Source organism: Mytilus edulis, chromosome 5 (assembly GCF_963676685.1).
Source record: "Mytilus edulis chromosome 5, xbMytEdul2.2, whole genome shotgun sequence".
NCBI classification, from domain to species: domain Eukaryota; kingdom Metazoa; phylum Mollusca; class Bivalvia; order Mytilida; family Mytilidae; genus Mytilus; species Mytilus edulis.
The window spans coordinates 43282078-43349969 of record NC_092348.1 but is presented as its reverse complement, the minus strand read 5'-3'; the positions used below and the strand labels follow the sequence as shown (position 1 = coordinate 43349969).

Sequence of the window (67892 nt, the reverse complement as noted above, 5' to 3'; positions counted from 1 at the left end):
GATTTTGAAAATTTCCATTATCGTGTTGCCATCGGCGTAAAAATCGGGACAGTGTGACGCGGGTCACACTGTCCCGATTTTTACGCCGATGGCAACACGATTATGGAAATGTAAAAAAATGAGCAACCAATTTCCTGTGTATTATGCTATTTCAAGGATGACCTTGACCTTTGGCCTTGAACGTAAAAAATGTCAGATCATTACAAGGAGGAAAAATATACCAAATGTGGTTAAAATATTTTGAAGCGTATTGGTTTTAGAGTGTCCACAAGGGTGATATTACCTTGTATTACAACTGCCACTGTGACCTTGACCTTTGAAGTCAATAGCGCTTAAGATACTAGTATTCTTAACGAGTAACACCATACCAAGTTTTGAGCATTTTGGTTCTAGAGTGTCCATAACAGTTTTATCTACACGCAACTTACATGTAGTAGGCGAGGGGATAATGAACTCATTTTATAAGAATTAGACAAAAAATTACCGCCTATAACTTAAATGCATCGTAAACTGTACACGACGTCTTTTAGACATCGTATGGCCATCGCGCCATCATCGCAATCTATCGTGTAGCCTTCGTAATCCATCGTGTAGCCTTCGGCTGAGATATGAAGCTTAAATACCCGTCTTCGGTTAACCTTCGTATGTCCATCTTTTGCTATCGTATATAATTTCGGCGCCATCGTATAGATTTCGTTATTCATCGTACTTGCTTCGGTCACTTTTTGGTATTTTAACGAGATCGGGACCAACTTCGTACGAACTTACAATCTTCGTATTCGGGTGTCCATCGTGTATTAAAATCGGGACAGTGTGACGCGGGCAATAAGAAAAACATCATATGGTCCGAAGCTACGTTTAGAACCCATTAATTTTCGTTGTTAATATAGTTTCTAGCTGTTGAATCAAAGTTATCGTTCTTTCTTATACATTTTTAAAATGTTGTTGCAAGTCTCATACTAAATGAAAGCAAGAAGGGATACGAAATTAACCTGTGAACAAATTGAGGCCGGGATAAGGTACCGGTGATCGATTGTATTAAACTAACAAATGTAAAGATTTCAATAAAATATATATAAATCTTTTAAAAAAAATAAAAAAAAAAAAGAAATTGTGTCCTGAATTTTAAGGTAAAGTATTGATTTTGTAAGTTAAGATAGATCAGAATTTAATATCTCTTGTCATACGTTGTAAAACGGTTTAAAAAAAACCGTTACACATATTTGTCCAAGTTTTGAATATAGCTTGTAGAATCTTCTGTAATGTTAGCATTGCATATACTTTCCCAAACGTAATACACTTTTTCTAAATGTATATCGAGAAAACACAGGGGAGATTCTGTTTTTAGTTTGCATTTATTTTTATGAAAAAATAGCACAACCAAATTGATTGTGTTCTCGGACTACATAATACATGTGGAAACGACGATGAAGAATTTTTGTTTTTGAGTTATGATCTCTCGTTTACAAGGAAAATATGCTGAGCTAAAATGACTGAACTATATTCTAGCTTGCTCCTATGCTCATGACACATTAATTATACGTTTGTGTGAAAATTTAATACACAAGTGCTATGTGTTTGACTCAGTGTTTTTTTTTTTTTTTTTTTTTTTTTTTTTATTTCTCAAGCCTAAATTTGAGTGCAACAATACACTAAACTGCAGCAAAGCTTAGCAAAAGGCCTTGCGACATACTCAATCAAACAAACTTTATAAGATTAACTCGTTAAGGAACGATCGTTGTCATTGGTCAATTCAATAATTATGCTAATTTTATCTTACATACATTGTACACGTGCATGTAAAATTTATTTATATGATAGCTTTGTGCAATAGTTCTAATAAAATCATTAGTTTTAATTTTTTGAATTAGACAACAGACTCGTAACGGTTTTCTCTCGGCGAAATATTGAAATATTGAATAATCAAATAGGTATGGACTAACCCCATGCTTTTTTCTATTGGTTAAGTTACATCATTATGTGTTTGCAATGAGACAAACAAAACTAAGAATAAATTAAAAATAAGAAGATGTGGTATGATTGCCTATGAGACAACTCTCCACAAGAGACCAACTGACATAGAAATTAACAACTATAGCTATGTTACCGTATGGCCTTCAACAATGAGCAAAGCCCATACCGCATAGTCAGCTATAAAAGGCCCCGAAATGACAAATTGAATGTAAAACAATTTAAACGAGAAAACTAACGGCCTGATGTATGTACAAAACAAGTTTACCGATTTGTAGTAATATTTTCAGAAACACAGGAAGGCTTGCAAAAGAGAATTAATATGTTACATGAATATTAGTTAGAATGGTGTTTCGATGTTAATCTAAAAAGACAAAAAGTAAAAATTTTAACAAACCAGAGATTTTTTTAAAGTCTTATCTATTTGGGAGTTGCAAAATTATATAGATATCTTGACATCATCTAGTGGTATATTCAAACAGTGAAAAGAAGAATTATACAAAAAATCTTTAAAAGCATGCTTTAAGCTACTATTTATATACTGCTTTATACAGAGGTACTTGTCATCACCTAATCCTAGTATTGTCACATTTTTACATCTTTATGATCATACAATAAACCTATATTATTATATGGCAGTGAAATATGGGGGATTTTCCGTACTGATTCAGCTGCATGTAAAAAAAGTAATGATTATATATAAGAAACAGTTTTGTCAGGATTCTTCTCAAAAATCTCATAATAAATTTAACGATATATTCTTGGTAACATAGCTGTGATGTCAGAGCTTGGTAGATTTTCTATCTATTTTACTATAATTTTATCAATGTCATAGACTGGAAGGTTTGAAAAAAATATTATTATATGTTGTAACCAATTGGTTTTTTATGTAAGTATGTTAACAATAAACTATGTGAATGTTATTTAACATTTTGGAATAAGCTAAATTATGGATAAGCTCTCACTCTTTAAAAACTGAGACGAACAGATATTTAAAAAATTGTATAGATAGATCCGAGTGTCTGTGTTTAAATTGCTCACTTGGTAAAGTTGAGGATGAGCTTCATTCTTTATTAGAATGTCCACTTTATCATACATTTCTAACATTTGTTATAATTTTAAAAACTTACATAAATCTTCCAAATTTGTATGGCTCTTGACACAAGAAAATGTATCTCTAAAAAAATGGGCTTTTATAGTGGCACTTGAAGTGTTAGTTCTATTTTAATCTTTAATCAATCCTAATTCTATCTTACTTTTGAGATATAGTTTTTCATATGTGACGTAATTTTTCTGCTGTTTCAGAAATTTCATATGTTTAAATTTTTAATGCCTTTTCACCATCGTATGTGACGTAATTTTCAATGCCTTTTCACCGTCGTATGTGACGTCATTTTCATATTTACTGCGTTGAGGCCTGGACTGAGTCGGGTGTGTCTATTCTGTGTTGGTCATTCATTATGTATTCGTGTTTGTTTTATGTAATGAGTTAATACTTCAGTTTCATTATGTATATCTGTTATATTCATTTGATAAAATTTACTGTTTGCAATAGCATTAATTGTTCTAAAAAATTAGGATGTTCTAATCCCAAGCATACAAACTTAGCCGTATTTGACACAACCTTTTTCAACTTTTGATCTTCAGTGCTGTACAACTTTGTACTTTTTTTCGCTTTCGATCTTTTATATCTGGGCGTCACTGGTGGGTCTTGTGTGGACGAGGCGCGTTTTTGGCGTGTTAAATTTTAAACCTGATGCTTTTTGTTATTCATTACATAGCCAGAAATGAGTAGTGGTTTTGCTAATTAATATTCATAATATGTAAATGAGAATTGTACCACGTGATAGTAGTTTGAACTGGACTGGCTTGATAGGCTTGATATCATTAAAATCTTTAAAACACGGATATTATAAGTTGCCCGTCACAGAGTCCTTACTTACAATCACTTTGATATTTCCGTAAAGTTGTCAGGCGGTCAAAATCAAAACAATGAACGTGAATTTAGTGATTTTTTCGTGCTTTCGTGAGTTTATTCTTCTTGAAATAGTGACATTTTAATTTTACGTGGGAACCTAGAGTTCAACGACTACACATACAAGGTTTGGACTTGCTTATTCTTTGGAAATTCAAGTTTCAAAATCCACCCCGGCAACATGTTTTTGTAATGACCTTGTAATCCAATTTTCAACACGAAGTTGGAAAATTTGACGTTTCAGCCATTTTAGCCTGTATTTTACACTGCAATGTTAAAGGCCTCTCGCTTCGATATTTAAAATAGCTCAGGAACCTGTATTTTTGCAACAACAGTCATAATGTTTCGTTTAAATGGTGTATATTGTTGTGTATATTCATTTTCTGCCCCGGCAACCTGTCTATCACTTAAATTAAAATTAAAAAAGGCATTTTTTTCAAAATTCCCTATCATTTTTAGTAATTTCCGTGACCCGTATCCGATTTCTTTAGTATAATATTCAAATAAGCAAAGTGGCGTTGATTTCTGGATATGAATCATGTGTTTCTTTGACTAATACGTTTTACTATGTATTTGTATTGTAGTCCTGTAATATTATGTTGTCGTTTCTATGTTATATTTAACATTGCCATTAAAGTACGAGGTTTGGCATGCCACAAAACCAGGTTCAACCCACCATTTTTTCCTTTAAAAATGTCCTGTACCAAGTCAGGAATATGGCCATTGTTATATTATAGTTCATTTCTGTGGGTGTTACAATTTAACGTTGCGTCGTTTGTTTTCTCTTATTTTTGAGTGTAAATTGACATTGCGATAAGACGTGTCACGGTACTTGTCTATCCCAAATTCATGTATTTGGTTTTGATGTTATATTTGTTATTCTCGTGGGATTTTGTCTGATGCTTGGTCCGTTTCTGTGTGTGTTAGTTACATTGTAGTGTTGTGTGGTTGTTCTCCTCTTATATTTATGCGTTTCCGTCAGTTTTAGTTTGTTACCCCGATTTTGTTTTTTGTCCATGGATTTATGAGTTTGAACAGCGGTATACTACTGTTGCCTTTATTTGAATTAAGGAAATCATGTCTGAATATTGATTCAAACAAAAAACTTTATAACGAATGCATATAATGTAATTTTATTATTTAATTGTGCATTCATAATTGCTCTGACTGATGCTAATATACTAAATCAACAGTCATATACACTGTAATGTTTATTGTTGTAATTATCAATTGTGTCAATAAATTGTTACTGATTTTATACCCTGTATGGGCCCTGTAATTTGGAAAATAAAACTAATATTCTATTTTATTCATAAAGAAAATTATTAAATAAAAAGATTCACAAATATAACATTTCGATCCAACTAGTTGACAATCAAGCGACGACACAGCATTACAAAAACATGTATTTAACTCTTTTAACGTTTGAAGTAATACAGCACATTCCATTGTTGGTCACCTGTGTCAATTCACGTGCACACTAACATTGTTCTTGTATTTGAAAATTACGGCCAATGAAATATGACGTTACAAGTTGTTTGTTTATGATACGCCAGAATGTTGTCAATGAATTATCGAACGCTAAACTTGACTGCAGTTTAGTGTATGTTCTTTGTCCCATCTCTCCAGTCTTATTGAAAACCAACATTTAAAATGGCCATTATTTTGGGTTTTCATAAACGTTTAGATGACTTAATAAATCCATTCATTTCCTATGTCACAATGCTAATGTTATTACGTCACAGTAAGAACCGATTGCTCAATGACGTCGTTTACACCAATAACCTCGGATCAACCGGTGTAATTCATTCAAATAAAAACACTTATTGATCTATTGCGTACCTGGTTAATATTATTCTAGAATTATTAGAATACGTGTCGTCATCCTGATACACATTATTGATCTGTATGATTTTATAAATTTAACTATCTTTAAAAACGTTCATAATGTCAAATCATAAACAAACAAATTGTTTATACTCTAAGAAAACTTGTAAGATTTCCGTTGCTATTTTTGCTAAATGAGTGCAATTTTGGTACTCGGTTCAATGTAGGTACTGTGACGTTACATTATTTTCGTCTGCAAACATTTTCTTCCTCTCCATAAAATCAATTCGCCTAGTATTGAAAAGTATATTACACTGCATATCAACACAGGATTTCCTTAGTCATAGATGCATATTATCTATCAATCCCATATAGTTCGTTAAGTACAGTTTACAAAAACAAACATTTGATAACATCGAGACAATCTAATACCTTACAATTTCTATGTTTAATATTATACCAAACACAATCAGCATGTGACGGGATTTTTCTTCGCAAATATTTTCACTGACAGAGGAATAACAAAAAAAGCAGGTATTTGAAACTATTGTGCAGAGGCGGCGGAACATACGGTTTGGAAAGGGAATAACGAACAATTTCCTAAGTATTGGTGTAATTCCATGGTTGATATATTCCCTGTTTTAATTTTTTTACTTATTAAACAGGAAATGTGGGGTATACGTCGATTTTAAAGGTTCATTCAAACACATAAGTCAATAATAAACTGCCTTTGGATAAACATTGATTAATTGTTTATATCAATTAATCTTTAATTTTTTATCCTTGGCCGATAATTAAGCCGAAAAACAACCATTTTGTTTTTTCTATCTCCCTTTCTAATAAACAAAGGAAATGTCTCTCAACGATATAACTCATCTCCTTAATAAACCAGTAAAGTAAGTGTAAGGTAATTAAGATTTTGAAACAAATCCCTCTTAAAAAAAAATACAAAGAAGATTTAAAAAACAGTCAAAAATATTTAAATACAAAGCAATATCAAAAGTCGAAACACCAAAATGATTAGGCAAATTTGAAAACATAATCGAAGAAGAACATTATGAATTATTGTCTCTTTTGTTCAGATCAGCGGATATATGTTTGAATAATATCAAATATGTTAAAAGGTCTACTTTTTTTTGCTGGTAAATCAGTTTGATGGGGTTTTGAAGTTTGTCATGCCTGCTTTTCATTTATTTACCGACTGTTTTTTTTTTTATCTTATTTATCCACATTTGTCATGCAGAGGCCTTTAATTGCGTATGGTATGATATTTGCTCATTGTTGAAGGCCGTACGGTTATCTATTGATGCTCTCTGATGGATAGTTGTCTCATTGCCAAGATTATCATAACACCTGGCTGTAGGTGCGAGATTTGATATGTTGAATGTATTAATATGCATTTATTTCTCTTCGATATACTGACCTTAGCTCGTATAAAATAATTCCCTGTACACTATGTATGTGACCTTTTGGAATTGTAAAACATATATAAACCAGAAAGAGTTTTCAATGGGGATTACGCTAACATCAATCAATTATTAAAATATATTCTTTACAAAAAGTTCTGTCATTAAATATGATTGTTAAATGCAATACAATTTACTTACAAAATATTATTTGGAGTTTTGGAAAAAGAAAAACGATTTCCGGATGTTATTTCTATACGTTACCGGTAACCACAGGAAATTTTCTGTTTAAAATTTCGGATTTCTATTTCTTCGAGTAATTTAACTAACAGAATCAAGGGGACATATTCTTCTGTTCTATGATGACACCATAATCTTCCGAGATCAGAGTTTGATTACGAGAAGGGCTTGAAATATTCGAGTTACGAGTAATAGGCGGTGTCCAAGAAATCAAATCGCGGTATGTCACACATTTCAGTGATTAGAAACCATTGATTTTTTTTATTTAAACAATGACTTTGTGTCAGGAAATCAGGCCTGTGAATGATATCCAAAGCACAAGAATCGTGGAACATATTTGAACAACAACAAAAAACAAGACTTGAATACTGAAATTAACACATGCGCGAACTTCAGCGATTTATGACAGTATATTGAGTACAAAAAGTCGATCAACTTACAAAATGTATTATAGCAAGCCTTTGATCCGAATGTTGTTCGTTCTTTGTTAAGAAACAGCAAACCCTCTCTGTCCCCAGCCCCTAAATAGAGTCATTTAACAACTTTTTTCTTTTTTGCCAAGTTCATATTTTTACTTTGTACATGTGTTTATCTTGCAAAAAAAATTTGACCTTGCAAAAGAATATTAAAAGCATCATTTCACTCGTACACATAACACTTGTGTTGCATACCCAATGCTTCATTTTGTTGGCACTACCAACTATATCTTAGAGAGCAAAAAAAAAAAAAAAAAAAAAAATTGAGGTAGGTAGTCTCAAAGAGAGCATTTCTCCACGGTTTTACAGAAACAAGTCATTATGTCACATTCCTGACTTGGTACAGGCATTTCCTTATGTAAAAAATATTTCTAAAGCAGCAATTGCATGTAGAACAGTGTTTGCAAATCAGAAATATTTATTCAAGAATTTGTAAACTATGTAGAATTTCTTATAGATACACGATACAAGCTTATTATTAACCTTGCATATGAAGAACACATACAAACGGGTTATTTCGGGAAATAAAAATTAAAAAATTAAATCCTCTCACTTAACCGATTAAAAAAAAAATCTGAATGAAAATCTACTAATTTATTTTAGGAGGCCTTATTATGTATATGCCTTTATGGGAGACTGGTAGATTTGAAAGCTCAATGTGACTGATTGTACAGAAAGAGGTTATTGAAAAATAGATTTCAACAAATTTCAATTACACATTAATTTAAATGTTTACCATTTGCAACCGGATCAATGATACGAACTCTATCAACATGCAAAACAAATGAAATGGTGTAGCTCACAACTGCAAATTTATGTAGAATGACCACAAACAAGGGACAAAAAAAAAATGACACAGAAACGATTTAAACCAACAAAATCGGTATTAAATATTTGAATTTCTGCATGATTTCTTTTCATAGATAATGAACACCGATGATCAAATCGGTCCAAATCATCTACACCTAACAGCACAATCAGATGTACGCATATCACGAATAAGAACACTTCGAAAACTGGGTGGACTACAGATTAGTCTAGGTGTTCTATGTGGAATCCTTGGTATTGTTGGAGCTATTTTATGTAAAACCGACATGGACAGTGATTGCAAAAAATATAATCACTATAACATCTACTATAATTGTGGAAATGCACATACTATCTTTGTATTGAATTTGATTGGCATGGCTTTTTCTGGTTGGGTAAGTTACATTAATTTTTAAAATTCATATTGCTTCTAAATTACACACATGAGTATCTTTCATCATATATTTAAACCTGTTGTGCTACATTTCAAAAATGTTACAGTAAGTTTATGATTATATTAACTTAATCGAATACTGTTGTAAAAGTTTAATTAGGAACAAAGCCCAAATTGTGAGGTTTCAGAGGTCATTACTTCATTTATAATTCCAATAGTTTGTGTTATTTCTCTTGTGAGCATCATGTCAATTGAAATGACGTCTTTTCTAGTGCCTTTGATTTAACATGTCTATTTAAACATATAAGTACAGTGCATAACGAAAGCTGGTCCGAGACCACAATTATTTCGTAGTGCATTTCTTTTAGAACATAAATGAAAATTAAAAAAATCCCAACTGCGCTTTCTGCTGTACTACTTTTGGGACAAATTATATCAAAATTGTAGAACAATTCATCGGTTCTAACTCAAAATATTGACAATTTCATGTTTAGGGCGTCTTGAAATCTTTTGACAGCTTCCGAAGTGCTAATTTTTAACCTTTTTCAGCTGGACCAAATCAGTACTTTTCTTTAAAATTCTGGACCCAATTTTTTTTACAGTGTAATTTCACCCCCCTTGCAATTTGAGGCATTAAACATGGAGAAATAATGAAGGGGTATACAAATAAATGGCAAGTAACCCACTGTCAACACTAAGGACTATATTCGTGAACAACGAAAACAACAGCTTGGGCTCTCTCACTTAAAAATAAGCTAGAATATACCACCTAAAATGTAGCAGTAGATTATAATATTTGAATATCAAAATAGTCACAATATTACATGCCGTATTGATTATCGTATCAATCATTTCATACGTGCAATGTTTCTTATCCATGGCGTTGTTAGTTTGTTTTCGAATTATGAGTTTGAATATCCCTTCGGTATCTTTCGTCTCTTTTTTACAGTCATTAATGTTGTCGTTGTTTCAAATAAATACTATACCAGCATACTCAGATTACAAATTCTAAAAGTTTGTACATAGAACTTTTACTAACGCAAAGTCTCATATGTAGTCTCATTGAACTCTTCAGTGATACCCGGCTCATAACTGTGTACACTGGTTAAATGTTTCATCTACAAAAGACGCATCAGTGATGCTCGAATAAAAACAATTAAAAGGCTAAATAAAACACAATAAAGTTGAAGAACATTAAATACCCCTAATTCAGACTGGTTTTGCCAAAACGAGCTTAGGTAATATATTCATGGGTTGGAGAATCAAACAGCTACTGATATAAAAGCTGTTAACAGTATTAAGTTGAAACTATGTAATATATTAATAATTAAACACAAAAAAGTAATCCGCATTTTGTCGTGATTGTTTTGAGTTATTGATTCACGGTACTGAGGTTGTGCAGGTTTTTTTTTTAATTTATTTTAGTTTCCCCTTTATTTGACTTCGTGCTATTAAGTTTCTGTTGGTCTTACGAATTTTGAAGTGACTCGGTATTTATGTATCCTGCCATCAGATTTTTTACTTTCTGCATTCCTGGTGCAGGTGGATCATGAGGAACGAATCGGACGCACGAGGTTGTTATTCACAGTGTTGTTCCATTTTGTTTACCCTTGTATTTATATTTTACGCATTTTGTACTTTATCGACAACATGTATACTATTGTGATGTACGTTAACACACTTTTGGCTACTGAATCTCAATTATTATCATATTAACCTAGTATGTCTGTTTGGGTTGTTTTACCAAACATTTTCCTCAGAAAATGCATGTGCCAAGTACATGAAGTAAGAAATATGACAGTTGTTTTCCCCTCGTTTCTTTATATACTGACCTTCAGTTTGTTTTTTGGGGCTGTTTTTTTGGGAGTTCGGTATTTTTGTTATATTTATTTAATTAATATGAAACTATCAATTTATCTTACTTAATTTATGCATTACAACTCATATTGAATTTTTTATCACGTAATGTGAAAAGTCTACTGTTGATTAGGCTGTTTAACTGTTGGTGGAGTGTTTGAATGTCTTGGTAAGCTACGTATACAGCACAACCCTTTGAAAATCAGCTGTCTCAATAAACAGTTACACTTACAGTTTCGATAGTACATGTAGTACACTAATAAAGATATATTTTTGCAGAACATGTTGTTTTTTTTTCTTTTTGTTAAAATGTCCTTTTTTAGAAATGGTAATTGTAAATATACCTATTGTAGTCATTACAATCGAAACAAAATTTCAATCCTGGTATCTATGATGAGTTTATTCCTTATTTATACTTAAACATTTTGGGATGTTATAAGACATTTGAAGGTAAAAAGACTAATATTTTTCATATAGGGACCAGACCTGTCAAAATATTATTGTATTGACGTATCCTGATAAACAGCTCTTTTACCACCATACATATATATATATGGCTAGTATGAAGTTAAACATAAAGTGAAAAATAATTCAGCCCGAGCATCAGTGAAATCTTTATTTTCATTTATAAATAAGTAGTAAAATGTGTTTTTTTGATTGATAATGGTGCGAAGCACTCATTCCTGCAACAATGTCTGATATAGATTGCCATTTATACAATTATAATCAATTTTTGTATAAATATGAAGGCAAGCGTAAAAATGAGAAACATCAAAGATCAGTTGCAGTGATCTAATGATGAACTCAAATCGCTCGCTATCTACACAATCTAGGTTTGTTTTAATTCATTTACTCTATACAAAACCTCTTAATCTACATCTTCCTAGGTGCAGTTAGCATTTTGAATTTTCACTTAACTCTTCTTAGCGATATTGGAAAAGATTTGCTTATTACGAAGTTTATTGAAGATAGATTGACATATGCATGGAAAGAATTAAAACATGATTTCTCCATTCATCATAAAAAAAAAATGGAAAAAACACTTGCAATTTCAATTAAGCAATTGAATTTGAAAACAATGTTTTTCGTTCTCCTTCAAAAAAAAGAAAGAAGATAAAAGGGGGACATATTCTTAACTAGAAATCGACGAAACACAGATAACATTATAATCATAAACAACAAAAATGCGAAAACACAAACAGCATATTACAAAGCACTATTGTACACCAAAATTTAAAATCAAACACAACCTCATTCTGGATCTCGATCTCAGTTACTTAGGCAGGTATTCAAATCACAATATCAAAATAGTTTGTCATAATTAATCAAAACAACTTCCTCGTTAAATGCTTTTCATGTAATTGTGGTTTCTAATCGTATGGTGCAAACCCTTTTCATTTGAATATTGAATGAGATTAAACTACTCAAAATGTCCTACACATAGGTAAACAAAAATTGCAGTAACATTTTTTTTTTAATAATTATTATTTTTTTGTTCTTTGGTTTCATGCAATAATATGAACGGTACAAATTTTATAGCGCTTTTTAAAATGTAAAATTGATTTCCAGTTTTGCTATTGATAAAAGATCAATTTCACATTAGCATTTTACTACTAAAAAACCGGAAATGTTTAGCGCCGTCAGTAATTCCCGACATACTATAAGTGGATCTTTATTTGCGCCGTTTGTGAATTCGCGATTTGAGGCTGTACACAATTTAGCAAATGATTTAAAACGATGTTGTTATCATTTTAAACGTAAAGGTGTCAAACTGTCAAGAGTGTTGTTTATACAAGAATATAAATAATTGCCGCTTGTTTGAAATAGATTTCATTTTATTTCGATTGTCATGAGTTGGCAGATTTTAAATTGGTTTTTAACACTGCCTTTCATTCAGAAGTAAAATTTTAATTTGTGATATACATTTGTCATCTTAAAAACCCGTTTTTATAAATTGCCCCTGTACATAATCCTATTTGTCAAATTGGTATATGTTCATGGATGGTCTTCATTCTGTGAATCAATCAGATATCCATGAAATACTCGAGGAAGATTAGTTTTGGCGTTTTCATTCTTACCGCGACAATAGCGAAATAAAAACTGCAGCAAATATTTCCCTGTTAACAGTATAGCTAAAAAGGTAAATCAGTTCGACATCATAGGCTTTAAGGACTTTATATAATCGAAAATTCTGCTCTCTATCTATTTTACTATGTGAATCTTCTTCAATTATGGACAATACAAATGTTTGTTTTTTTCAAACGTAGAAAAGAAAAATCCTTTTCATAGATGGACGCATTTGGGAAAATATAAAATCGTCAAAAGAAAATGTTTCCAGAACAATATACATTAATTATGATGAAATAATTATGTAGAATATTCAAGAAAAAAGTTTTTTTAAAAAGTGCTAATAATTAGAGATTCCCTAAAAAATATATGTTGCTTTCACAGCAATTTTATCGTTTGTCGGGGGATAATTTTTAAATTATAACTTTCTATAAATATTGTGGAATAAATTTTTTTAATTCAATTTGCGTTTAATTTAAATAATATTTATCTATCTTCTCGGGTTTATACATTTAAAAAGTATATATATTTCATACAAGCAGAGTACTTCTTTAATTCTCATTATTTATGAATGACTTTGATTTAACGGAAACGAAATAATATCTGTTCACAATGGACACACACAAATAACGATAATTTTGAATTCTTTCACGTCAATTTTTTTTTGGCTCTGGTGACACATTTTAAAGTTTGAATGACAAAACTATTTTATTTATTATTATTTCTTTTACTGTTAAGTCTGTTTTTTTTTATATCTTCTTTACGTGACTCTGCATTTATGTTTGCCGTCATATTTTGAACGAAAGAATTATTTTATGTCTACCTGTGCGAATTTCAAACGCGCAATTTTACACCAGTACTGAAAACCTTCCATCCTTTATGGGAAGATTTTGCAAAGATAAATAAAATCGTATAATATAAGCAAAATGAGGATGTTAAATTTGATGTATGCCTTTGTGTGCTTCTTCGTTACATTTGTTGTTTTTAAAGTGATTAAGTGCCAGTCTTTGTAAGAATCAGACAATTTAGGTAAAAATTAAAACATGATTAGAAAAAACCCACCGAGCTAATCATGCCATTTAATACAAACCACCATCCTGAGTTAAAAAGTATTAGTCTTTTGTTTGTGTGTGTCTGGTAATATCAAATAACTTGGTTAGAAAATTGGTTAGAATAAAAGCAAATTACAGAGTTATCTCCCCTTATTCGTTAATTTCTAGTGCATTTCAACCAAAATGTATCTTCTATTACCTGATCTGAAAATGGAAATGAATGTTATTTTTGTGCAAAACTACATATTTTGAATTGAAATCAATGTCAAATTGGGTGGGTTTTTTTGGTCATGTTTTTACCACTGTCTGATTCTTAGGCAGACTGGCACTTAAGATGATAACACAATGTTGACTGCTGAACCCCTATTTTTGACTTTATTACTTATTGTGTCTGTTTGTTTTGTTCACGCATCGTTGAAATTGTAATGGAATTTAATGCGACTGTCATACAAGTGAGAGGTTTCGCTAGCTATAAGATAAAACCAGGTTCAATCCACCATTTTCTTCATGGGAAAATGCCTGTACCAAGTCAGGAATATGACAGATGTTTTCCATTCGTTTGATGTGTTTAAACTTTTGATTTTGCCATTTGATTTGGAACTTTCCTTTTTAAATTTTCCTCGGAGCTCAGTATTTTTGCGTTTTTACTTTTTAATACGACATAAAACTGCCAAATGGTTCCGTTTATGAACTGCTGCTGATCAAAAATCATTCTCAGAAGGTAACAAAGGCCAAGAGCCTATATGAATACTTTCTTTCGCGTTTGGCCATTTCCATACAAGGCCATTTTGTGGAATTGAATTTCACGATTGTCAAATTTACTAGATGTATTAAAATTAGGAAAAGATCCAGGTTTTACATAGTCGCTACCATAATCAAAGCTACCCTTTGTTTTGGCTGTTTGATTTGCTCTTTTTGATTTTCAATTGAACCTACTGAAAAAAGGGCTTCTTCGTTTTTTTCTAACATAATCAACGCTAGCCTTTGTTTTGGTTGTTCTGATTTGCTCTTTTTGATTTTCAATTGAACCTACTGAATGAAGGGATCCATAAATTATACAGTGGAACGGCAAAACCTAAGAGTTTATAAGTTTACAAGATATAAATTGCTAAATGCACAATGCCTATTGGATACACAAGTTTTTGTTATTAACTTTGTGATCTCCATGTTATGTAAAAAGATGTTATTGCTCTTGACAAAATATTGTCATGCATTACTACGATATTTCAAATGCTGCTTTTATTCCATCAAAATTAAAAATAATCTAACATTAACATTTGGTTTTTTCCCTCATCTATTTATTTATTTTCAGTTTATACTTACAGGTTGTTTTCCACTATTTATGACAGAACAACGTAAATCTAGCTGGAAATGCTTAGTACGTACTTCTTATATTGGTAGTTAAGTAAAAAAAAAATTCTCAAGTTTTATAACGAAAAGATTAGTCTTTATGATCTAAAAATACATTTTGAAGACCTTTGTTAAAATACCCATTATAAACAAGTCGCCACGATCACCGCTTTATTGTATCCCTTTCTTAACAAAGAAATTGTCGGTATTTCGTTTCTATAGTCCTGATGTTTTATGATTTATTAACAGAATCTTATACACTAGCATGGTATGGTAGTATTACAGACTATCTTGATAGTTTAAATTTTCTAATAAATTTCCATTGAAATACAGAATATATATAGTTCATCAGTCCATTCGCAGAAATATTGTAGAAAGTTGTTGAATTTCGCTAAGTTTCTACATATGTTCTGTTTATCTAAGGAGAAAAAATAAATATATGAAATAAGGAGACGTGGTATCAATGTTAGTGAGACAATTATACGACAGAGTTGAAATAACGTCGATTAAACAAGTATATGTCACCGTACGTCCTTGACAAATGAACAAAAGGTATTCCATCCCTTATTGTCGGCTAGAAAAGACCAACATTAACTTTGTATGTGTCTGTCCCAAGTCAAGAGCCTGAAATTCAGTGGTTGTCGTTTGTTTATGTGTTACATATTTGTTTTTCGTTCATTTTTTTTTTAGACATAAATAAGGCCGTTAGTTTTCTCGTTTGAATTGTTTTTACATTGTCTTATCGGGGCCTTTTATAGCTGACAATGCGGTATGGGCTTTGTTCATTGTTGAAGGCGACCTATATTTGATAATGTTTGTGTCATTTGGGTCTTCTGTGAATAGTTGTCTCTTTGGCAATCATACCACATCTTCCTTTTTGCAAGTTGTAAGAAATGAAAAAATATCTTCAAACACACAAAGCCATTGGTCTCATTTATTTCCAAATAATAACCTTAATATATCACAAGAGACTTCAACGACAACGGACTTACTATTACTTTAAATAACTTTAGTTATCGGCAGTTATACCTATATTCTGTAATTTATATTTCTGGTTTAAAGATGTTCAATAAGATCAAATTAGTCTAGTAATATATTTTAATTTGTAGACCATAGCGTTTCTGGTTTGTAATATTATATCAGCAGTTGTGTTTTCATCCACTGTGTTTAGCTTGGCAATGGTCGGAATACTAATTGTGAGTATTATGAAACAAAATGAAGTAGTCCATTTCATTTCATTATATCTAACACTGTCTTTGACATAACAAATGATAAATAACTGTGGTATATGCATAAATCAGACTAGTATGGTATTAAGGTGTTTTTCTATTATTTTAGTTTTTGTGTCAACTAGTACACATTTTTGTTTAGGGGTCATCTTGTTGATATTTTCGATATAAGAACAATGAAATTGCAGTTGATGGTATTCATTTTACGGTATTTGATGCACACATCGAAAAATAATGTCTTATGAATGGTGCGCGATGTCTGGATATTTGAAATTCGTAAACCTTATAAAAACTTAAAAGAGCTGATATGATAAAAACAAATGTACTAACCAAACTCAACGAAGATACCTGGCTTGTAATTGAGTTCTTCAAATGCGGGTTTCGTCTTCCAAATGACTTATCAGTAACACTCGAATCAAAATGGTTAAAAGGCCGAATAAATAAAAAAGTTGAACAGCATTGAGGACAAAATATTCCGAAAGATTTTGCCAAATACATCTAAGGTAATCTTCTTCTTGGGTAATAAATCCTTAACAATTTGAACAATTCACATTTTGTATCAGGAACAGGACAAGTTATACATGTAATAAGAGTAAGAGATGCTTGTTATATATTTTTTAGTATTTATGTTTTCTTTTTCTTATCATTGTAAATTTTATAAAAGCAATACCGGTTTTTTAATATCGTACTAGAGTAATAAGCTAATGACTGGGCTTGGAAAATTTCTACAGTCTGTTTGTACATAAGCAGTGAAAAAATAGTATTGATAATAACATTACACAGTACCAATTAGACTGAAACAGATTAAATCAATTAAAATCAAAGTCGGAACGCTTTGTTTTATTTCACTATTTCTTTGACTCATCATCTAAAAATTCTTTTCAGGCTGCTTTTGATAATAACACCGGAAGTACCGGAGGTGTTATTACAGTGTCTGCTTTCCTTGTTATATTGTCCTTCGTCGAATTTATCGTGGCCATTGTTGCTGCATCATACTGCTGTTGCTGTTCACAGCTCAATACTGGAGATGTCAGTTTGTTTTTTCTCTAAGTCATATCCTTGAACATTGAGTATTTAAATACTTTATTATGTATATATATTTTCTAAGCGGTGTATTTATTTTCCCGAATTTCGCGGTATGTATATTTGCAGAAAACAATATACACGCGAATACAAATGCAGCATAAACTAATGTAAACACCTTTGAATAATTTTCTACAGAACTTAAAACTGTACATTCTGATCATCTGGTTTCCCATTACATTACCTCATTCGAATAGTGAAACTGTGAAAACAACACATATGATCAATCAATTAAGAACAAAAGGTAACAAATAATGACCCAAGCCAAGTCTGACATTTGTAGTGAGTAACTACAAATTAATCGGAGAAAAATTTCTCACTAACAGATTACTGTTTTGATGATTGAATAATCTTTCTTTATTTTAAGCAATATCACTGACCTGTTCTTTGTTAGTTTTGTTTTGAGTATCAAAAAAAGACTTAATTAATGAAAATCCAAATATTTTATGAAAATATATACCCATTCAAAACTTTTTTTAAACATAGGAATGTATAAATGTGATATATTCGGCAATACTACGAAATTCAAATCAAGCGAATTCATCAGAAATACCGATTTCGAGAAAATAAGTACCCTCGAAAAGAATATATCAACATGAAAGGTAATCAATTAAGCTATTTTTATTTTTAATCTTAAAAATATATATATCAAGCGATTGATCAAACGATAAACCATCAGGTTACCCATTGTGAATTCATGTTGAATAATTTGTAAAGATAAGTGTCAAACATTCAAAGAATATTTAACAAAGTGCGTTACATACCAAACAGTAGCACAACATGAACAATACAATAAATCGACTGTTAACGAGAGATTTCTGGAACACGCATTAATATGTATTCATTTTATTTTTTTCAGCAACAAGGTGTCATATTTATAGACATAGCACACTCTGGAATGATGTATAACATGCAAAACACTCCAATAGCCACAGAAAACCAGCCAGGAAACCATCAAATGCCGATGCCCTATATGCAAGGATATTATGGTCAACAGCCGACGATTTTGCCTGATAACCAACAACAAGCATGTCATTCACATGGAAATCAGATGCCGATACAGGGATACTATGATCAACAGCCGGGAAATGTGATAAATAAACAACAACGACCAGGTCATTCACAAGGAAATCAGATGACAATACAGGGATACAACGGACAGCAACCACCATCATTTGCGACGGCTAACCAGCATCAAAACATAAACGCACAGCAGTTTTAACACCAAACTGCACCTACTGTAGATAAAAAAAACAACATTTCTGCTTGCCGATAATTCTATATAAAGTGAAACGAAATAATTTTCAGATTTAAAATTACTCAAATATTACAAGCGTTCTGTCCTATGAGATAAAATTGTGCGACAGTAAGGCTTGAGAAAAAATTGTAACCTAGTGAGAAAATCACTGTATTTCTTTTTCTTATAGATAGATAGATAGATAGAGAGATATTTTTATTTTTAAAGTACAACTTGGTACATATACATGAAATACAATATATTACAAATTTAAATATTAGCAGTCAATTAACATGTATATTTATACCAACCAGCCTTTAGAGGCTTATGATGCACTTTCATTTATGTACGAAAAAATTATATGAATAGATTTCAAACCCATTAATCATCTTAATCCGTATTATGTCAGAGGCTTAATACATCTCCTCACTAGGATCACCTTAAAGTAAAATTAAATTGTGCATATGTTCAGGACAGATTAAGTTGTCTCGTTATCGATATGTTTTTTTGATAAAAAAAAAAATGATATCTGTATTCTATTGGACCATTGATTTCTTACACTGTTTAATTCTGCAACTCTATTAATCAACATGATCATCTAGCTGTTTTGTTTCGTTAATTGTGCCATGTTGTTTTCCATTTCAAAAATGTTAATCTGTTTCGCTTATCTTTGGAAGTCATTTTGCCGAAAACAAATTAAATTTGTGGAGGAGATTTCTAACAATTACATTTTATACATAAATTAAAGCGACTGTAGTATATTGATGTTCAAATTTAGTTAATCAATAAAGTAGTGACAAATCATGATAACAAAATATAATGAGAAAATCGCACGAACGAGACCGGATGTACCAACATGGTAAGCGTCTCCTTCTTTGCCTGCATCACCCGACATACGAATCCACACACAGTCATATTGTCACAATCTGGTAAAGGACACAATCGGTAAGATAGCAGATCATACAACCTTACTGGTTTCTAAAGTTCTATGACCTGTCACTACTGAGTTGAGACACCGACACATCGTATCAGTCAACAAATTCGTGATAGTGATCGTAAATCTTGTGTTGATTTCAATCGTCCTTGCCATAACCTTTCTGGTGCATTTTTTAGGTAAAGATCAGACCCCTGTTAACAAAGCCCGTAAAGTCTGGACATTCGCGAGCGTAACGTACTTACTAAGATATGTATTTTACGGAGCAGAGAATATGTAAATGCTGCGCAATTGAAAATAAACAATTGGAAAGTTGAAATCATCATACTTGTCATAGATTTTTGTTTGAGATTTTCCATCAGTGTCAATACCTTAGAAAAATTCAAGATATGAAACAAAACTTCTTCTATCGATTGTATCCTTAATTTCAATAAGAAAATAAGGAGATGTGATATGATTGCCAATTATACAACAAGCCACCAAAGTTCAATTGAAGTGGATGTAAACAAGTATTGACAACCGTATGGCCTTTGACAATAAGAGAAACCCATACGTAAAATCTGCGATAATAGGCCCCGATATGAATTCACTTGGATATATGAAATGTAAGCATCATTGTAATGTGATTCTTTTTGTGACAGAACATCATCAATATATCTGAAAGTAAAATCAAGGAACTGTGCAAGTTGTTTTTGATGTCATAGAAAAGGTTAAGAGTACAAAAAGATATCTGCACGTAGTGGTGCATAATAAGCACTTATTGCAAATTCGACTGTCTGCTGTCACATCAATCAACCACGTTAAAAGTTCATGTTGTCGGTCAAAAAGTCAAGCACCATGGTTTGCTTTGTTTTGAAAAACAGTGTGTTTCTGTAGATGATTTTGTAGATATTCCGAATTTACTATGTTTATGTAAACAAATCATGATCATAACTGTTATAAAACCTTTTCCTTTGTTGCCTGCAAAACATAATAGTAAAATATGCATTATACAGATTTAAAGATTAAGCCTTCTATTTTTTATCAACATGATTTTCTTAGGAAACATCATTAAAAAAGAATGTACTAAGCATTGCCCGCTTGATTGATGTTGTCCTGTCATTCATAACGGTAAAGAAACTGTTGGTATAAATTAAAATCAAATAGGTCACAACATAAAAAAATACCAATAAAAATATAACGAAGATATATTTTTCTGTCTGTGTATTCTTTAATCTGATAACAACTATCAGTCCTTTTAAAATATTTGATTAGATATTAAATGATGATGCAGCAAATTAAAAAGTATAACAAAAATACCTTAGTCAAAAGTAGATTCAAAAAGGGGAAGTCCATAAAAAACTGATAAAATCTAACGTTATCAACTAAGGCCGTGTTCACATTGACCTAAACTCGGTATTGTGTTAGTGTAACTCACACATAAACTAAACATAATTAAAAACCAATTGTTCAGAGAACAATTGAAAGTCTTTCCACACTAAAGTAATTTGGATAAGAAGGTAGTTTCTTTATACTGATGCGATAAATGATGGTTTAATTATCTTTTTGAGTGATAAAAGGGAGATAATATGCTATTTCCGGTCTCATTTGATAGCTTCTTTCACACTAATTCCAAAAATATATAGTTTCTATATACTTTTGTATGTAGAATAGGAGATAATTGGTCACTTCCGGTTTGTTGGAAGTAATTTTTAGTCTTCAGTCATCAGTTTATGTATATATATGACAAAATATATGGATTCTGAGTACTTGTATATGAAAAAACTGCAAAAAAAGCTACTTCCGGTTTTCCCAAGGTCACTTCCGGTAGCCATTTTTCAAGGTCATTTGTCACTTAACCTTTTGTATAAGGTCAAATGTCTTTATAATGAACTTAATTGAAGTTATTATCAAATAACCTCATATCAAGACATTTCAGGGGCATCAACTCCTATAAGATGCCATTTAATTGTATAAGACTTAATGTAGCATATCTTCACTACAATAAAGCTGACATTTTGCACTTGTTCTTTTATATGTATCTCTCAAAGTGTCAGAGAAAATGCAAAAACAAGCAAAAGTCACAATTGAGAACTTGACCTTGACCTTTGACCTTGGCCTCATTTTCTAAGTAAGGACCTAGGGGACTCAAATAAAAACATTCCAGGGTTATACGGTTAACTGTTTATGAGTTAAATAAACATACCGACAAATTTATTTTGTAAAGGTAGATAACTCCTATAAAATTTCATCGAATCGCTTCGATCCAAATACGCCAAAAATTACTGAGGATGTAACAAACAATTTGTAAAAAGAATTTTGTCGCTATCTTTTTTTGTTACGAAGAAGATGCACACAGATGATAAACAATGAATAGGGAGATAACTCTTACAAAGAAAATGGTTCGCCTTAGCAGGGTGAAATTTAAAAGCGCATTATTTATACGATACCATATGAGAAATATCTAAGCGACATATTGCGAAACAAACATTTATCGCAAGAATAAAATTTGGCGGAAAAAAAAAATAATAATAATCAGAAGAAAAACAATAAGTCTTTCCACAGAAAAGTGGAAAGACTTAATTAAGTTCCCATTGACAAAACTCAATGTTTACATGTAGTTAAAATCATGTTTTGTCTACTTGAAGTCGACTGTCAATGTAGGCCTTGTGTAGGTTACGTGTACACAAAACTAGACATTCAAAAGTTAAATGTTCCCATGTTTATTTAAAAAAGAAACGTTGTTTTTTTATAAAAATTGATGCTCATTATTTATTAATAAAGTTTTTTCCATAAAAAATTGTCTAAGCTTGATATATTTATTTATTAAAAAAACACTTTACGTAGCCTTATATAAAAACTCATATCAAGACTCATCCATCATCATTTCCGAACACATAATTCATTTGAAAAGGTCTTCCCGAATCGACTGGACGTACACACTGACAGAAATATTTGCCAATGGTAATTACCCAAACAACGATTCGCATAAATGCATTACTGAGGTTAATTGTTGTTTTTTTTGTATCTCAGATCCGTTAAAATACAATTAGAAATAAGAAAAAAAAACATCACTCCCTCCCTTTGCCAAATACTCCTTGGAGAAAAAATACCATTTGAAACAAACAGAAAAGATCGAAATGTAGTGATCCTTAACATCGCAATTTTTTTTCTTCGTCTGTAAGCACGCTGATGCACAGAGGTGTATATAGATGTGAACAAATTTAATATGAAACTAATGTACATTACATTAAACCAATGTAAACATGTTTACTGTACACGGCGTTTAGTGTGAACACGGCCTAACTGTTGATTAACATAGTACAACTATTTATAATGGATTTTGATCAATTTATGATTTTGCTTCATGCAAATGAGAATAAGTGAAGTATTGATTACAAACAAATGACTTGTCGATTATCGAAATGAAACAACGGAAATTGACTGCATGTATGCAGTGGCGGATACAGGATAGACCGTACGACTCCATTTGATCTTTGATCGCCAAAAAAAAATAAAAAAAGATTCATGTTTTTCAAATTGAATATGATGTGCTAGCATAAAATCATCCAAATGATATTGGCATCGGTCCGCTCGGTAGGGTTTTTTTGTACGCTCCTACCCGTTTAAAAAAAATGAAGTGGGGGATAAGACATTAGTTTTTGGACCCTTATTTACAACTTTACAAATCATAATAAATCTATCTTATCGAGTCAGTCGAATCTAAAAAGACATTACCGTTTTAGATATATGTTACTGTGTTATTTAGATCAGGTTTTACTAAAATCATAATATATGAAGATCAAGATGTTGACGACAATTTACCCACAGCATCTACCATGTCTACGAGCAGATATTAAATATAAAAAAAAAATGGCAAAATCAAACGATAAGCCGGATTTTTGACGTGCTAGTTTACAAGGTAAGAGGGACCAAAAGACATGTCATCCTACCGGATGTAATTATTCCGAGTCGATCAGCCTTACCTCCAAATGTCACACCAGTTTCGGGAAGAAGCATTAAATATCAAATTGTAAGTTAATGTTTCAAGTTGACCCGCCAGTTGATTGAACTTTTGACCTCCAGCAAACAAACTACTGTGTATTTTTTTCACGACAAAAAACGATTGAACTAACCAGATAGGATCATACACTATTTCCCATTGCATCGTAGAGTCATTTCATGAATAAGTCCTCGTGTTAGATTCTTCTTGTCCTTCAGGAACATCTCAGATCAATCCCTACTGTTGGTGACAAGTCCTTTTTTTTTGTAATAAGTGTTTAGTAGACTGCTGGTAGCGTTTTCTTTGTTTTTTACGTTTGTTTAGCCGTAATTCATCATGCATTAAACCCTGTACATTCGGGACGAATCAGTCCCAAATTAATTTGTTTAATGGTGTTAAAAATTACCACACAAATAAGGGAAATGAAAGACTAATTAAACACAGTATGCTTTTATTCGTATTTAATCCATCGGTGTCTTATCTGTCATCGTAACAGCAATATAAATTTTGACAAAGCATAGTATTTAAAAATTAAGAAATTTGAGTAAAAGGGGGAAAACGTCATTAGACATTTATCAACACACCACAAAACAAATAAAGTCAAAATCCAGAAAAAAATACTTTTTGACATGGCTTCTGACAAAAAACACTTACCCTGTTTTATTTTTTATTTATCAATTATTGAATAATAAATGTTCTGAAAACAATGTACAATAGACCAAGTTTATGCCAAACTTGATATATGTAACAAAGCGGAGTAAACCAGACGGGAAATCAAAACTGATAACTTGAAGAGACAACGACAAAACAATGACACAAACGAAAAACAAAAAGAAGACACTCATACCACATCTTCTTATATTCTTAAACAACATGGTACACAAAACACTACGGATAAAACTGGCGACTGAGCAAAACAAACACCAACACCAAACCTGAATAATCTCAGGTGCTTTGGAAAACATTTGTTTGTCAGGTTGTTTTTTTTCACAATGGTGTTGTCGGTTTTTCGTATGTGTTTCGTACCAGGGGGTTCATGCTTATATATTGGCGAGTTTTAGATGTGTCTATGGGCCACTCGATATGTCACGGCCGGAAGTCAGAATAAAATTCTCGGAACGTCTCGAATGTTTTCTGTCGCTTATACAGCATGTACAGGTCTTTACGGTTGTTATCTACGTGTTTGATATGGTCCCTTGATGGCTAGGCTACCACGTGACATTGTAACAATCAATAAATTGAAAAGGTAAACAATAAAGACTAAGTTGCAGGCAATAAATTGTGTATTTAAATATAAAAACCAATTTGCCTTTTCACAAAACATATGCGTTTTTATGAATGTGAATGTTTATAAGCGCTTTGATTTAGGAACAAGTATAAGGCCACACCAATTTGATTCCTTGTTCGACGGACCCGTCCGCACCTATTTTTTTCAAAACAGATTTTTTTTATTTTTTTTATATTCCCGCTTCCCGCATCCGGAAATGTAATCATGTCCATTTCCCGAACCGTTTTTTTGTAAATATTCTAAAAAGATATCAACATCTGTTTTTAACATCACAGTCTAACCTGTATATATAACGATTTTAAACATAAAAGCACCCCACCACACTGTGTAAATATCTGTGAGAATATTTGTTTTAGCATGAAACCTATTTATCCAGAGTGGGAGTGCTCCGATATAAATTTAGAATAGCGGAAATACCTTTTAAGAACAACAAAAAATGGTTTCTTTCCCCCTTACTTATATTCCCTATCAACAAATGTTCGTTGTAAGAATAAAGTACAAAGAACTTCTGAAGGATTTGCCTTCAACTGCAATTATATTGTATGCTGGCGAAACAAAACTATCCATAGCCGCTGCATTTTTATGCACCTGTCCTGATTGATTCAGGGGCCTGTCGTTCAGCATCGTTTGTTGATGTTGTTCATTGGTATTTTCCCGTTCGGATATATAAATTAGATCGTTGGTTTTCCTGTTCGAATTGTGTACCGGTACACTAGTAATTTTAACCCTTTTTAGTTTGCTGTTTGGTCTGTATCAAAGCCCTGCGTAAAAGGCCGTACTTTGACCTGTGTTTGCTATAATCAAGTTGAGAACAACCCACCCTCAGACAAGGGGTCATTTTACTGATGTAGAAAAGAAAATAGAAATACCAACATGACCAAGGATTTGTTTAGTTCTTATATACAAAACCTTTGAAAACTTATAATTTTGTACTCAAAAAGAGGAAAGTTGCATCATATTTTAAACAACAGTTTCTAAAAAGGGGGTCCACTTATTTTGAATAATTATTAAACTGTGTTAAAGTAAATGTGTTAACATGGTTAAAGTCCAGGAATATTACAAAAAATCTTGGACATGTTATGACGATTTTTAAAATACCAGATAGATATATAGTTCTTTTAGAAAATATGAGCTCTTTTGTACAAACAAATATATTATAACTTGTATTGATCCCTCATAAAACATGTAAAAGGGATAAATTTATAAAAGAGGGACGAAAGATACCAAAGGGACAGTCAAACTCATAAATCTAAAACAAACTGACAACGCCATGGCTAAAAATGAAAAAGACAAACAGAAAAACAATAGTACACATGACACAACATAGAAAACTAAAGAATAAACAACACGAACCCCACCAAAAACTAGGGGTGATCTCAGGTGCTCCGGAAGGGTAAGCAGATCCTGCTCCACATGCGGCACCCGTCGTGTTGCTTATGTGATTACAAATCCGGTAAATAGTCTATAACATTCAGGGTTGCCCCCAAACTGAATATGACTTGGATGGAGAATTGTCTCATTGTCATACATAGACCAGATTTTATTTTTAGATTATAATTATTTCTAAGTGATTAGGGAAACAATACTTCAGAAATTAAAGAAATGTCAAAGTACAAGTGATAAATCAAGTTTTAATATTGTCAAAACCTACTATGTTATGTTTACAAAAAAAATATAATCGCTCGCCTCTACTTTTCAAGCTTCTCCTCAAAAATTTGCAAATTAAATATTTTTTTATTAAAATTTTCAAATCGCTCGCTCGCCCCAAATTTTGGAGTCCAAAAATCCGTAGAACAAGAAATTAAATTGGTGTGGCCTAATGTAGACGCAATTATATTTATTTTGATACGACCACTGTACACTTTGAGTATCTAGGTCAATTATGACGTGGTATTCTCTATAGTCTCGATAACATGTAAACTAATTATGGTTGAAGATTTATCCACGGGATATTGTGTATTTTCATCATAGACTAACGGGAGAGAATATTCTGGTTAAAATATTTATATTAGATCGGAAAACAGAAAGATAATTGTTTTTAAAGTATATAATTTAATTAATTCAATATGCATCTTTTTATATCTACATACTTTTTTTTTTTTATCTAAATTGGTTATTTTGAAAGTGAGTACAGATATTCATCAACTTCTGAATTAAGAAATTCTTCAGCAAAACCAAGTTTTTTCTGTAGAATGTTTTGAATTGATCTAAGTAAAAACAGGAAGTTCTTAAAATTGGTGATGTTTTATGAGACCTAGATAAGTCTCTTCATAAGAGGTCACAATCAATTGCATGCCACATGTTTCACCGCATACAACATCTACCATGAGTAAAGACAGCTTCAAATACGAGTTGAGAATATAAAGACATTCATATAGGAAACAAAATATAAAGATTTTATAGATAAAATAAATGCATCCAGAATTCCTGATTATTAAGCAAACTAAGTGCATAAATTTATATTGCGATTGGTTTGTGCAATTTGCATAAATCATCCGGTTTGTAGAAATTAGGATCTGCGAAAGGGTTATAATCGGAAAAATATGTACATTCCCAAATAACAAATAAAATAGTCGAGCTTTAAAATAACTATTCAAATAGTAGCTGTAAATATACACTTTTCAACTGGCTTCTGCTATTCACAGTCAATTATTTCAATTCAAACGCAAACACAAATTCAGCAACAATATTTTATAAAATTTTCCTTATTAGGTTGTTATACTGATCATTGCCATAATTACCAAATTAACGAACTACATATAAGCTAGAATATGTAAATTCAATGTTTTTCGAGTTTTTATCGATATTTTTTTTCAGTTCGAAAACGATATTAATTTGAACAATTTCTATCTGTGAACTATGCACAGATTGCAAAAAATCCTACTGTCAAATCTGTGCAATTCATCATTTCAAATACAACACAAAACATCGAATGTGTCACATAAAACATGTTGCTGTCTGTTAAAAAGGATTAATTGCGAAAAAATGTGTCAGCAAACTGACAGAATTTCTCTAAATTAGACGAATAATTACATTTCACTTCTTATTGAATTGTAGGTAATAGGAAATTGTTGATTTTTATCAACAGCAGATGCAGTTGGGTGTCCGAACTGTTGTGCGTTTATGTTCTGTTGCTGGTTGATAATATCAAATGATTGTTGTTGCTGACCGTTGAATGCTTGTATTGACATCTGATTTCCATGTGAATGAACTGCTTGTGCCGACTGTTGACAATAGTACCCTTGCATTTGTGGCATCCACATTTGATGGTATCCTTGCTGGTTCCCTGCAGGTATTTGAGTGTTTGGCATGTTATTTGTCATTCCAGATTGTGATGTGTTGATAAATATGACTTCTTGTTGCTGAATAAAATAATGACTACATATAAAATGCATTTTCCACACATATATAACTGAAAAATTGTTTTATAGTTCTGTTTGTATGTGTAGCCCTTGATTTATCTGTTTAATGTTTGATATTATCATTGATTGTTATTCAACAGGATTTACCATTAGGTAAGATGTTGATTTTCACGTGACCAATTGCTTTTTCTATGTTTTTTTATGAGTAAAATGAATTTGTATCTAATCTTTTTTGTTAATTTACTACTATATATTTTAATATATTTTTGAGTGGAGTTCGTGTTGTTTCTTATTTATTATTTATAACTGTTGATGTAAATGTTCTTTGGTTTTTTTTGAGTCTTTGTTTACTCCTTGGTTTTGATTGTTATTGTCCTAATATTAAAACTTTAAGCATACTAGAACAAAACCACGATGAATTAAAGGACCTTCTCCTTACTAGTAATCTTTGGTTTTAGTGTACTTATTGTCGTTTGATAAAGTCATGCTGATTAAAAGCTGCACTTTTTTCGCTGTTTTCATTTTTCTTCTATAGAACCCGTCTAACTACAATGTAATAGTGGTAATCCAGATAGTGATTGGAAGAAAAAGAAGATCCACAATCGGAAACAACATTTGATAATTTGACTGTTTATTTGAGATATTTCTGACATATATATAGCTCTTCAACGTTTTCGATACTTATACACCCTCGGATTTCAAATGATTGGCTTTGAACGCTTCGGACGCATGAACATATTGAAAGTGCTGTTCAATTTTTGATATATATATATACATGAGCCAAGGCTCCGTGTTGAAGGCCGTACTTTAACCTATAATGGTTTACTTTTTAAATTGTTATTTGGATGGAGAGTTGTCTCATTGGCACTCACACCACATCTTCCTATATCTATGTACATTTAATATCGGTATCGGATTCGACCAGGAACTTGTTAATTATTGTGAAAATTTATTATGTGAAAAAAACACAACGTCCTGGAATGGTGTGTGTTTTTCTTTATTGAGAACAGTTGTCCTATAATTTAGTAAAATATACAGTTGATTTCCTTGATTCTTTGCCTTGACGTCATGATAAAAGAGGGACGAAAGATACCAAAGGGACAGTCAAACTCATAAATCTAAATCAAACTGACAACGCCATGGCTAAAAATGAAAAAAAAACAGAAAAACAATAGTACACGTGACACAACATAGAAAACTAAAGAATAAACAACACGAACCCCACCAAAAACTAGGGGTGATCTCAGGTGCCCCGGAAGAGTAAGCAGATCCTACTCCACATGCGGCACCCGTCGTGTTGCTTATGTGATTACAAATCCGGTGAATAGTCTAATTCGGTAGGTCAAATTCATGAAAGGGAAGGGGATTGTAGATTACTATCACATTCGATTTCTTTATTTTAGTTATATAATTATAAAGATAGTTAAACAAAGTCGATAAACTTTTGTACTAACATTTCCCGTATTGAGCTGTGAACAACAGCAACAGTGTGATGCAGCAACAATTGATATGATGAATTCGATAAAAGAAAAAACAGCTAGAAGAGAAGACACCACAATAACACTTCCGGTGTTTGTAGAAAAAGCAACCTAAAAGAAAAATAATAAAATAATAAAAAAGTATTAAGTAAAAGAATAAAATCTTAAGTGTAATTCCTTCCTTTTTGATACTGCATGTGTAATGTTATTAACAGTGCAGAGGGGATGTTCCACTTCTAGTACTTTAGTTTGTATGTTATAACCCGAGTAGTTTTTTAAATATCAATAACTCTAATATTTAATTTCAATATGTACTATTCTTTGCAAGCGAACCTAAATAGTGTTTTTTTATTCCTTCATAAAAAGGTTGAGTTGATATTATTAATAAACATTATTTTCTTCAGTCTAAGTGTACATGTTATTTCTTAAATTGTTTTTAATCTGACACCTTATTTCATTGATTTTATATTTACATTGTGCATGTTGTGTCAGAGATAAGATGTAATCATTCATTGTATATTCAATTGTTTGTATTTATATGCCTGTTGTTTGAGTTACGTAATTTCAATTGATGTATTGTGTCTTTCTATGTTGTTATGTTACATCGTGTTTCAGGTTATAAAACAAAATGTTCGTCTGTTAAAAAGTTTCAACCTACTGCATTTGTTTGCACCTGTTTCAACGTTAGGAACATGTTGTTCAACAGTTGTCGTTTGTTGATGTGGTTCATTAGTGTTTCACGGTTCTGCTTTTTTTATTTAGATAAGACCCTTAGTTTTCCCGTTTGAATGGTTTTACACTAAATCATTTCGGGGTCCTTCATAGTTTGTTGTTCGGTGTGAGCCAATGCTCCATGTTGAAGACCGTACTCTTACATTTAATCCTTTATAAGTTGAATGTGAACTGATTGATGATTTATTCTTAGAATCATGATGTAAGTTATATAGTACTCTCAGATCAGATCATATTCTGTTTTTGTTATTGGGCTATAAAAGTTCCCGACTCGTTCCCTCTGTTAAATGCATTTCTTTTTGTATCCATCTGATAAGTTAAGCCTTTTCAACTGATTTCTATAGTTCGGTCTTGTGTTGTACTGTTATCGCACTGTGCCAGGTAAGGGAAGGGTTGTGTTCCTGCTAACACGATTAACCCCGCCACATTCTGCATGTATGTGCCTGTCCCTAGTCAGGAGCCTGTTATTCAATGGTTGTCGTTTGTTGATGTTTTGAATATTTGGTTTTTGGTCATTTTTGTACATAAATTTTGGCCATTGGTTTATCTCGTTTGAATTGTTTTACATTTGATATTTCGGGACCTTTCATAGTTGATTATGTGGTATGGGCTTTGCTCATTGTTGGAGTTCATACGATGATCTATAGTTATTTATTTGATTGTAATCTTTTTTATTGTGTCTTGTGGAGAGTTGCCTTATTGGCATTTATGTCACATTTTCTTTTTTTTATATTTGATTTATAATGGTTTACTTATACAAATTTTGACTTGGATGGAGAGTTGTTTCATTGGCACTCATACCAAATCTTATATCTATGAAACTTTATGTTCGTTGAAGCTAAAATTAAAATGTGTAGTTCTCCTCAGCATGCTAGTTTTTTTAAATAGTTCTACTTATTTTCTTTTTTTAACTGCTAATAGAATTGTAAAACTAAAACAAAAAAGAACTTCTATTTGATAGAACACATTTAAAAATAGAGAACAACTGCTGTAATACATGGCGTATTTAGTATTTGAGAATTTTTCTTAGATGTTGAGAGAGCACAAAAATATCAACTCATGATTTATGCAAATACCACTGTCGTTCATTTACGTTTGTCGAAGAAAGAATTAAACGGTAAAAACAGGAATAAATAGTGGTGACGGTTCTCAATATTCTTCAACTTCAAACTTTATTTGGCCTTTTAAACTTTTTTGGATTCGAGCGTCACTGATGAGTCTTTTATAGACGAAACGCGCGTCTGGCGTAGATACTAAATTTAGTCCGGGTAACTATGATGAGTTTAGTTAACTTCACAAAACTTACAGTAAGAGCTCCGATAACTGCTAAACCAAACACGGTGGATGAAAACACTACAGCTGACATAATATTACAAACCAGAAACGCTATGGTCTACAAATTTAAAATGATATTGTTATACTGCACTGACCGATCAGGAGTAGATTACCTTAGCCGTATTTGGCACAACTTTTTGGAATTTTTTGGTCCTCAATGCTCTTCAATTTTGTATTTGTTTGGCTTTTTAACTGTTTTGATCTGAGCGTCACTGATGAGTCTTATGTAGACGAAACGCGCGTCTGGCGTATTAAATTATAATCCTGCTACCTTTGATAACTAATTAGACATTGTTAAGACAGAAACCCATATGATGGAATACATTCATAATTTATAATTATTGATCTTGAAAAACTTGACATCCGTATCTATTGCATGTATGCAACGTCTCCTAATTCAATATCAATATCAACTTCTATCTGAGATAGGCATTGACAAACGAAACAATCACTAATGGCATTCTGTACTCCTATCACGTAAAGGCGTCAGTTTAGTTGAATTTTCAAAACTGTACTATAACAGGTTTTGCTAGCGATAAAACCAGGTTCAACCATTTTTTTCATAAACTTTCCTGTACTAAGTAAAGAGTATAACATTTGTTATCAAATCCGTGTCTGTGTATGCTGGGTTTTGTTTCGTTAGTTTCAATTGATTCAATGTTTTTCTCTTACACTTGTGTTTCCCTGGATTTCGGTGTGTGACACGGATTTCTTTTTAATAAATCAATTTATGAATATTGAACAGCAGTATACTACTATTGTCCGTTTATTACCATGATATAGTCTAAAATTATTTGAAAACCCATAATTCATCGGTAGTTTTTTGTAGAAATTTGTTTCTTATGATTGTTATGAACTATAAAATTAGCAATATGTGAAGTACATACTAAGCATCTCAAGCTTGATCGACGATGTTCTGCCATGCATATGGGTAAACATCCTGTTAGTACAAACTGAAAATAAAAAAATAAACAAACAAAGGTAAATGAAAACTTAAGCAATGTTAAGGTTAAGGAATAATATAATTTCCTTTCAGTAATTTTTCAGTGTTTGAAAATAACTATTTTAGTGTTAATGTTGATTTAACAAGGATGCATTTCAGATGATATCGAATTATTACTTTCAAGAGCAATCATCCACAATACCTTTTTCACATGACACGGACATCAATAGGTTACATTAAAAATGTCTATATAATTGGCAAACTCCATGTGCATTGAAGTGTATTCATAATTCAAGGCCCATTATTTTATTCAAATCTTTTTAACCGCCAGGGTTTGTCTCTCTGCTCTAGTAGCTTTTTTTGAAATTTTTCAAAAAGAATCTTTTGAAACACCCAGACAGTTTATTATAAACGACAATTTTTTAGTTTTCTGTTTCACCTCGAATCACGAGCAAAACGCGTGTGAGATAAAAACTAAAAATTACGCAGTATTAGAGCGATTTACTTATTTGTATTTTAATTCAGAATAATTGTTAGATTGAGTATGTTCAAGGTCAAAATGAAAAAAGAAAATATTCAATATGTTCAGACAGGTTCTCTTTTTGGTATAAGATATTTAGATACGTGTCTGCTTTGTATAGAAAATTTCAACAAAATTATGTGAAATATTACCAACATATATATCGTATGAGCCTCGGTGGCAAAGTGGTCTAAGTTGTTGCTACTTTAATCACTAGCCAATCAACACTGAGGTTGTGAGTTCGAACCCTAACTAGGATCGTCTTTTTTCCTATCGAAGGTCGGTGGGTTTTTTACCGGACACTCCGGCTTCCTCCACCAATAAAAACTGGCCGCCACGAAGTAGCCTCAATGCCCAATTTTATTAAAAACCGATCTCTCATCGCTCCCATTTTTTGATATGTCACGTGGAAAATCTAACGAAACCCGCTTTGAGGTCATATGTGAGTGAACTAGAAGTTATGAATTTATAATGATATGCAGATGAGTTGACGACCTATCAATAAGCCAATCAAAAAAATGTATTCATTCTTAGGACTGACGATTTCTTCGTAAATAAAATGAGTAACATCCCTTTACCTTACGATGAACTTTCAGAATCGTCGAAGACTCATTTTCATTCGTCGAAAAATACACACCTACAAGGTCACTCACATGTGATCTCAAAGCGGGTTTCGTTAGATCTTCCACTCGGCATATCGGAAAACGGGAGCGATGAGAGATCGGTTTTTTAACTACATTGTCTAAATGCGGTGCTTAAAAGTGGCGTTAAAATACCAAAAATCAATTAAAGTTAACCAACATATCGTTAATATTTCACGTATATTTTAAAAGTAAAGATTAGATACACTAAATTTTGCGTCCTTTGTTTGACATAACATCAAAAAAAAAAAAAATGAAAAACAAGAGTTTATATTTGTAATTCTGGATTTAGAAAATGATATTTGAAACTTTCCAATTTTAGTTTTTTTCCTGTTTAAATTTTAACAAAAATATTTGGTAAAAAATTAGATAACAAAAATACCACACTCTAAGCAAATTCAATTCGTAGATAAGTTATTGAAATTCTAAACGAGAGACGTACGCTATCATTGGACATCCAACCTAACAAGTCAAACTGTAAATGAGACCGCAATGGCTAAAGAAAAGACAAACAAATATTCACAAACAAAAAAACAATCAAAAGTTACCATCAAGTATTAGACATGTACGTCAACATGTTTAAATCTAAATTAGAGATATATTTCTGGGTGTGACTTAGAGGCATTTATGATTAAAATAATTTGACTTACCCAACCTGATAATGCTATGCCAACTAGATTCAATATAAGGATAGTGTTGGAATGGCCACAACGAGTAGATTCAAATCCGGAGAAATGACTACCGTAATTGCTGTAGAAGCTATAGGATTTGCAACCACTGTACAAGTCAGTGTGGCTTAGAATAGCTCCGACAATTCCAAAGATTCCACACACAACACCCAGAACAATCTGTAGTCCACCCAGTATTCGAAGTGATCTTACTCTTGATGTACGTACAGCTGCTTGTAGTTCATGTGTTTGATTTGGACCTATTTGAACATCAGTGGTCATTATCTATGTAAAGACAGGAATGCAGAAAATAAATATTTTATTTCAAGATTTTGGTATCAGTCGACACATTCGTTTTCCTCTGTAATGTGGTAAACTTATCTAGATTTGAGGTGATGTGTTAAACTTTACATGATTTTGTTTATAGAGATAAGGTATATGATGTAGTAGCAAGTTTTCATCCTTCATCAGTCAAATTCAGAGAAAAAAATCATGTACATAAATATCATTAACATTTTGAATTCGTAGCTAATGTTCTAAACATTGATCGGTGTTTGTGATCTATGAAAATCAATTTAAGTAGAACCGCTTTCTGTACAAATTGCTTATTGAATTTTCACAGTAATTCCAGTTTTTCATAAAGGCATATAATCAATAAGTTATATTATGAATCGAAGTATCATATGACTCATTTCAAAAATGAAAATATGAGTTGATTATGTTTTTTAATGATTTTATCAGATAAGAGATGAAATGTGTTCAACTGCTGCTCTTCCGAAACTCAAAAATGATATGTTGGTACTAATTTGTTTTGCATTAAACATATTAATTGATAGAACTATGTATTGGTTACGTTATTTGCCTAACCTCTAGTGCTGCTATGTCCTAAAGAAATCCCGTAGGTCATCTACAGATTTTGCAGAAAATTATTGTTTAAATTCTATTATACATAGCTTGTGAGTTTTCGGATTGGAGTATACGAGTTTACGTCCCCTTGTCTATGAGAAATAATTGCGTATCAAATTGTTCAACATAGCGGAATAAGCTCCCGATACATGTTGGTTTTAGATTTATAAATTAGATAACTATACATCACAGAAGAAAGGACGCAGATTTAACACATTCAACATGTTCAACAAGAGCAAATAAAATATGATTAGAAATAAATTGACAAATTGACAAAAAGTCATTTATATGCTTCAATGAGAAACAAAAATCAGGTATGACAGACATTAACCACACTAAAGTTAATATCTACACTGTCTATATTTGAGGAGAAGAGTGAATGCCATTGATAAAATGTATCTGCATTTGCAATGATATGCTCTAAATACATCTTATACGATTGATTTATTTTCGATCAAGAATGATTTACTAAATTATATATTTATCAAGAAACTACAGCTAAAGAAGTACAATCAAAATCGGTAGTTAACTGTACCCACTGCTACGTTCACAATTATAATATACGTAATAACAAGTATAAAAACAAATCTACCTTCAAAATATTTCAAACCCTTACCGTTTTTAAAATAACCAACTCCTAGGTAGTCATTACAATGTTTAAGATCAATAGATTGATTACTTGTTTAATTAGATTTAATCAATAAATATGCATTACATTAAATCAATTTGAAAGTATCGTCTGCTAAACAAGATTTGTTTTTTTCTAATCTTGATGATATTCGCACGTTACTTTTACTATTATACTTGTTTATAAGTGATCTATATAAGTATATGCTTTTATTCGGTATTGAATTACATGATGTTCGTGCTTTGTTTTAAACAAATCGTAATTTGGTAAATAATTCACATTGTGCACATATAGATTAATTATTGAAAAAATGTTTTACTACAAACAAGTAACATGTTAATTTCTATATATTGGATATGTGAGTGATAATATCTTGCACAGGTAATAACGTAGTATGTGATTGGTTTTTCATTAAAACATGCGTGGATACTTGTTTTCCAATTTCACGTTAATCTTGCCAAAGTTTGGTAGCGGAAGAAAGTAAACCGTTAATAAACGATGTTTTTTTTTATATAATCATATGCATACAGTAAAGTGGATTTTAGATATGTTTTGATATTTAATTGTATTTTCGTAAATGCATTACCATGTATTTACGTTTATTTTAGATGACTGTGTGTGCATACATACATATTAAGTAATTTGTTCTACTAAAGTGAAATTTATTTCATATTGGTTTAAAAAAAAATATTTCTATAGTTTCCGTTTTAACCCCAATTGCCAATGCAATACGGACATTAAATGTGGTGTCGAATAATCTGGCTTTAAGATGTCGTGAATTTATAGACAATAAAACTGAGAATTGCACGTCAAATAAATTTAAAAGATATAACAATGAACCTTTGCTTCATAAGTTTGTTAATTTTGATAACAAAACCAGGCGGTTATAGCAGATTCATTAATTTTCAGAACTACAGCCGTCCTGTTCAAATGGTTGACTCCATGATAATCTCCGTTATAAACGTGAGGTAAGTTTTTAATTACTATATCTTGATAATTGAAGGGCTGTGCAACTTAAAATAGATTTAAATATTGTTTAAAATTTATTATTTAAGTCCTAGACACTCATGTGTATATATAAAGTTGCTGTTTGAGTTACCAAACCCGATAAAAGCTTTGAAAAAAGTTAAAAGATGAGATATTGTTAGGTGAAATTGCCAGCTCAATTAATTTGATATCAAATCAGCTTTTTCTTTGCTTAAACATCGTTAGATAAAACCGTGTAATTTTGATTGTTATAAAGCTGAAAAACAATGACTTTATTCAGAAATCGACGTCCGTTGAATGTTCTATGAGGTGTCGGACGTTTGAGAAATTTTCAACTTTTTCGCATTAGTTAACTATAAAATGCATTTGGCAAATGTACATCATTATCATGATGATGTTTAGTTTGTTAGAGAAGTTCATTGTGATTTCTTTTTCCTTCTTTCCAATGCATTTTCATAATCGCTTAGCAGTCCCGATAGCCATTTAAAAAGACTGAGGGTCCTTGCACACAACGTAAATATAGAGATTTACATTAAAAACAAAAAACAAATAAATGGGGCATTGGGGAAAAAGCCTTAAGGAAATACAGTATTTAACAGGTCCCATGGCTTTCACTCCAAGGGCTCCGACTTTAGACAGGGCACTAATGAAGTGACTATGTGGCTCTTTTCAAAATGCTAAGAGACCTGAATAATCTGAGTTATTTCGACCTAAGACATATAAGAGATACTTAATGGTCTGGAAATCAGTTAGTACTTTCGTAATGAATATGATAGCGGTACCTGTACCCAGATGAAGCATAGGATTCAAATTCTAGTTTATATATGTAGACAGTGCAGATGGTAATTCATAATTTTTCCGCTTATGTATATCAATTGTAAAATGGCTAAATAATTGTGACAAAGTTCTATTACGTGACATTACTTATTTTACCTACCTTCATTGATAGAATAAGTAGAAAAATAAGTATAGCATGTCGATAATGATGGTTTTTCAAGTTTAAAGTACAAAGTCTTCAAATGCTAGGATTATGTGTATTTTTGGAAAATAAGTATGTGAACGTTATTATTCAAATTTTGTTTATGCTTATGCTATATTAGAAGGACAGATGACGAAATTGAAGGAAGAAGCCAGTAAAGTCGACCTGACTTTTCCACATTAGTTTTTCGATCATCTTTTGATGTAGACGTTCCAAATTATCAAATCATTAGATTCGTCAAAATTGGACGAACGTTAATGAAAGCTCATTAGTTCAATTTGTTTAGAATGAAGTATCCTATTTCCCTTATGCTGCCCCCCAAAAAACAAACAAATTGTATATTATATTGGGTTTTTGTCACTTTATCAAATAAATATTTACGATCAACAATAAGAGCATATGTCCCTGGGATAAGCTTCAAATGAACAATTTAAGACAGCTAGATAGTTTATTCTCATAAAACCATGCAAGTAAAAAGGTTACAGAGAAGTTGAAAAATAATATACATAAAAAAACAAAATATGCATTAAAAATGCATAAAATTCAAAAATTTCAAAAAATAAGGACACAAATTGTTACATTTGAAAAAGAGATGTAACTTTATTCTATTATACATATCTTTCTAAAATATAGTACTCTACACTATATCAACTTTTAGATTCGGATTTTTAATTTTGCTAATTTTTAATTGTTATTATAAACAAATACCACACTATAATTAATTGTAGTCCCGAGATACATGTAAAAAAGAAATTTGTCAATGTTTCACTTTGAGTTATCTGCCGTTTACCAGTAAGCAACCTAAGCTAGAATAATTCAAATATAAATAACTTGCATATGCTTATTACTCATGAGTTATACGGATATATAAAAAGTATATCAAATCACTACTGAGTAAAACAAAATTGAAATTGCATAATCTTTTGCAGATTTAATTAGGTATTCAGTTCAAAATAAATGTGTGTACATTATGCTGTAAATTGGAAGTAATATGAACTACAAAAGATAAATAAATATTCAAATCGACACAAACAACACAGGCTATCTTTAGACTTATATATCAATTAAATTGTGCACCTTCATAAAATATACTATATGCAACTTCCATATAGTTTGTTGATTATCGATTATTTGAACAGTAACTTATTTGCAAGGTAAACTTCTTTTTTAGACATGTCAGGTAAACAGTAGATAACAAAAACGTTATCAAGTACATTACTATTTATTTGTTGAATATAACCGTCATAACAGGTGAAGGACTTTCTGACTTAGGATTATGAAGACGTAAAAGGTTTTTAACTGATCTTTTTTGTATGCGGCAGCACAGAAGATTGGGGACATACATACAGGAAAACTACCCAACGGTGTGAGTTCAATTATGTGATTTCAACTTTTTCCTATTTAGTTCCTGTTTTCAATTTATAACATTTATACAGGAAATATGGTATGAACATTGATTTAAAAATAATAAATAAACAGACTATGCAATGGCAGTACACATGCATTATAATCAGCTTTGATTTATTTTTAGATTTAATTAATATTTTAAAAGGTATCTTGACCAAGAATTGGAAAAAAATAACATAGTGTGTTCTTCCTTATCAACAAACAATATTTTCTAAAAAATAATCCACCATCTTCCCAATAACAAGAAGACTTCAAATAATAATATCAGGACCTTTCACCGGATAATTTTTCATAATTCAAGTAATATTTTAGAAATTACTGATTTCAGTCTTATCGAAATAACCTTCAAAATGTAGTGCCCCGCTGATGATTTTTTTTTCTTTCGAATAGACAGAAAAAAATATTACCGTCATTGAAATATAACTCAAAAATCATTTTAAGCAGTAAATCATGAGTAAACGTTGATGACGTCACGGTTTCAATAGACAATTATGTATATGAGCCGATGGAAAGTAACTTTGGGCTAATCAGAAGACGTTTTACGTCAAAACATATTCATTTAAGAAAAGAAACAGTATTCATAACCAGGAATTATCTGAATCTGAGATTTCGAGACCGCTTCTTTACAAATTGTAAAAATTATGAAAACAAATATACAGAGCAATATAGATAATAAACAGAATCATATTATAATAAGTGTTTTAGGTTCAAAGCAAATTTGTTTTAGTTTATAAAGTTGTCGAACAAATTGCAGAAGACATACATGTTTTAACTAAAATATAATGTGTAATCCACAATTAAACAAACTTAAGCTTTTTAAAAAGTATAACAATCTCAACATATACTGTGACACTAACTGTATTTATTTAATATCGATCAAACGAAAACGTCTCTAAAAACAAAATGCGTATTAAAAATGTAAAACATTTGTATCTAAAGGGTCAACTTGGAGTAAAGTAATATTGTCAGCTGAATTTTACTCTACAACTCTGTTTACATTTTATCAAGAACTTTCCAATTGAGTTTGATATTTTTGTTTGAATGTAGTCTTTTACTGCCACTACCAAAGGCGAGAGTATTGGATGCGCACTTGAAAACTATTAAAACACCACCAATATTTGTATTTGCCTTTCAACTAAAATTCAAGAGTCTGTTATTTAGTAATCGTCTGTTCTACCTTCTAATAATGTTGAAACGTGTTTTGTTTAAGAAAAAAAGGTCTTTTACCATCTGATTTGCATTGTTTATTCCGGAAGTCTTTATTGTTTACGGTATACAATGTTGTCATTATTGAAAAAAATTTAAAAGCATTCAATATCATTTTGCCGTTTTTTGTAGAAGACGGGCGAAAGATACATGAGGGACAGCCAAGCTCATAGATTGAAATTAAATAGACAACGACGTGGCTGACAAAAAAGACAAACAGGCAAATAATAGTACTGAAGACACAGCATAGACAACTTAGGACTAGGCAACATGAACCCCATTAAAAACAGGAGGGGATCTCAGGTGTTTCGGAAGGGTAAGCAGATCCTGCACCACATGTGGCATCCGACGTGTTGCTCAAATAATTTCATACCCGGTAAATGGTCTAGTTCGGTAGGTCACATTCGTTGAAACGGAAGAGGATTGTAGTTACGACACAAGGAACATATCCGATATCATTTCCGAAACTGATATTCCATACTGGTCAACGAACTTATGGTGGCGTCCGTACAATTTACGAAGGAATGATTACATCTTCACCATTTGGAACTCTTGGTTTAATAACCTCATTGTTAGCAGTGACCCTCTTTCACGGAAATAATAAATGGAAATACAAGCCGTTGAATATCGTATTAATTCGCTGGTATATACTAGGTATGCAGCAGGTATGCACTGCTGGAATTTTGCTACATAAAAATGGAAAATTCACAATTTTAAAGCTGACATTATCTCTTATGTTGTCAAGTTTTGTTTTCAACCGACCCTCATTGTCAATTTCTAGATGTAATTCAAAATATGAGGCAGACTGCATGACGATGATGTCTGGAAATTTAAAATCTCCGGCCGTTCAAACATACTCTCCGTTTGAAGTTAAAATTTTCAATATCCTATTCTTCATCACAAAATTCCGCTAACTAGTCAATAGATCCTATATAATTATTGTAATGATTTAAAATATTCCTATCCTGAATAACCAAATATTATTTAAGACTTGATGTAGGGCAAACGTTTATCATCATAACAAAATTAATCTGCAATACCATGTAAACTGCTGGTAAAATGAACGACTCATTTTTGAACAAAGCCTAACATATATTAAGAAAGACCGTAACCGTAAAAACAAATCAGTGTAAACCTTCACTAACGAAAACATATCCTTAATAATACATGCATGATTATCTTTTCATAGATTAATAAATGAACACCGATGCTCATAGAAGTGTATTGCAAACACACCAAGTGCACCCAAATGTACGGACATCAGGGATAAGAGGACTACGGATAATAGGTGGACTACAGATTATTTTTGGTATTGTGTGCTGTATCCTTGGTATTGCTGGAGCTATTATCAGTAACACTGAAATAACTAGTCGATGCAAAAGCTTCTACAACAGCAACGGTTATCAAGTTGATGTGTCTACACATCTAAGTTGTAGACAATCAAATACTATCCTTATAATGGATCTTATTTGCATGGCATTATCAGGTTGGGTAAGTAAAACGGATCATACTATAGGGCTTCTTTCATATATTATGATTTTCAAAATACTTTCAATTTGATATTTAAACCTGTTGTCAAAAATACCTGTTGTTTAATGGTAACCATGTTAAAATATCGAACTTCAAGGTAAAATGAAAAGGCTTTTAACCAATACCAAAATCAAAAACTCACACACATTCAACAATTGGAAAACAAGTGTTACTATATCATATATATCGCAACGACATAAGAATAAATCGTAAAGAATATTTTTTTTTATATGAGCGTCACTGATGAGTCTTATGTAGAAGAAACGCGCGTCTGGCGTACTAAATTATAATCCTGGTACCTTTGATAACTTTTTACCTATTTCATATTTGTCTGTTTTGTTCAGACTTTTAATCATTTTTTGGGGTATTTATATATCTCAGATAGACAATAATGACTGTTCATTACATCTCTTTTATTCGTCCTTATATGTTATGCTATTTTGTTTTATTCTACTTTCAGTTTATACTAACAGGATGGTTACCGTTATGCATGACAGGACAACGTCAATCAAGATGGAGATGCATGGTATGTTATTCATAGATTATATTATTTTTAGAATAAGAATCATTATTAAAAGTCTTATAGCCTGTATAGCTAAATCATTAAAATTTATTTTGTTGACATTGTATAAATGATACCAGCAAGAGCTGCACAAAAGCGGAATATTTTACTACTCCGATGAAATAATGAAGTATTTTGTTTTTTTAGTCTATGGTAGCAATAAACAGTTCGGAAAAATATTAAAATTTACCTTCATGAATTTTACCATCCCCTTTTCATTGCTTTCTTGCAATATTAAGTTTACTATTTGTGTCATATATGTACATATGTACGCTGACATTTTATATTCGTTGTAGAAAACAATAAAAAATATTATTTCTTTTGGGTGTATCCATGGCAACAATCTACATTTATTTGCTATCAAATATTGCAAAAAGGGAGGACACGATGTCACATATTTCCCCAAATTTGGCTAAACGTAGAATTTCAATCGCTTGAGATAATACCTTTTCTGAAACTGTTTACATATATCTTTCATTAAATCCAATGAAAATCATATGTCTTTCATCTCATTTTTTGGTAAAAATGCGTCAGAAACTTCGTGCAGAAAAAATAGTGTTAGGAAACATAGCATTGATTTCTTGACCAATGAACGGTCTAGCTATGAAAATATGTAGAGTCAAACAGAAAATAACCCATAAAACTTGAAAAAAATAATCTTGATGTTCCTTAAAACCACCTTGATAGGCTAAATTAGTACTCAGCTGTCTAAAAATAAATTTTCTTTCATAATAGTTTTCGTATTTGAAAAATCCACTATACACTGCTATTAAAACTAGTCTTTGTATCAAATATTAAGAATTTCAGAATCAAATCAATTGGATGTCAAGTGTAAGCAGTTTCTGCTTTATAAGAGAACCAGTCGAGCTACTCAAGTTGATGGGTATTAACCGGTGAAAATCATCTCACAATAGCACATTGGTAAATGGCACTTGTCGAATCTTAAAACATCAATGAATTAATTAACCATCAGGATAAGGACCGAATTTAAGTGACTTTTATCAGCCAGTGGTTGACCATGATCGCATTATATGGCATTTAAATCAAAACAAGTTATAAAACAGGCTAGAAAGAAGTCACTTATATCAATTTTGTACTATTGGTGACGATCTTGCACTTAGTGGATAGTGTAATTGATGTAGATGTTGAGAGGACCTTTTTTCAATATTAAACATATTTGATTAATAATCACCTGTTTCATCAATATTCAGTTGCGAGGACATTCAATATAAACACTATACGTTTATATATCTTTTCGGAATGATCGCAGTTCAGTATATTTAGAGTCTTAATTCCTTCATATCTTGTTTTTGTAGTTTTAATAAGTATCTGCAACTGATATATGTGTATGGCTTTTTAACTACATACCTATTACGCCGATTGCATTGTGGTTTTGTAATATTGCTTATCATTTTTAGATAATCTCTTATCTGGTTTGTAACATAATATCAGCAGCTGTATTTTCACCAATCGTGGTTGGCTTAGGAATTGTAGGAGCACTAGATGTGAGTATTTAACCAACTTTAATATCATATCATCCATTGTTTTGACAAATATGATAATGTTTGACAGTGTGTTATTCTTAAATCTAGATAAAATGCATATGCTATTCACATGATAGTATTGAGCTTTCTTAAAATCTATTACAAATTCAATGCTCAATACCAATTACTATCAATTCATTAGTTTTTATACAACCGCTAACATTTTTGCGGTCGTATATTGGTATCACATCGTCGTCGTCGTCGGTGCCGTCGTCGTCATCAGCGTCGTCCGAATACGGATGGTTTCCGGATAATAACTTTAGTGTAAGTAAATATAAATTAATAAAATTAACACAATGTTTATAAACACAAAAGGAAGCTAGGAATTGATTTTGGGCCGGGGTTATGGTCCCTAAGGTTTAAGAATTAGGGCCCAAAGGGGCCAAAACAAACATTTATCTAGTGTCAGAACAACTTTAGTATAAGTAAATAGAAATCAATATAATTTTAACACAATGTTTATAACCACAAAAGGACGCTTGAGATTGATTTTAAGGGTTATGGTCCCTAAGGTTAAGGAAAAAGGGGCCTAAAGGGGTCCAAAACAAGCACTTATCTAGTGTCAGGACAATAAGTTGTGTATAAGTATTTCAATTGTTCTGAAATCGTACCACCATCTTTAATACCATAAGTAGAAGGTTGGAATATATGTTAATGGTCTATGAATAAAGAGAAAACAAGGGGCCAAAACAAGCATTTTTGTAGTGTCAAGACAATAAATTCGAGTTATCTTTTTTTGCCAGAATGGTTGTTAAATCACCTAAAACCAATACTTCTAGAGTTATGCCCTTTATAAGTGGAAAATTGAAGAATTGTTTTAGTTTCTGTTCTCTTAACTTAAGGTTGTCTTAACTAAATTTAATGAAATGTGTATATAATGCTTATTTCATTAAACTCAGTTCAAGTTCAATTATTGGCAGCTTCACTTTAACAGTTCTAGAGTTATGACGGGGCATTGTCTGGGTCCCTTTGAACATATTCCCCATTTATTTTTTTAAAAGTTACTATTTATTAATATTAATTTTGACCATGACTGTATGACATTTAATATTTTGATATTTTATTCTATGTTGCATTTAAATGAGTAGTTATTGTTGCGAACTCCATTAGTATTTGAATTGATATCATTTTTGGAATAAAGGAAAGGGGAGGTGAAAACAAAAAGGATGGGGGGCACATTCATTCTGTGTCAGAAACCTATGATGTGTCAACTATTTAATCCCAATCCAAATTCAGAGCTGTATCCAGCTTCAATGTTGTGTCCATACTTGCCCCAACCGTTCAGGGCTCGACCTCTGCGGTCGTATAAAGCTGCGCCTGTGGAGCATCTGGTTACTGTTAATATTAATTTGAAATTATTTCATCAACACGTAGTTATGTTCCTTTTAACGCTATTAAGCTATTAACGAATCACAAAAATATTTTAATAAATTACCGACTTAAATCAAAATACTATGGATTGATTTAATTCGTGTGTTTCAATTTTCTTGGACAGCGAAAAACTTACACTTTCGTTTATATCATATTTCGTCGTTTTGCCATAGTCTACACGCCTATGGAAAATGTTTGAACATTGAAATTCATTGTTCTCCTGTACCCATGATATCCACGATAATTGCTATCCAACAAATACTTATCAATTAAATGTATACAAAATATCCAATTCCAAATCAAAAAGAAATATCCCATTTTGGGATCCGTCTGTGATAAGACGATTAACATGTGTTTAGAGTTGCAACATTCCTAGCAGTTATGTGTAGATAACAAAGCTAGTAATCCATAGAAGTTGCGATTTTACAGTTTGTGTTGAAGTTGTTAATTACGTAAAAGATAAACAATAAAGAGTTATAAGTAGGGATACATTGAAGTCATATTATATTATCTGCCATTGTGCTTCAGACCAAGCCATTTTAAAGTCGTCGATTTATTTGATATGATAATAAAAACACAAATTGAATCCAGACTAGTATAGGAAATCAAAGCTTTCTGTCTCGGAGAAAAATTCTTTAATGTGAATCGCAAATTCTTTAGTTTGAATTTTATGAATAAAAAAGTAATATAATTATTTTCATCATTATTTCATCAATACCAAAGTACGTAACTACTGGAGTGTTGAAACTTCAATGAGGTACCAGTACGCAAGAAGAGACATTGCTGCGATAGATGGTAATGACTACATTAATCGGTACCAATTTGCCAATACAAGGTGAAATAGCAAATAAATAATGTAGACATTCTTTTTTAGGTGGATTTGGAAACGAATACAAGATTAGTTATTGTACTGTCTTCCCTCCTGGCTATATTTTCTTTCTTTGAGTTCATCATATCAATTGTTGCTGCAACATACTGTTGTTTCTTTTCACAGATCTTAAATGGAAATGTCAGTATATTAATTAATGTCTCTCTATCTTGCTCTTCAACATTGATTTTGTTTTTAAATATGTAGAATTATTTCAACATGAAAGATGATGAATAAAGTTTTATTTTTTGCGTTATGAAATTTATACATAAGCAAGATGTCACACGTTTAAACCATCACGTAACTCAATGAATCATCCTGTTGAATAACCTTACATCGAAAATATAAACGGAAAAGCTACAACAAATATATTAGACTTCTTTTACCTCAAACAAATTAGATTTCATATCTATACCATGCATCTGACAGCAAAAGACAATAACAATCAAAGCCAAGAAGTAAACAAAGACTCACAAAACCAACGGTCTTTTACATCAACAGTTATAAATAATAATTAAGAAACAATACGATATCTCCATTAAACAACGGGAGTGATATCTGGTGCTCCGGAAGGGTAAGCATTTCCTGCACAGCAAAATATGATGATCTAACCAATGACTTAAACGTCGATCTTTCACGATAAATATATATTGCAGCTAGTTTGCTGATTTGTAAATATTCACCGTACACAAGTAAATTATTGACAATATCTTTGTGTAGGCATTTGATGTACAAACTAAAATTGGCTTTCATATATAAATTGAACAATAAATGCTTGATTAAAACAAAACTGTTTTCAATTTCCATCGTCTTTCCGTAATCATTTATGGATTATTTCTAAATTATGAATATTGATTTTTAACAGCATCAAAGTGTCACACTCATGAACACGGCACAATCTAGAATGGTGTATAATATGCCAAACAATTCAATACCTTCAGAAAACCAGCAAAGATATCATCAAATGCAGTTGCACCAAATGCACGGATTTAATGGTCAACAGCCGGAAACAATGCAAGATTATCAAGAACATGTAGACTACTTACAGGCCAATCAGATATCTACACAAGCTTAAGAACACTATGGGCAGAAATCAATGGCATTGGCGACCTCAGATGACCAGTAACAAAACATAAATGCATGTCACCCAACGAAACCTGCTGTGAACACAGATCAACCATTTCAGGTTGACAACAAGTAATTAAAATATTACAAGCGTCATGTCCTAGGATAACAATGTATGACAATAAGACATATTTGTTAGTGAAAGTTTAGAAAAAAAAGTTTATGGTTTTGTTTGCCAAATTTTGCCCTACAGAGTATACATACATGTTGATGATTTTAACAGATTATATTTCATTCGCACAGATTTACATAACAGATATGTTGATTTTACATCGTTATCTTGTCATGTATTTTCATTGTTTTTGTATTGTTCACATCATTGTTCGACCTTCCCATCACATGTTATAACAACACTGGATTTCCTTAGTCAATACTGCATACTAAATATCACTGCCGTATCAGTGGCGAAGCTGGGTCATTTTTACGTGAACGCCGAGACCTTGGCGAGGGATATGAGGGGTGCCAACCACTCAATGTTAAAGCACCTGCTGTTAGTGGGTTTGAAGCCCCCGAAAGCTATCGAGAAATGAGATACCGTAATGATTCCTGTCAGTAAAAAATCATTGATAGCAACATAATTTTGAATCTAAATGGTTTATTTGTTTTGGTTAATTTTTGTAATATGTTAACTTATTCATCGTGTTAAACTGGAAGCTAGCCTAATGGTTATTGGTTTTAGAGAAAACACCCAAACCAATATTACTTTTAAATAAGTTTAAAGGGTGCCCTGAGTGAGCATACAATCGACAAAAGCACCTTTTAATGAACACGGAAAACAATATTGGTAAGAGATGCAATAAAAAAAATGGAACACCTCGGATTTTTCTCCACAGAAAGTGAATCAATTTATCATTCCTTTAAAGCCCTTAAGGGATTTTAAAAAAATCAAAAATTTTAATTTGATATTTTTTCTTGATCTGGAATATTTCACCACAATCTATGAAGGTTTATAAATTGAGCATGTAAAACAATTAATTGCGGAAAGAAGAGTCCGGCTATCTGTCTATCAGAAAAGAACAGAAAAATGAACAAAAACAATTTCTTTCAAAATTTTAGATTTAGAAACATTAGTCATGGAAAAAGCTTCTTCGGCATCTTCATAAAGTTCGATGAAGGTTCAACAAGTACTTAATGTAATTGAGAAATGACCAAATGTAAGCCCAAACTGCGACCACTTATTAATTGCAGAGAGAAATACATTTTGTCCTTAAAATGCCGGAAAATTAAAGATATAATTGCATTATTAAATTGCTCTGAATATACTCATTTGATCATAAACAGTTTCTGTCCAACTTTCGTAAAATTTCACGGAGAGTCATTCAAAAGACTTTATCCACATTCGGAACCTACATATTGATGCCGCTTTGTGTCGCTTTTGTGACATAAATCACAGGCTCGACAAAAATATAAACAGCATATCGAATCTGAGCAGATAGTCAATTGCTTTAAATATAAGAAAAGTAGAATTCATAGTACATGTAGATTCAGACTTTTACAAAAATTCGAACAAATATATTAAATGATCTATTTGATTAAATGTAATCCCTTTTTATTCAAAGTTGCAATCCATTGAGAAGCACAAGATTGATGTGCTTTTGATAAGTTTTTCTTATTCTATATGTCGATTATTTGTTTTAATTTCAAAATTCAAGTGTACGCCCGGGCGTTTTGACGTAAACGTAGCTACGCGCATGCGTATAATTTATTAAGAAAACAATTATAAAAAACAAGAATATATCCCTAGTACACGGATGCCCGACTAGCACTATCATTTTCTATATTTATTGGACCGTGAAAATAGAATAAAAACTCTAATTTGGTATTAAAATAAGAAAGATCATATCATAGGGAACATGTGTGTAAAGGGGCACTAGCTACGAGATATATAAAAAAAATCTAAAGTAAGATTTTTTTTTATTCAATCAATAATGAATGTGAAATATTAATTCGCTCTTAGCAGCCAAAATGATTATATTTTGTCAAATTAAGCGAAGAAACATTGATAATTACTAATTCACTTGCAAGTCAATCAGTCGACCTCATTAAATCCGTATTCATGTGAACTTCAATTTAACCCCTAGCAAGAGATTGACATCGCATGCATTGTACGTGTACTGGTTATTTTTGAAAGAAAAAGTATGTCAACAATGAAAGTGAAACTACGGTTAATCATTTGATTACTGATTCGATCCATATAAAATCATTCTTATACGGTTAAAAACAATGAGAAACATATTGTTTAATCTATAAAATAAAATCAAACAGACCTATAAAAATTCAATTGCACGTGTTGGTTTAATCTATTCATATCTTTGTTTATGTTTACATCACTTATATGGTCATCTGAGGTCAAATCGATAGTTAATTAGATGGCATCTGGAATAAAATCCAAACGACACGAACCTACATATTCTCTACCCCATGCTTTGTAAACTGTTTATTTTAGACTTTTGGTCGTTTGGATAAATGTTTTACATTGTTATAAATCAAATATGAGAATTTGAGTCAAATCGGTGACCATGATTTTGACAGCTAGTGCCCCTTTAAAAGTTTAAAGTTTATTGGACTTCAACTTCGTCAAAAACTACCTCGACCAAACATTTTAACCTGAAGCGGAACAGACGGACGAATTGACGAATGGACGTAAGGGGAACTAACAGATGTACAGAGCAGACAACATAATACATACATAACATATTCCTACACTGAAATCATAAATTACATTCAATGTGACTGTTCTAGCATCTTTATTTGTTTTAAAAGAAATTGTTTTAGTTGGTAATAGTCTACTAGATAAGATAACATGGATTAAATGCACCAAAACTTTACGATTTATAGATTATATTTACAAATGCTGAATGAGTTATAATATTGTACTGTGGATTCATTAATATTCGTTGGATACCAGTTTTCGTGGATTTCGTGGGAACAGGGGAACCACGAGTTTAAATGTTCAACGAAATACAAAATTTCAATAAGAATAAGAATGTATACAACCTTTTCTCAAACAACGAATTTAAATATCCACGAATATGCAAGTTTTCCGCAATCCACGAAAATTGGTACCCACGAAAATAAATGAATCCACAGTATAAGGTATCAGAATAGAAGTGGCTGATGTATCTAAATACGACCATTAAATTTATCAGTGTATTGCTTAAATATCTCTTCCTCTTTCTTTTCGTTTTTGACAGCAACGGCATCGAATTGTCAAAGTATGAATTCGAAGAAACTGTATTGGATTTTTTTTTAATGAAAACAAATCCCAATAAAATAACCATGCTACTTCACGGGTACAACCTATATAACACTATCAAATAGTTAATAAGAACAAATAGCTAAGTAACCGCAATGTAAATTTATGTTTTTTTTTTCAAAATATCAGCTTTAACTTTTGATAAAATCGAGACGATATAATACAATACAGTTTAAATGTATTTGTTGAATATACTGGTATTGGTTATAATCGTCATAACAAGTTACGTCAAGGACATGTTTATTGACAATGGAATACCAAGACAAATAAAGGTATCAGTAGTATACGGTGTTCAAAACTCATGTCCGGGCTACAAACTAAAACTGAGGGAAACGCATTAAATATAAGAGAACAACGACAAAAACATTAAATGTAAATAAAGGCAACAGTAGTATACCGCTGTTCAAAACTCATAAATCCATGGGGAAAAAAAATCGGGGTAACAAACTAAAACCGAGGGAAACGCATTAAATATAAGAGGAGAGCAACGACACAACCCTGAAATGTAACACACACAGAAACGGACCAAGCATCAGACAAAATCCCACGAGAATAACAAATAAAAAACCAAATACATGAATTTGAGATAGACAAGTACCGTGCCACGTCTTATCTTAATATCTCAAAAATAAGAGAAAACAAACGACTCAACGTTAAAATGTCACACACACAGAAACGAACTAACCCTTACACAAAATTCGATGAGAATAACAAATATAACTTCAAAACTAAAGACATGAATTTGGGATACAAAAGTACCGTGACACGTCTTATAATAATTTGAATTCACACATAAAATTTGTGTCGTTTGTTTCCACTTATACATTTATTTTAAATACATGTATAAGTGGAAACAAACGACACAAAAAACACAACGTTAAAATGTGACACACACAGAAACGAACTATATTATAACAATTGCCACATTCCTGACTACGAACAGGACATTTAAATTTATTCTTTTTAAAATGGTTGGCTGAACCTGGTTTTGTTGCATGCCCAATCTCCCGCTTAAATGGCAACGTCAAACATAACATCAAAATGAAAACTGTTCAACTAACAAGGAAATGTCGTACCTCCAAATTTACCAACCTCCAAAATAAACTACTACTATAGTCATTTAATTTTGAAGCAAACTCCTCTTTAAACATAAAATTGTAAAATAGAAACCATGTTTGAAAGAAAAGAAAATATACTAAAAAATGTCAACACACAAGAAACAATCGGGGAAAAAAAACTCTTCGATGTCTCATTTTGTTAATTGTATGCAAAATTGTTTTCTAGACATGGTAGAGGTGTAGAAAAATTGTCACATGCCCTTTTTTTCAACCAGCTTATATTTCAACCCTTTTCAACTGATTTTTATAATTTTTTTCAACATTTGTGCTGTCACAATACCGTCTCGAATTGGAGTCAAGGATGAGCGCTAACAACAACTGGACAACCCGCTATATTCTGTATATGCCTTTTCAAATTCAGGAACGAGTGAAAAATATGAAATAAGTGAATATCATGACTTTATCAATTCACAAATTTGTCACGAGATCCTTGCGGTCTGTGTTGATTGTTTATCAATGTGACGATCCAGAAATTAATACGCTTGGGATAATTATCATGATATAAAACATTATTTGTCGACAATACGTTGCAAATTTGTAATCGATATATGTTGTACACTAAACTAAGTGCATAAAGGATGTAGTACAATATATATGTATGCATTGATTAAATGATTTTGATAACATTTTAACTACAAGAAAATCGTGTCATATGACTTTAATTAGTGAATTAGGTCTAATATTTCTATATAATCATTATTTTTATAACTTTTACATACATGTTAATCAGTTAGCAATTATAAAAACAGCATTTGGCAAGATTATTTTTTCTTTAAACACATTTTTATAATTATCCAATAGAAAAGTTATAATGAGTGTTGTTTTTATCATTCAAACTTACATAAAACCAGGTTTTGATGGAAAAGAACTAAATACATCGAGAAATATAACAGAAAAACTACTGAACTACAAGTAAAATTCAAAACCGAAAGTCCCTTAGCAAATGGCAAAATCAAAAGCTCAAACACCTCAATGGAGCGGACAAGAACTGTCATATTCCTGACTTGATACAGGTATTCTCTTATGTAGACAAAAGTGGATTAAACCATGTTTTACGCTAGCTTAACTTCCCATTTGTTTGATAGTGGCGTAATGCGACAATATCTAGCCATCAGTAAAATAAACCCAGACAGAATGCCCATTAGACACCAAACAGCCAACCAAACACTACAGAGAAAACTAAAGTTCAAGTCACATACAACTCTCACAGATTCGCTATGAAATAAACTTATAAGTTCTAATCAGAAACACCGTTAAGTATACGTAAGAAGGGAGAGAAAAACACAATAATATACATTGGCGGAATAAAGTATTATTTATCCCAACAAAAGCTTCATATGTTTTTCTTGTTTTTTTAGCATTATCTGATTAAAATTCCCCTTTTGTGATACCTCATCTTCATATAAGGAAGATGTTAAAAGAACAAAAATTTAATTTAGAACCAGCTGCATAATATGCAAATAAATGTTGTGTTTAAAGCTAGTCAATAGTATTGATGGATACTATTTACATGTAACATGTTTGAAGTTAAACAGCTTGTATCGTAGGAAAAACAAACAAATATAATCTGTAATTGAAAGTATGAAAACTGGATGAAATTTTGTAAAGATTTTATGACTGGAGAATTTCAGGAAAAGTATCAAAAGAAATATGGACTTGTGAACGAGACAAATTTGTTTAGCCCTCAAACTTTTTTCTGAAGTCCGTTATTTATTTTTTTTTCTGTTTCTGTATACTACGAACATACTGTATATACCAGTATACTATAAATAAAGTGTATTTTCTAGTAACTGTATATCAATTCCAAGTTTATTATCCACGGCGGTCACTGATATATTAATTGATTCGAGCGTTAGTGATGAGTCTTTTGTAGACGAAAAGAACGTCTGGCGCAAATACAAAATTTAAATCCAGGAATATACATGTATGATGAGTTTTTTGGTATAGATTACTATATAGTATATAGTTATCAAGGATACCAGGATTATAATTTTGTACGCCAGTCGCGCGTTTTGTCTAACAAGACTTATCCGTGACTCTCGTATCAAACAAGTTCAAAGTTTGTTTGTCAAAGGGTGCATTGTGTGTCATAATTTTCAAAAAATTGTGCCAATACGGCTGAAGTAATTTTGCCTAGGATAAGACAATCCTAATTTTGTTTTCGAAAATTTCAAAGTTTTGTAAACAGGAATTTTGTAAAAATGACCACATTATTGATATTCATGTCAACACCGACATGTTGACTACTGGGCTGGTGATACCCTCGGGACAAAACATCCACCAGTAGTGGTAGAATAGAATCTATGATGAGTTTATTTGTATATAGTATATCAGTGACCGCCGTTGATTGTAGCCTTGGAAAGGATAGTAAATAGCAAATACACTTTATTTATAAGATATGAATGATCATAGTACACAGAAAAATGTATAACTAATTGTCCGATGAAAATTATATGTAATTTTGAAACAGTCCAGTTGAAAACACGGAAGTTTTTTCTATTACAAAAACAATATCCGGACGTCATTTTAACGGTATTTGTAACATTGACATACCAGCGGGAGGTTTGGATAGCAATCAAAGCAGGTTCAACCCACCATCTTTCCTTTACCAAGTCCGAAATATTGCAGTTTTAATTGAATAGTTCGTCTTTATAAATGTTGCATTGACGTTAGTTTTTTGTTGAACCTTTGTTTTCCTCTAACAGTTGATATGTTTGCCTCCGTTTTAGTTTGTAACACTGATGTGTTTTCTCTCAATTGATTTATGGCTTTTGAACAGCGATATACTACTCTTGTTGTAATTTAAGACATCATTGACTTCAGATAGATTGGGATAATGTTTAAGGTTTTTTTTTCATCATACAGCTCTTCAACAGTTTCGGTTTTTCTAAATTCAAGGCATTCAAATATTTGGCGTTTAGTGTTCTTCGTGGAGCTAGCCCAAGAAAAGCGCTCCGTATGCATGTGTTTTTCTCCGAGATGTCAGTTATTGTGGTTGATATGATCTGTTTTGTGTCATAGTGTAGATAATTATGTCCCTTTATGTTATATACTAGTAGTTTCAAACTTTTCTGCTTGGTAATACATCTACATAGAGCTTCATGTATTTAGCTTTGAGCGTTCCTGGTAACGATAAATACATAAAAACGTTTACTGGAGATAAAAGTTTATAAAAGTGTATTAAATCTATTTTTACATCTGTTTCACATAATATGCATTATCACTACTAAAAATTGTAAATCATCAGCAGCTGTGCGTTTATTAATATTTAGTATTATTTTGTAAAGGATAGTTATATACATTGTAATAAAATGGAAATTTGTCGATCCAGAGTGTTTTCCCTAGGAAGAAAGTTTTTAAAACCGGTGTTTTTAGTAGTTTTAATATATATCGTAAGTAAATATTCAATTGTGTCACAAGACAATAAAGTGATTTATAGACAAAGCATTTCCAGAAATGAACATTTTACATCTTTTCACCCCCTTCAGTACATAGAGACATCTGACTCAACAGTGTATATGTTATCTGCTTATATCATTGAAAAGAGAAAAAGAAAAGATCAAAATGTCGTTAGCGTTATTGGTTTGGAGGACAATAAAGACAAATACAGTGACTTTACATGTTGTTTTCGTTCAAACAATGGTGACACCATAGTCGAACACGTTCGATCATCCGAACATCACGTGTTTTCGTATGAAAACAGCCCATTTCGTCGAGTACAATATACGTGTCCGCTACCAATGATGTCAAAATCGTTCAAGTGGGTATCAATTTCAACTGCGTTCAACAAAACTTGTAACAAAGATGCAAAATATTATGTCGCAGTACAAACACCATCACAAGGTGAATTAGCTGTATGCACTACTGTTCTGTATGGATCTCTATCTGCTAACTTGCTTTTAGAATGGTTTGAAGTTCAACGGATCTTAGGAGTTGACAAGGTTATATCGTATACAAAAAACCTGAACGATGATGCGATGAAAGTATTGGAATATTATGAGTCATTAGGATTAACAGATATCATTCATGTTGCTGGGATTCCTACTAGAGGTAACGTTTGCTTTTATCATGTTTAATGACATACAATAGTTTCAATACCGCGATATTTTTTTCGAGAATTTGCATACTATCTATTTTTTACCATTGCAATTCAGATATGTTATAAAGAATATATCTCCATGTGCTACTTTATGAAATATTATACATTTAGTTAAAGGAAGAGTTTGCTTTAGAATAATAAATCAGTGGTATAAATTATACCTTACATTTTTTTGCAATCGGGCCTTTTGGGAAAATCATTGAAAAATGTATTTATTTTTTGTATATTTTGGCGTTTTACTATTTGATTTAAAATGATCTAAAAATATTTTTCGATTGAAAGGGAAGCACGGGTTAAACAGGCTATAACGATGTAGGGATCAGAATTCACATAATATTTAACAAAACAATGTAGACAAATGAAGACATAGAATATTTTACTGTTGAAGCGTACCAAGTTTATTCGTAAAATATGTTAAATGTATATCTATTTAAAGGTGTTTACAATTGAATATTAGTATACATATAACACGGAATAGTTAAAAAAGAAAAACAACCAAACAAAATGAGCTTGACGCTATCTTTCTAACCGCAAATTTATTTCAAATAAATTAGTTTATGTACAAGTTATCGAATAGAAACGTTCAAAAATGTAACTATTTTAATTACCTGGTATACACAAATTAATTCGTATTTAAGAAAAGGGGGTCGAAATATATTGTTTGTACAATCATGCTCTTAATTTTCATAAACGGCTTTTTTTTTATTTAAATATCAAAACTGAAAATGATCCACCCTTTTCCACCAATTCATATGTGATAACTGTCGGCATACACTATCAAGATTGAAAAAGACATAAATAGACTAAAATCAACATTGAACGAATGACTCTATACGGCAGCGTTCAGCAGCACAATGTAATGTGAACTATTCGGGTTACTTCTGACGTATATACGACAACAACCGGTCTGTTCGTAATTTTACGTGAACACGAAAATGACCGGGAATTGTCAGTGATTTGATTGATTACATGCCGTGAATCGGTGGTAACACAGATAAAATCTATGAACTGACGTTGTGGTTCTTCCTATCAATATAACACTTCAATGATATAACGAACCATAAGTCAAATTTCAATTAAGTAATGGTAATCTATGTATCAAATCAGGAACATGCCAGTTGTTAACAAGTCTGAGCGTTGATTGATATAGTCGAGCGTTGGGTTTTGTAATTTTTTATTGACTTCCGCATATTATTGAAAATTGACTTTTTGCACATTGACCTCAGAAACATCCTTTAAAACATTTTGTAATCATAACTACCATTTTTTGTTATAACAGGAATTGTTTTCATATGTGGTGAATTGTTCATGCCTTCAATAATAACTACTTTGCTTCCAGAGATTTCAGGGGTGATATTGAGTATTAGTTCTGTATAATATTCATGGACTGTTATGCATTATATGCGTATGTTATTTTTTTCTGTATTCCATCATGTTGTTGTATGTTGTATGCTGCTTTTGTAATTTGTGTTTCTTCACTGCCTATGTGATATCTCTCCCTCTTTTTCATGCACACAATATAAATATATCTAATATATTATATTTGTCATAACTTAAACATTGTAAAAATTATGACCCTTTCTTTTTTTAACAAGTACTAAGCTAAATGAAATGATGTTCATATTTTTTTTACTTCAGATAAGGATATACGATTGAGCGATAATACTGACAGAGTATGGATAAATCAAGAAGTTTTTGCGCTTGATTGTCATACACGTATGTATGTTACAAGTATGTAATGGGAATAGATAGAGACGAATTTGTCGTACCAAACATAAGAAAATATGGATTCTCTCTAAAAAGAGTACTAGTAAGTTTTATTCTTTAATTTTTAAAACTAATGAAAGGTTTGCTTTTTTTTAATTCGCATCACTGCTTAAAATCTTTATCTTTTGATCATCATTCTTATAAGGATCTGCTTAATCTTCATGAGCGCCTGCTATCACTTCCGTTGTTTTGTTTTCCTTTCTTTATGTAGTTAGAACATGTGCAAGGAAATATTGATAATCTTTCAGGAGAATACCTTTAACAGTTATGCATGTCTATATTGATAAATGTTGTGCCTATTGTAATTGACATCCCCGATTATAGAATATAACCTTTTTGTAACTGAATAAACGAGCTATGCAATTCCGATATTAAGGGCAAGAATGAAAGTATTAATTTTAATATTTCATTAACAGTGGGATATTTTATGGTAAATATTTGCTGCTTTCCTTATAGTTTTATTAAATTTATTATTATATTAGATTGTAACACAGTGATGACTGATGTAACCATATTTTGACTGTTTGATGCGACTGTCATATAAGTGAGAGGTTTAGCGCTATAAAACCAGGTTCAATCAACTATTTTCTACATTTGAAAACGAAAATGTCTGTACAAAGTCAGGATTATGACAGTTGTTGTGGATTCATTTGATGTGTTTTATCATTTGATTTTGCCATTTGATGAGGGATTTTCCGTTTTGAATTTTCCTCGGAGTTCAGTATTTTTGTTATTTTACTTGCAATATCATGAACAGATCAAGTTCTAAAAGAGTAAACTCGTGTGTAGTGCACATAATTATTTTGTTTGGGGAATCATATTAAAGATGCAAAACAAAATAACTTATTATGTTTCAATTTGCTAATTGTGTTTGAAATAGATATAAGAATATGTGGTATGAGTACCAATGAGACACAGGTAATTATTTCAAACCAAAATCTGCAAAAAAGTAACACAAATATATGAGACTGATAATTTAGTATAACCAATACTTGTACGCGCTTTGTGAACATAATACTCATTAGTGACTCTCGACTCAAAACATTGGGTGAGTCAAATCAGTGGAGTGAATACTTCAATTTAGATTCTGCTCCATAAAACACGCCAGTGTTATTTTCTCCACCAAACACTTATACCAATAACAATACACCAAACACTATACACCAAACCGTATACACATACCCCATAAAAATAAGAATCTTTTATTCAAAGTATAAATTGCTTTTGTTTGAATTCTAAGGTTTTTTAACATTACATAGACATGCATCTACAAATCCTTGTAAATCTTAATATTTCAGGATGAACTCATCGATAGTTTAACTGCAGGTTTTTTAATAAAACCAAACATTCATATTACAACGAGGAAACCTTACAACGAATCAAGCTCATTGTTTATAAGGAAGTATCTTAATGGTACTATCCCCGTATACGACAGACTCAAGTATGTACATGTGCCGAGTCGTACACACATAGCATCACCAATCCTTCATAATTTTAATCCGGAAGATGGATTCAAAAGGTAATATCTCTAAACTGACAATACAAATTTTTTAAAAGACATTGTGACACATACATCCAAATGCATTTAGATATCGTCATCGTAAATTAATGAATACATATATTTTAACAAGTAATCCATGTATCGTCAAATTTCTACATGTTTTTTTTTATCTCAAATTTTTCTCAAAACTAAGGATTTTCTTATCCCAGGCATAGATTACCTTAGTCGTATTTGGCACAATTTTTTGGAATTTTTGATCCTCAATGCTCTTCAACTTTTTACTTGTTTGGCTTTATAAATATTTTGACAAGAGCGTCTCTGATGAGTCTTGTGTAGACGAAACGCGCGTCTTGCGTACTAAATTATAATCCTGGTACCTTTGATAACTATTTCTTCTAAATGTTTTCCGATAGAAATGAAAACGATATTTTCATCATATTTTTTTTGTTGAAAAAAAGTATATGTTGTCTTTAAGAAATTTTGAAATTACCAAATAATACCTGATTAGGGTTCAATATGTTCATTGGTTATAGATGTGACAGTTATTAAAACCTGAAATTTTCGAGTATTCATTTTTTTTCATTAAAGGAAACAAAGGAAACAAAATAACTGCCATTTACTTTCAGTTCATCATTATTCATTGATACCAATGTATAATGATAAAGATGAACCGATAGTTTTTAAATGTTCAACGTGGTACTATTTTATATAGGCATATAGGAAACACGAAGCCACGAAACAGCACATCAAAAATTCCCTTAATCCACAAAAATGGGTTCCAACCCTAAAATAGATGAAAGCACAGTAATTGAAACGATAATCGTCACTTTTTATGCCCCACCTACGATAGTAGTGGCATTATGTTTTCTGGTCTGTGGCTCCGTTCGTTCGTTCGTCCGTCCGTCCGTCCGTCCGTTCGTTCGTTCGTCCGCAGGTTAAAGTTTTTGGTCAAGGTAGTTTTTTATGAAGCTGAAGTCCAATCAACTAGAAACTTAGTACACTTGTTGCTTATGATATGATCTTTCTAATTTTAAAGCCAAATTAGACTTTTGATCCCAATTTCACGGTCAACTGAACATAGAAAATGAAAATGGGAGTTTCAGGTTAAAGTTTTTGGTCAAGGTAGTTTTTGAGGAAGCTGAAGTCCAATCAACTTGAAACTTAGTACACTGGCTGCTTATCATATGATCTTTCTAATTGTCAAGCCAAATTAGGCTTTTGACCCAATTTTACTTTCCATGGAACATGAAAAATGATAGTGCCAGTGGGGCATCCGTGTACTTTGGACACATTCTTGTTTCTTATATTCTGTGAGGGTTTTTTTCCAGCAGGACAAATAAATGATTTATACATGTAGCATACAAAAAAATAAAGATTCTGAAAAAATTGTCGTGTATATAGCCTCTAAAATGAAAAATTTAATGAATTTAAATTAGAATTTGGCGTTCAAATAACCAAAGATATTAGGAATTTACGTCTGAAATTTCATATATCATGTATATAAAATGGAAATAAATGCTCTTTACATTACAGGTAAAAGTTAAAAAATCGAAATGAAATAATAGAAATAGTAATAAACTTAAATATAAATCTTTGCACTAAACATGCTAAACGTAAAAGTAGTTTATATCGGACCTATATGTATTTTTCTATAACACATAATGTTAATTTATGATGCACCACAGGAATGAAAAAGAAACAAGTGAAATGTACATCTGGTGCATTAAAATATGTACATTTTAATATGTTATAATTCATATGTCATATCAAGTAGGTGAATTACGTTAATTCTGTTTTATTTCCATTAAAATGTTCTAAAATGGATGTTAAAAACATAAAAGTCTAAGATGTCTGCCTGTTGATCTTGATGATGTCCTTGTACCGATGATAAACTCGTAAAAGTTTTGACAAGTTTGTGAAAACCTTGTGTAATAAGGCCTTGCGGTCATAAAACTTTCGAGCACGATTTTTGTACTCAGCCTTGAAAATCAACTAATCAAAATACTGGATTTGGAGTTTTGGGCACTATTTTTGTACTCCGAGTTCTGAGTAAAGTTTTATGACCGAGGACCCTGGTTTCTCTAATACAGAGAAGTCTTTCGTCAAAATCAAATACGTTGTTACACACGCGAGAGGGTTGAAAAGTGTTTCCCATTAGTTTTAAACGAGATAAATGAAAAAAAAATGCAGGTTAAAAGCAGTTAATAATTATCAAATTATTATCATAATTAGTTTAGATTTTATATGTATACTTTCATTTTTAAAGGTATGAAGCATCGCCAACTGATGTTACCCTTCATCATTATAGATCTTGTCAGAAATACTTCGGGAAACTGTTCAAATCTGATAGTACGGATGTAGAAGAAAGGAAACTAAATATATATGATATAGCAGTCAGCACATGCCAAAAAAATCCACAGTTCAAACAAAAAAACATTGAAATAATTGCCAACATATTGAAACCAGGGTATTGAAACTCAGACATGAGTTCAACATAACAAAGTAACTAGTTTAAATAGTGCACGGTTATAAAATATTGATCGCTCTCGTGTTGTATGAACTGTTCATTTATTTATAACTATGTTAAAGTTTTATTGTGTAAATATTTTATTTTGTCGACATAATACATTTTGTTTTAAATTTATACATCTTAAAAAAAACAGCTGGACCAGGGTTAAAGGCAAAGTGTTAAGTATACCTGTATACATAATATAATGCCTTCAGATTTTTTGTTATTTTATGTATGGGTTTTGCTTGTATGGGTTTTGCAGTAAATAAAATAAAAAAGAGGGTAACCGTTTACGTTTGTTTTTTTTAGATACGAGCTGTTGAAATGTTTAACGTGAAATGCAAAAATAACACAAACTATACAGGAAAAAAAGTATATTTGGCAAGAGTTTTTACCTGGTGAAGAAATTCTATGTCATTAGTTTACATAAAAAGTGAAATCACAAAAATACTGAACTCAGAGGAAAATTCAAAACGTAAATTCCCTGATCAATTGGCTGAATGAAAACCTCAAACACTCCTATCGGTTGGATAACAACTGTCATATTCATGACTTGGTACATGCATTTTCTTAATATGCAAACAATGGTGGATTAAACCTGGTTTTAAAGCTAGCTAAAGCTAGGTTCACACTGCCCATTAAACCAACGCGATCAATCTCGATCAAGACAGTTTAAGCAATCGGGAGACTGGTCTGACTCAATCGACAAGAATGTTCGGGGTGGTCATCGATCTGACTTTCTACCCGAGAGTTTTTCACATGTCAAAAGTATTCGAATAAGGATCAAGAAACCAGTCACTTGAGAAGAGATCGAGAATTCGTCGAGTAGCGATCTAATTAATCGGGAAACGATCGGGAAAGGATCGTGCAAACACCTTTAATTTGATCGACTAATATTCGATCATCATCTCTAATCAACGCCAACCTGTTAGATCATGTTGATATGTGGTCCTAATTATTTCGACCAATGCCCGATCGCTTCATGATCACTATATGATCAACTACATGTATATATCACTGTACAGTCGAATGTTAACAAACATTTTTTATTTTTTTTTGACGGAATTTCTCTCAAAAATGAGACTAAAGAAAAATGATTTGTATTTGAAATCTTGTTAGATTTTTGTAAACAGTTTCATAAAAAGTATTATACCACGGGATCGAAATTATATTTTTGGCAAAATTGTGTGGAAATATGTGACAAATTTACTCCCTTTTTTGTAATAATGTTTAGCAAAAACAAGCAGGTTGTCGCCGGGTACGCCAACAAGAAATATAATAACCATTCAAATTCAAGGTATCTGATATGCACGTATATGACACAAACATTAGGCTTGATTTGTCATGTTTGTACATTGTAAGAAGTAAGGAAAAGGGGATGGAAAAAAATTATGTATATTGCTATATCTTACATTAATACTAATCCAGTGACAAATTTCATATTGTGGTGTCATTTTCAAGAACAAAGCAGTAATAATTCCATAACATACCAGCGTCCTACTTCACTCTTAGGAAGCTGGTATAACCTATAACCATAAGGGTCTTCTTTATTGCGCATACTTTTCTCATACTTGCAATTTGATTAGGGACTTTCCCTTTTGAATTTTCCTCCGGGTTCAGTATTTTTTGTGATTTTACATCATACTGCCCACACAGTGGTCGCCGTGTCAGCCACTGCCTCATCTAGATTTTTCGGCGCCCGTTGCTGTCCACGCCTTCTTGGTCGTCTTCTACGCTTATTTCAAGCTCTGTCACAGCTATAAACCTGTCTTTCTGATCTCTAACCATATTGCCCACTAATCCAACTGCTTTATTTCCATGTAGATATTTAAAATGTATGATTCTAGTGAGACCTTCTGTGAACTACTGAATCTAATCAAATAATTGGTGAATGTGGACATGGGACACAGATAATGCCCCAGCCTGTATGTAACGTTATATGGAGTAATTACTCAAGAACGGTATTAAATGTGACGCCACCCTAATTCGCACTTGATTCGCAACGTGGTTGTTTGGTAATAAAAAGTTATCAAAGGTACCAGGATTATAATTTTTAAATGCCAGACACGCGTTTTGTCTACATAAGACTCATCAGTGACGCTCATATCAAAATAGTTATAAAGCCAAACAAGTACAAAGAAGAAGAGCATTGAAGATCAAAATTTTAAAAAAAGTTGTGCCAAATACAGCTAAGGTAATCTATGCCTGAGATAATAAATACTTAATTTTTCGAAAAAATCAAAGTTTTGTAAACAGAAAATTTATAAAAATGACCACATAATTGATATGTATGTCAACACCGAAGTGCTGACTACTGGGCTGGTGATACCCTCGGGGACGAAACGTTCACCCGCAGTGGCATCGACCCAGTAGTGTAAATAGTTATCAAAGATACCAGGATCATAAATAAAATTTTGTGGTGGCAAGGTAAAATTAGAGAAAGGAAACTAATTGTTTGGGGGTACTAACGTAGTTAAAGTGATTACGGTTTTTACTCAACAGGCTGTGAAAAGTGCAATTGTGACACTATTTTTAAACATTTTTAACCTTTCAAATACATTTAGTTTCGTCAAATTCAAAGACTTTAAGAACTATTTCAGCATGAATTCTGAATTTTAAAGTTTTTCTTGGATGTTTTAGGATCAAAATTTGTTTTAGTTTAAGAATTATTTCAAAATAAGTTCTAATTTCAGTTGAACATATTTAAATTTCTTTTGTGATTTTTTTGTTTTAAACGGATATGTGAAAGCTATGAGTTTTCGTGCAAGTTAAGGCAACAATAAAATACGATCGCCAGCCATTTAAAATATATTGTTATGGACTTTTGTTTTACCCCTGTACCTCATAAGGACTTATTTCAATGTAAAAGACTCTCCTCGAGCTCACTTCAAGATTAAGACGGAGGTTTCGTTTTTTTTTTACTGTGTAAAACAAACAAACCATTTAGTAAGAAATGTGTTACTCAAGTTTCGATAGTATATAAATTCTTATTCAGATTCTTACGCGATGGATCTGATATTTCCTTTTTTCATCCCAGCATGGTTGGCACATTGATGGTTAATACAGAAAACACAAAATAATAAACTAAGCAGTAGCAGATCCATAACTTTTCATGAGGGGGTTGCTGACTGAACTAAGGGGGCCCTCTCCAGACATGCTTCAGTGATTCTCGACGTAATAAACCAAAAATTTTCCCACGAAAGGGGGTCCCGGGACCCCAGGTTCCCCTGGATCCGCCTATGCTGAGTTCTTTTTGAAAATAAAATATCAGAAATAGAAAACTTTGTAATATGGTACAAGAATATAGAACAAGAGTTCGAAAATCATTATTGTGTTATAAAAACAAATAGCTGTTGGATACCCTATTCACGGTAAGGCAACAACCATTAAACTTCCAGGTGTTGGGAAGGGGGATATGCTTTTCTACAAAAATATTCTGATCCCCAGTTTGATGAAAAATTGATTCTGGTCAAGTAGATGACAAAAAAATGATATTTGGATTCCTGGTTTTTCCCTATACTTTATTGTGTTAGATTTAAAACAAAATTGATTTACAGTGTAAAAAAAATTGTCTGATTCGAATCCCCCTATGAAGTTGGTAAGCCTCATGTATTTTGTATACACAATTAGCATGGTGTAACGTTATAATTATCTTTTCATCCTTTTGAACTCCCCCTTTATTATTAGTCACTCACATGGTGATTCTGGCATTACTCCAGAGACAAGCTCCTTATCTGATTCTCTAGGGTTCTTTGTTAGCTCATCGTTTGCCTTAGTTGCATAATTATTTCAATCCTGTGTTAATGTTAGTTTTAATTGTGAACGTAGATTTTGACATAATGTGCATATTTTCAATTCATCTACTGCAAAAATAAAGTCTGATATCAAACTGAACTTTTTTTTGCCAGGTCAGTTGGTGTTGTAAATGAAAGATACATAGATGTATACAGTGTTTCACGATCAACTTCATTAATAACGGGGAAATGTTCAATGTCACCTAGTCCAAAACGTTTCAATTCTGCCAAGACAGCTTAAACGTTTGCTTTACTGACAGTTAATGTAGAATCCTTCACAATATCAAACGTTTTACTGTGAGGAGGAGCAATAATGTATCTGTTAATGCCATGTCTGATGGACTCCAGTGACGATGCTTTGTATCGTTCACCATCCCCTTTCCGTAGATCGACATAAAATTGACCCAGAGTTTCATTCAGCCGGACACAATCAAATATTTCAAAGTCATAATCTTGTTCTTTCTCCTGAAGATCTTCTCGGAGTATGTTTGCACACTTTCTGTTTGCTTTCAGGATATTATCGGCATTCACATTCAATCTTTTTTGGCATCAATTTCTTCGTTTGTTGTGTTTGCAAAATGTTTCGAACCTCTCGTCGACGCCATGTTAACTATATAAAGGGACGTAACTCCACTACTAACCGTGTATGAAATAATTCCCGCCCCTACTAGCCTAATATTGAATATACACGGATCCCACGCGGACGCTTTTGACCAAGCATATCCCTAGAAATGTATAGGAGGCAAGATAATAATGCATGCAATACGGTATAATACGTTAGTATGCAATTCCTCCGTCATCTAAACATGTCGGTTAAAATACCTTCTTACTAGCATTGCCTGGACTATCCTACTAAAGTGCTCATGCGCTAACATAATTATGTTTTGGTTCATATAATTAGCATCAATTTTGATCTTCGCTCATTGACCATTCCAATAAGTTAGATACAATGCAAAATGAGCTAGTTTACACTTTACCAGGATTTTTACAGATTGTCCGAAAATTTATTTTAACTTTATTCTTTTGCGTTTGAGTACATACAGGCAACGATCTAAAGCATTACTTTTGAACTCCGATTTTCAAATAATTGTTTGTTGCCTAAACAAACACTACTCGAAATGTCTGAGCTATAACTACTAATAATAAGGATAAATACCTGGAGACTGAAGGCAAAGGCAACAGAAAGCAACCAAAAGGCATAGAAAACAAAAACGACATATTATGTACTTGCATTCAGCTATACCAAAATTGCCAGCGCCTGAACTTTTCAGTAAACATCTACTTTGGGGAAGAAGTTTCTATCAAATGCACTTATCCTTCTTCTTAATGTAAAATATGTTAATATTATATTGAATCGACTCCTATCATGGCAACTTGTTTAATCAAAGTATGAACTTACAAGAATTTATAAAATTGAGAATGGAAATGGGGAATATGTCAAAGACCAAAGAGCAGATAACAATCGTAGGTCCCCAAAAGGTATTCAACGCAGCGGGAATATCCCGTTTCTAGAGATGGGCCTCAGCTGGCCCATAAATAAAAATGTGTACTAGTTCAGTAAAAATGGACGTCATTCTTAACTCTAAAACATATAAATGAACTAAAATTTAAAACAAAAACATACACGACTAACAAAGGCCAGATGTTCCTGACTTAGGACAGGTACACCAATGCAATGGGGTTAACCATGTTTTGTGAGATCTCAACTCTTCCACTATACCTTTAGCCAATGTAGAATTAAAAAAAAAACACAGCAATACGCACAGTAGAAGTAACATGTTTTCTTTTCTTTTTTATAATGCTGTAATTTCATCCTCGCCATTTGGTTTTGCTTGTTCCGATTTCACAACAAGTTTTCAAAGAAATGAAATTACTGTTGAG

General features: G+C 31.8%; 4 protein-coding genes across 5 annotated transcripts; 3 read left to right on the top strand and 1 right to left on the bottom strand.

Annotated features, from left to right (window-relative positions):
* Nucleotides 1–8821: 8821 nt before the first annotated feature.
* Nucleotides 8822–19049, top strand: LOC139522420 (uncharacterized). Its single transcript, XM_071315935.1, has 5 exons — nucleotides 8822–9097; nucleotides 15385–15450; nucleotides 16532–16618; nucleotides 17537–17680; nucleotides 18594–19049. The coding sequence occupies exons 1-5, from the start codon at nucleotides 8822–8824 to the stop codon at nucleotides 18954–18956; spliced, it is 936 nt and encodes a 311-aa protein (XP_071172036.1). The 3' UTR covers nucleotides 18957–19049.
* A 7737-nt stretch (nucleotides 19050–26786) lies between these two features.
* On the bottom strand, nucleotides 26787–36434 carry LOC139522419 (uncharacterized). Its single transcript, XM_071315934.1, has 6 exons — nucleotides 36377–36434; nucleotides 34837–35139; nucleotides 32970–33035; nucleotides 32054–32140; nucleotides 29992–30126; nucleotides 26787–28537 (listed from the first exon to the last, which is right to left on the bottom strand). The coding sequence occupies exons 2-6, from the start codon at nucleotides 35134–35136 to the stop codon at nucleotides 28205–28207; spliced, it is 921 nt and encodes a 306-aa protein (XP_071172035.1). The 5' UTR covers nucleotides 35137–35139; nucleotides 36377–36434; the 3' UTR covers nucleotides 26787–28204.
* Nucleotides 36435–39598: 3164 nt separating this feature from the next.
* On the top strand, nucleotides 39599–51129 carry LOC139523733 (uncharacterized). 2 transcript variants are annotated; one of them, XM_071317982.1, is made up of 7 exons: nucleotides 39599–39720; nucleotides 41100–41283; nucleotides 42157–42458; nucleotides 42958–43023; nucleotides 44478–44564; nucleotides 46849–46983; nucleotides 47708–51129. In XM_071317982.1, exons 3-7 carry the CDS (start codon nucleotides 42165–42167, stop codon nucleotides 47915–47917), a joined length of 792 nt encoding a protein of 263 aa, XP_071174083.1. In that variant the 5' UTR covers nucleotides 39599–39720; nucleotides 41100–41283; nucleotides 42157–42164; the 3' UTR covers nucleotides 47918–51129. The 2 variants fall into 2 exon arrangements, with proteins under 2 accessions (XP_071174083.1, XP_071174085.1); XM_071317984.1 differs by lacking the exon at nucleotides 41100–41283 and having other exon boundaries at nucleotides 39604–39718.
* Nucleotides 51130–58078: 6949 nt separating this feature from the next.
* LOC139523732 (uncharacterized) lies at nucleotides 58079–62506 on the top strand. Its single transcript, XM_071317981.1, has 3 exons — nucleotides 58079–58250; nucleotides 59506–59726; nucleotides 61975–62506. The coding sequence occupies exons 1-3, from the start codon at nucleotides 58179–58181 to the stop codon at nucleotides 62180–62182; spliced, it is 501 nt and encodes a 166-aa protein (XP_071174082.1). The 5' UTR covers nucleotides 58079–58178; the 3' UTR covers nucleotides 62183–62506.
* The last annotated feature ends 5386 nt before the right edge of the window (nucleotides 62507–67892 follow it).

Excerpts from the sequence above, each read along its gene's own strand:
- LOC139522420 (XM_071315935.1), top strand. The coding sequence starts at position 8,822 with ATGAACACCGATGATCAAATCGGTCCAAATCATCTACACCTAACAGCA. Across the intron at positions 9,098-15,384 it reads GCATGGCTTTTTCTGGTTGG|TTTATACTTACAGGTTGTTT; the intron begins GTAAGTTACATT and ends ATTTATTTTCAG. Across the intron at positions 17,681-18,593 it reads CACAGCTCAATACTGGAGAT|CAACAAGGTGTCATATTTAT; the intron begins GTCAGTTTGTTT and ends TATTTTTTTCAG.
- LOC139523733 (XM_071317982.1), top strand. The coding sequence starts at position 42,165 with ATGAACACCGATGCTCATAGAAGTGTATTGCAAACACACCAAGTGCAC. Across the intron at positions 42,459-42,957 it reads GCATGGCATTATCAGGTTGG|TTTATACTAACAGGATGGTT; the intron begins GTAAGTAAAACG and ends TTCTACTTTCAG. Across the intron at positions 46,984-47,707 it reads CACAGATCTTAAATGGAAAT|CATCAAAGTGTCACACTCAT; the intron begins GTCAGTATATTA and ends GATTTTTAACAG.
- LOC139523732 (XM_071317981.1), top strand. The coding sequence starts at position 58,179 with ATGGGAATAGATAGAGACGAATTTGTCGTACCAAACATAAGAAAATAT. Across the intron at positions 58,251-59,505 it reads TCTCTCTAAAAAGAGTACTA|GATGAACTCATCGATAGTTT; the intron begins GTAAGTTTTATT and ends TTAATATTTCAG. Across the intron at positions 59,727-61,974 it reads CCGGAAGATGGATTCAAAAG|GTATGAAGCATCGCCAACTG; the intron begins GTAATATCTCTA and ends TCATTTTTAAAG.
- LOC139522419 (XM_071315934.1), bottom strand. The coding sequence starts at position 35,136 with ATGACCACTGATGTTCAAATAGGTCCAAATCAAACACATGAACTACAA. Across the intron at positions 33,036-34,836 it reads GCATAGCATTATCAGGTTGG|TTTGTACTAACAGGATGTTT; the intron begins GTAAGTCAAATT and ends TTTTATTTTCAG. Across the intron at positions 28,538-29,991 it reads CACAGCTCAATACGGGAAAT|CAACAAGAAGTCATATTTAT; the intron begins GTTAGTACAAAA and ends TATTTTATTCAG.